The sequence below is a fragment of the Podarcis tiliguerta genome (assembly GCF_965153285.1).
Source record: "Podarcis tiliguerta genome assembly, chromosome: 8".
Taxonomy (NCBI): domain Eukaryota; kingdom Metazoa; phylum Chordata; class Lepidosauria; order Squamata; family Lacertidae; genus Podarcis; species Podarcis tiliguerta.
In genome coordinates, this window is record NC_139541.1 from 37,296,069 (window position 1) to 37,368,157 (window position 72,089).

Consider the following 72,089-nt stretch of genomic DNA (forward strand, 5'->3'; position numbering starts at 1 on the left):
AAAATATTATTTGCATGGTTTTTTTCTTTCTTTCTAGCTCCAATAAACACCTAAGGTTGCATCCGACTAAGTCATACGTAGAGGAGACCTACTGAAAGTGATTGTGTTAAGTCCATTGGGTTAAATGTATTTGTTTGAGTGTACCTAACTTGGATGCAGCCCTTAGAGACTGACTTTTCAAAAGCAGAAGCTTCAAGGAACGACCTGAAACTTCTGTAAGAAGTGCAGGAACCCTCACCTGAAGCGACTGGCTCTTTTATTTCCATGGGTCACAGAGGGAAAGAAGACATGCTATAAAGGTAACACTTTATAGCTGAATGAGGATTTAAACCCATGTCTCCCTAGTCCTAGTCTGACACTCTAACCACTACACCAAACTTCACTTTAAATCTCTGTAACCTACCTTGAGAGCTTGTGGTGAAGCGTGTGTAAGAAATCAAAATAAATAATAAAAATATATTTATTATTGCTCTTATTGTTTAGAATTGCATTTATTATTATTATTTGCTCACTGAGTGGCTTATATCTAACTATTAATAAATTTGCTAGATGCAGGGATCTTTTTTAATACCTCAAAATCTGTCACACTCTGCACATGCTTTCTTGATCTGAAACAATCCAGTCCAGAATTCTCCCACTTGTATCTACCCTGAAAGCAAACTCCCCAAGCTGGAGCCTGGCACAATCAGTCTGAGAATACAAAGGTAAAAGGGTAATTTTTTCTCGCTGTCCTGCCTACACACAGAGATCCAAATGTACAGGTGAGATCATTTAGTGCCCCTCAACGACAAGAAACACCCTATGATGGGGACCTAATCTTCTCTGAGTTTTATTCTCAGTATGCCACTACACAGATGTCTATGCCACACGATGATTTATTTACGGGTTATACAATTTGTGAAGGCTGTGTATGAATACCATACATTTTTTTTATTTGCATTCCATTTTTTTTAAAAGGACAAACGTACACAAAAGCAGGGGGTGTAAAACCCCTTCCACTGTCATTACACTTTTATACAGTGCAGAATGAAACTTAAAATAGGTGTGCCACCGAACTGTACAGTCAGGCAAAAGGGGGGAGGGGGAGGAAATGACAAAAGCGTCCTTCATATTTATATTTTTTTATATATATAATATATAATTATATATAAAACATAGAGAAAATTGCTTTGCCATGCTGCTGCTTTTGACATTAATGATGGTTATTTCACACAGTCCCTACGGCAAATATTGCCAACACATTAATCACTTTAATACTGATTGACCAAGGCTGCTGTTGTGTTTTATTAAAATGTTGAATAAATAAAAGCGTGAGCCTTGTTAATCGTTTCCATTTTTAACCTTTATTTCTCAAAGTGCTTTTTCTTTGTAATTTGGTACTTTACTATTTAAAATAGGCTTGGGTATGGTCAAAAAGAGGTGGGGTAGTTTCTACAGGATCGTGTGATTGAGCACCCAGCCCAACATCCTCAGTTCTACTGTTGCATTTTCTGTGTGTTTGTGTGTGTGTGTGTGTCTGATCCTGCTTTTCAAATCCCCACCAACACCTGAAGGTAGAGAAGGCTTTGGAAACTCAACGCACAATTACGATCTAGGAAAGATGATATGGGAAGAGCACCATCTCAGCACTCACTCAGATGTCTGGAGAGTCTGCCATTGCCCTGAATCAGAGGTCAAATATACAATGAGCCATATGTATATTTCATGCTCAGTCCCTAAAATATAAGAAGAGAGGTTACAACTGGAAGCCAATTCTGGTTGCTGAATGAAGGACCCAGTGATGGATACCACATGAAAATGACTGTCGTTCACCGTCGCGGTCTGCATTATTTGTGCTGCTTTCCTTTGTACAGCAGATCCCTGACCCTCAAATTTTAGAATCCGTTTTCATTAATGATCATTTAAAATTGTGGAAAAATTGGGGTAAGGATATATTTTTAAAAAGCAGAGTTCATTTGAATCCTATTCCTTTTTTTAAGCGGGAGTGGGGAGGAAACCACACAGACTGAAAAGTGTTTTGTGGAATTTTTACCAGATCACTGTTCTGAATGTACTGAGACCCAAGATGAAAGGACAATTGAGTACTTAGTGTTTTGGCATTGTGCTTCACCTTCCCCTACAAAAAAAAAAAGCACACACAACGCATCTTTGCTCCTCTTCAAGGCTTCCTTGAGAACAGCGTGTTCCTCTCTGTAGATGTTTTGAAAATTCATATACCTCATGAGCAACTATCAGTCTAGCTTCTGGGGAGGTTCTTTGGCTCCTAAAGGGGCTTGTAGAAGGAAGTTCCACAGTTCTATACAGTTTTCACTTGGATCTTTGGGGATTGGCTGCCCCTCCAAGAAAGCTCGGCTCCCCAGCCCTACTGTCACATCACGCAAGGTTTGATGTCTTGGTATGTAACTTGCTGATGGTAGTAAGAGCCGCTACCTCCTGAATGCATGGAAGATGACGCCATGGCGTTGATGGAGAACACAAATTCTTTCCGGTCACACATGCTTGGAGATTGAGAATGGTACCGGATTCCTGAAAGAAAAGCAGAGAGCAGATTTAAGTGACTATGAAGAAGACAAGAGACAGAGAGGAGTGGAAAAAATATGTCACCCTGGAGATATGAAACTGCAGAATTAGAACCTAGATTGTACTTTGCTTCAGCATGAATAGAAACTGTGGTCTGTCTCCAGACCTACTCAGAGGAAACCCACTGGAATTCATTAAGAGGATAGGTCCATTCATGTCAAAGGCTCTACTCTGAGTAGAACTTAGTTGGTGACATCCCGGTGGTCTTGCGTTCCACTACAGGTGTCGATCAACAAAGCTTGAGTGACTATGTTGATAACAAGTTCATTCCTTTAGGGTTATTCTGCATGCATGTTAAGCTTTAAGGGTTACCCCTCTGTTGGTCGATTACAGCATTGGCTTTTACAGTAGGAACAGGAGTTACCCAAGCCATTTTACTGCCTGTGGCAAAGGACAAGACCATGGGTAGGCAAACTAAGGCCCAGGGGCCAGATCCAGTCCAATCACCTTCTAAATCTGGCCTGCGGACGGTCTGGGAATCAGCATGTTTTTACATGAGTAGAATGTGTCCTTTTATTTAAAATGCATCTCTGGGTTATTTGTGGGGCCTGCCTGGTGTTTTTACATGAGTAGAATGTGTGCTTTTATTTAAAATGCATCTCTGGGTTATTTGCAGTGCATAGGAATTTCATTCATTCCCTCCCCCCAAAAAAATAGTCCGGCCCCCCACAAGGTCTGAGGGACAGTGGACTGGCCCCCTGCTGAAAAAGTTTGCTGACCCCTGGACAAGACTGTGCATTTGCCATGCTGTGCACAAAATCTGACTAAGCCGGTGGTTGAATCCTACCTCAGCACTGGTGATGGAGCAGAGTCCTCCTCTGCAACCTAGCGCCATAAGTTAGCTTAGGGGCTCCAGGGCAGACCACGTGGCACCCATATGCTAGCCACTGTCCCCCAGAATTTGCTGCTGAGACTTTCTCTTTTTAGTCAAGAGAGCAGAGGCAGCTGCTTCATTCTGCCTCATTGAAGGAATACATAAGGAACACAGGAAGCCTTCTTCTACTGAGTCAGACCATTGGTTCATCTTGCTCAGTACTGTCAACACTTTCTGGCAGTGGCAGTGGTTTTGGGCAGGAGTCTCTCAGCCCTACCTGGAAATGTTGGGCACTAAAGCTGGGAGCATCTGTATGTGAGGCCGATGATCCACCACTGAGATGTGTGTGGCCCTTTCCCTGATGTAAGATGCCCAAAGAAGTCCAGCTCTGAGGCAGAGTAGCTGCCTCACATAGATCATGTCTGAGCTTCAGTTTTTTACATTTCCAACACAAAAGGGACATCATGTAAGAAAAATGGGATAGAATTCTCTCTCCTTCCTTCCTTCCTTCCTTCCTTCCTTCCTTCCTTCCTTTCCATCTGTCTTTCCTCTTTTTCTTTTCTTTTTTTGCTTTCCTCCCTTTTTCCTTTTTTCCTTCTTTCCTTCTCTTTTCCTTTTCAGAACAGATTTTAGAAGCATTTCTTTTACTCCAGTGTACTATAAAAGGATACTTTGTATTGGGTACGAACTTTTGTATACCTTTGGTCAAGGATCAATAAATATCTATATTAACAGAAAACTGGAGAGCTACTGCCAGGTATGGTCAAGGATAATAAATGGGTAACAGAACCTGTGCAGCTTGCTATCTATCCTCCACATACTGGGACTTACCAGGTACTTCACAACCTCTATGTTGTGTTTTAGTTGCAAGCAGGGAGCAAAACCTGAAGATTTACTGAGCTTTCATTAGGCTGAAATTAACTTGGGGCAGGGGGAGGCAGAGTGGAGAGAGGATGACGACTTCAGTAGGCCTGAGCTACGTAAGCCAGTGGTCTGACTCAGTAGAAGGGCAGATTCCAATGTGGCTGAGTTCCACTTCTGGCATGCGCGGGTGGAATTTTTGAACACATCTCCCCTTCATCCCTTGAACAGCAGAACCTCATGCCATATCACAAACTGCTTCTGAAACACTGTAGTAGTAGTTACAGCAACCTGCAATGACAACCTGCCATACAGAAGCCTAGGGTGCTTCTCTTGGAGAAACACAATTCCACAGACTTGTTGCTTGTCTACAACTGGTTACACAATTCAAGTCTGGAGCCTCACCTTCTTCCACCTCAGTTTATGGTGACAATAGGCACCATTCCACAAGATCTCCCCCTGGGAGGGACTTCATCAACCCCCTGGAATCTGTTAGACCCAGCTAGGTGATGTTATGGACTCTGAACTCTGCCGTTCTTAATCAGAGGAAATTCCCACTTGATTGGAATGGGAATTTTGCCCATTCGCAAATAGCAGGATGGGATGGGACAGTCTGTTTCCTGGCTGGCCAAGGAAGGAGGACTGAGGGTTGGGCTTTTTTCTTTTCTTTTTGGTGCTTGTGTGTATAGATTTGGCTTTCTTGATAAAGCTGGAGGACTTACATTCATTCAAGCCAGAGGAAAAACAAGCCCTGGCTTTTAATTATTTCTAGGGTTAAATTACTACTGTACGCCAATGAAGACTTGCAATGAACATAAACAAAACCTATCAGGTTTTGGACCACAATCAGACATTTTATTAAAAGCAGATATTAACCTTGCTCCTTCTTCTGAAAAGGAACATACCTTTCTTCTACCCACCCATCCCTTTGCATGGCTGGTGATACAGGATCAGGCCAGGCCTTTGCAGTGACTTGTGGAAAAAATTATCTATGGATCCACATCTGCTGATAGTATTTAAATATACTTATTTCATTGTAAAATCTAATCAGTCTGGAACATTGGTTCCTAATTAACAAATTCCATAGAACACTTCCTCACACAGTAACTGGATTACTCATATTTAGTGGTTAACAACTTGCAATGGATACAATTAGCATTCCTCTCCCTTTCAGAATTGTAAACCCTTTCGGTTTTTAAAATAACAGCCCTATCTCTACCCATCTATAGAGCAGTTAACAACACCATATACAGGCTGCACAATGGACTTATTTAAGTAATTTTTTAAAAAAACCACTTTTGAGCCTATATGACAATAGAATAATTTCTTCATTAATTGGTTGTCCTTTTTATGATGATTTAACCAAGTAAAGAACTGACAAAAAATATTAGTCGTAGTAGTAGTAGTAGTCATTGCCTTTTTAAAATGTTGTTTTTTGCATGCCTTCTGTGACCATCCCCTCCCCTCCCCCCATTTAAAAAGGGTTATTATTTGGTTTCCAAACTCATGTGGCAGAAGTCAGAATGATATCCAAGATTTATAACTCCCTCATTTGTCCGGAATATATTTTTTAAAAAATAAAATGCTCCTCGTCTCCTTTATGTTGCTAAAAAAAACCCAGCAGGTTAAAGAAACAGTAGGAGACGTGAATCTTTATATTTTGAAGGTGAGGTGGTTGCTATAGTTTTTTTAAAAAAAGTAAACCCCCACCCCTAGGCTGTAAAAAATAAGCTTGAATTTCCTCCCAACTTTCCATAATTTTTCTCTGTTCGTCTCCATTATTTCCCACGCGCCTTTTTGCTCCCCTCTATTGCTGCTAGTTGTCCTTAACTCTGCCTGATGCCCCTGGCCAAACAGAGGTGAGAAGACCTGTCGGGTCAGTAGACCGCTCCATTTGGAGCAAGGAGGAGCGGCTGGAGTCGGAGTCAGAACCAGGGAGTCAGAAGACGGTGGCTCGCCCTGATAACGCCTCCCTATCTGATTGCCCGGCTGCTAAAACTAGAGGGGAGCTGTTAAAATACAAAAGATCCTACCCCCAACCGTAAAAAAAAAAAAAAAAAAAAATCCTCTCTTCTCACAGAAGCAACACCACAGGACCCCACCCGCAAAAAGGCCACAGGGAGGAGGAATTCTTTAAAAGTCTTTGGACTCTGCGCTTTCGCTAGCCGCGGCCTTTCGGCGCATCAGGCTAACTCTTTTTCCGAGCACAACCCTTCCACGTTTGTTTCGGCTATTTTATTTTTTAGGTCTCTGAATGCTTGCACGCTTTTCTTTACTCCCCCCCCCCCCAAAAAAAAACCCATCTTTTGTCTGCTGAAAAGACATTTTCCCTCATCTTCCCCTACGAACTGGAAAAAGAAAACTAACGCTTGTCTTCTCGCCTCTTAACACCCCTTATCTTTCGTCTCCAGTGACCGACAGAGACCTTGTCAATTTCCCCTTGCTGGGCTGGTCAGTTTCAAACCATTATTCCCTGCTCTTAGTAGGATCCCTCATCATCCCCATGCCATTAAGACTCACTGGGTGAGGGGGGGGTGTCTCCCCATCCCAATCACCACCGAAAGAGAGTACGTAGTGCGTTTACATGTTTTTTTGCAAAATCGAAACTAATCGCGCAGGTCCCTTTTTCTCTTACGGCCTCCGCTGCAAAGATGTCTCGCCCTCCTGGAACGCGAAAGAATCCGGCCAAGGTAAGCAATGTCGAGAATGCAGAGGAGCTGTTCGGAGCGGGGAGGGGTGTGTAATTTGGAGAGCAGACAGCGGGGAGGGGGAATAAAATAATAATAAACAAAACCGCCCTAACAAAGCTGGTTGAGGCAAAGAAAGATGTTTTGTCTACAAAGGAGAGTTCAAAAGGGCAACTGAAATTAGGCAGTCAGTAAAATACTGACACAGGATTGACTCCTTGGCAGAGATCAGCTCTGGGAAAGAACGTTTGGGGAGCAATTTTAAGTATAAAGAGAATCAAGAGGTGGAATATATTGGATGGTGAGGATGGCTGTTGTTATTATTATTATCATCATCATCATTTTTGAAAATCTGTTTCGTTTCATTGGGAGAAATTGACAGCGCAGTCCTATGTGCATCCTTCCAGGTAAGTGCGTGTGGGAATGCAGCTTTAAGTTCACACTTTGATCACTGGGATATTTTTAAGGGCTTGGTTTTGGCTTGAGCTAGACTAAAATTACTCCTTGTCACCACTGCTGTCCTTAATTGCTGCAGTGGCACTCTGCTCGGTTTTGAATTGATGAGACCGGTCAGTATTAGAAGTGCTAATTCAATAGGATTACTATTCATAATTACTAAAGTCGTTGTTGCCTCAAAAGGAGGTGGTGCTAAACCGGGTTAATCAATTGTTGGGGAGAAAAAACAAAACAAGTATTAACAAGAGTTCTATAGCGTCTTAAAGGTTAACCAATTTTGTCCGCGTAAGCTTTCTGGGTTGTATCCCACGTCGCCAGATAGCTGCCACAATAAATGGTAATATTTCAGGTGCCACAGGACTCAGTATCGTTCCTGGTGTTGATGATGATGATAAATAATAATAATAATAATAATAATAATAGTAATAGGGACGACAAGGAAATTAATTATACCATCATTTTTCTGACTTCAGAACAATATTTTCGTATATACGTTTAAGGCAATTGGCATTAAGATATATTGGCGCAACTTACTTAATGATATTAATGCAACTATGAACAGGTTTTCTTTCTGCCACGTTTGAGGTAGGAACTAGGGACTATACTGGGATTAATTCTCTGACCCCCAGAAAATAAAACCGAACTTCAACCATATTTCTCAAATCACGCTGTTTCTTGTTTTGAAACATGCTCCTTTCTATGAAGTAAAACTGGGTCGTGTTTATTAGGGAACCGCAGCGGGGAAATAAAAGTGACGCAATGACAAATCTGTGACGCCCCGTACAATTCCAGGGTTTGCGCACATATATTAACCGAAGCGTAGGTAGGTATTGCTGCAACTGTATTTAGACTATACTCCTATTAGAATCAATGGGGCTTTCCCTATTTATTCCATAACTGGATCCGTAAAACGCGTTACATATGTATGGCACTATATAAGAGCATTGTTTAACTCACTCTGCAATGTGTCTTTAATGGATTTCACGGGCATCAAACCATCAATATATAATAAGAGTTTCTAGGCTTCTACACATACAATCATTGATAAGGCCCGTGGAATATTATCCGTAATGTTATTCGGAATAGTATCAATAGGGCCGAAGCAGATTTAATTATTCCTAACGCACCTACTTAATGGGTAGTGTTAGATTTCCCTTAGAGAACGGGGCGCGCGCGAAGGTGGAGTGGGTAGGAGGGAAACCTCATCAATCCCACAAACTTCAAATCAACTACTCTGACTAAACGAAGCAAAAAAATATATAAAGGCTCCCACAATATTTATGTACATTGCTTCAAAATACATCATCTTCTCGCATTCTTGAGAACACCGGATCTGTATTTCTAGGTGCGATTTTCAGAGGGCTAAAAAAACTTTTGGAGCTGCCCTCTCGCCTTCTCCACAACTGAATTTATTCCTTTTCTCTATGAGCAAAACAACTGGAGGAGGATTTGCAGCTGAAACTGGGTAGTGGTGGGAAATATCCCCCGTTTTCTGCCCACGATCCCTATTTTTCCAGCTATACATCCACAATCCTGCTTGCTCCCCATATCCAGCCCTTTGACCCCTGTTAATCGGCCCTCCCTCGCTCCAGTACCCTCTGATCTCACATAAATCTCAGGCGCACCCTTACTTCACTTTGGAACAGCCTCTACCTCGCTCTTAAAGCGTAGCTTTCCCCTCATAGCAGAGGGACTAACTTCTGATGTCCCTGATCCGCTTGGGTTCATCACGTCACCTGGATAACTTATCACCTAACCATACAATCAGGATTTCCCCACATTTTCAAAGCGCACCAGCTTTGTTTCCAGGCTTATTCCGGGGGGGGGGTATTTTTGGTCAGGTGTCACATATTTTAGCCTACATATATGGCGCTAAAAGTGAACACGGAACTTGTTTGTTACGGATCCTTAAGAAACCTATTGTTCCGTTGCTTGTAACTGGGTGCTCAGAGGTCTGTTCGCAGGCACCCATTATACATTTGAGATTTCCTCTGGGTTTGCAGCGCTGGCCGCCTGCCCTTCTCCCTTTAGCTTTGCAGCTCCTGGCTTCGGCTGTTCCCATAACCCCGAACAAAAACTTAGCCTCTAGTTCTGCGCTAAGCGTTCCCCAAATTCTGGGCGTGTTTCCTTCCCTGTTCCAGTTTACATGCGGCCTGATCGCCGCTCTCGCGCGCGATCTCCAGCTCGCCCGGCGCGCAGGGGCGCCCATCCCCACACCAGCCCGGCCTTACCTTGTAGTTCTGCCGTGTTGTGACTGTTTTGGTGCAAGTAAGGTTGCTCCAGGGAGTGCGTGGACAAGCCCGACGAGAGCGGGTTCCCTGCCGGATTGCAAGGCGACAGAGGCTGCTGTTTGATGTAGGAAGCTCCGCTGTTCAAACCCGGCGCTGCGGAGGGCGCCCAAGCGGACGGCGCCGTGCTGGAATAGACGGAGTGGGGCTCCATCACGCCACCTCCGGGGAGCAGGGGCGAGGCGGGCACCGAGCCGTCGTGGTGACCGTAGTCCCCTCCGGCGGAGCCTCCTCCACCTCCACCTCCACAGCTCCCCATATAGGAATGGTGCGCTCCGTTGGAGGACAAGTGGGGTACGGAGTGGCCGGCCAGTCCCATGCCGTCGACGTTCATCATGCCCAGGGCGCCACCGTCTAGGGGGAGGCTGTTGGGCGGGCAAGAGGGCCCCTGGAAGCCGTAGCTGTCCGGGAGGTGGTTGAAATTCAAGTTCATCATGCTGTACATGGGCTTGAGGGCCTGGCATTTCCGCCTAAAGCCGCGGGGCCTCCGTCGGAAGGAGCCTTCTTCGAACATGAACTCGCTGGCTGGGTCGATGGTCCAGTAGTGGCCCTTGCCCGGCCGGCCCAGCCCTTTGGGCAGCTTGATGAAGCATTCGTTGAGCGAGAGGTTGTGGCGCACCGAGTTCTTCCAGCCCTGGTACGAGCCGCGGAAGAACGGGAATCGGCTCTGCAGGAACTGGTAGATCTCGCTCAGCGTCAGGCGCTTGGACGGCGAGCTCTGGATGGCCATGACAATCAGGGCGATGTAGGAATAAGGCGGCTTCTCCGGCCGTCGGATGCCCGCGTTGGACTTCTTCGCTTTGGTGCCGCCGCTGCCTCCTCCTCCGCTGCCGCCTCCGCCGCTGCTGCTACTGCTGGGGGTCGAGGAGGTGGTGGACGACGCCGATTCCATGACTGCTCCCAGCTGCTGCTGCTGCTGCTGCTGCTGCGCCTTGTCGGAGGCTGTCGACATCGGAAAAGCCTCGGCCTCGGCAGGAGGAGGAGGAGGGGGTCGAGAGGAAGGAGCGCGCAGCAGTCCTGCGGTCATCGACGGCTCCCGTTCGCCGCCCCCTCCCTAAAGGACTGGCTCCTGGGCGGAACAGGGAGGGGGGTCTTAGCTCCCCCGTCCCGCTCCCAGGTCTTTCTCTCTCCTGCGCCCTTGCTTTTCCTCCAGAGAGTTGCGTAAAAGGGCTGCAAGCCGGAATGCAGAAGAAACGGAGCCGATCCCAGTCGCCTTCTCTTTCAGTCCAAGCTAAGCTGCGGGCTCCTGTTCCTGACTGACGGGGAGTGGAGGTGGGGAGACAGAGCCAAGGCCGTGGGAGAGGGAAGAGGAGGGGACAGCTGTCCGCTGGACCCCCGGACACGAAGCAAAGCCTCCTCTACCTGGAAAAGGCGCGTCTCCAAACCCGCCGCCACCCGCCCCTCTTCCTCACGATCCAAGCCAGCAGAGAGGCTGTGTCCGAGCCTTCTGCTCCTAATCCGGCGTTCCAAGCGGGAAAAGACTTCCTCCTCCTCCTTCTCTTTTCCCTCCTCCTCTTCGCCCTTCCCCCGTTTCTCAGGCTTCGCGGGAGGCGCGGGCTTTCTCCCCCCCCCCACCCTCCCCACCCCCTGCCTGACCAGCGTTTCCTCCCAGCTCTCCCCCACCCGCCACCCCACCCGGCCTCCCAGGCTTCTGCCAGCGAGGAGTTGCTGCTGCTGCTACTGCTGCTGCTGCTTCTCAGCCCGGTGAGTCGCGGGTTCTGCCCCCAACCGGAGCGGTTGCCTTTAACTTTTATCTCAAGTCAGCGGGCGCCTGGCGGCTCTTGACAGCACGACGTAAGAGGCAGGAGGAGTCCCCGCCTCCCCTTCCCTCCCCGGCCCGCCAGGCAAGTTGCTCCCCCTCCCTCCCTCCTCCTCCCCTCCTTCTTCCTAGTCTCTTTTCCGCGTCTTAGCTCAACATTGGTGGGCGCTGCAAGGGGCTTCGCTCCAACCAAACGGAGGGATTCAATGCTGCCACCATCACCCCTCTGCCGATCCCACCTTGTCCTGATGCAGAAGAAGGATTCCCCCCCCCCTCCACAATTTCCAGACTCCACCCGAACCCGTGTAATTCCTTCACACGCACACACGTGCTCACCACCTCCTCACTGGAGGACAGGGGGTTTCAATTGACCCTATGGGTTCACCCCTTCCTCATCACCCCAAACCCTAAATCTATGGTGTGAATATATTTGGAGTAATCTGTTTTGGGTATGCCGAGGGGATCCTAAATCCATTTACTTTACTTCGTTTGTGTGTGTGTGTGTGTGTGTGTGTGTATTTTAGGCCGGGATCCTTAGGCCGTCCCTCCTTTGGGAACGATCGGCGGGACTTGCTCCCGAGCTGTAAACCAGACTCGGGACCGTCCACCTAAGTAGACCTGAGCGCACGGATTGAATGGAGCGACTTGTGTTTAAATCGACGGGTGCTACTTGGGCTTGAAGACTATCTGGGCCTTCCGTACATGATTCTGGATTAACTAGCTGCTAAATTGCTTCCCAAACTCTATTTCGCTGACACCCACATATAAACATCCCAACGATCCTCCGCTCTTTTTGGTTTCAACTGCTCTTACTTCTCCGTCCAAAGAAAATCTTTCTCTGTGTCCAGAGACTACTTTCTGCTTGTCCATTTCCAAACGTGTTGAAAGGCCACTTAGATCCTAACCGTCCTAACACACCCTCCCCCGCCTCATTTCTTTGCTACGCAAAACCAGTTTGTAATACTCGCGAGGAAGCGATTTCCCTGTGGCCTTGTTTTTCGGACAAAAAAAAAAGAGAAAGAAATTAAGAAGTCTGTGCGCGCGCGCAGAGGAATAAACACAAACATCCCTCCCTAACAGCGAGACGTTTGCTAGAAATTGACCAGTTAATTGAACGCATTAAAAAAAAGGACCAGCAGTTCTGTTTATACACAAATGAGACACACCAAAAATTAAACTGATTCCCGGATCTCCCCTGCCACCAAGGGGATCTCTCTTGAAAGGCGGTAGGTTTGGAACTCACCCACTTTTAAAAATCAAGTTTCTGATTTCTTTGCGAGATAGACGCAGACAAGGGGCAGGATGTTTATATAGCGCAACGTAAACAAGTTCCCGGGCCTTTTTTAATAAAATGAAAGCGTCCGGAGTTTCTTCCAGTGGCCCACAGCTTATATTGCTGATTGTTTAGGGCTTTTCTTCCACCCACCCCATACATTCCCATCCCAAATATTTTCTTCTGTAAAAAAACAAAACACAAAACCGTACTGGACGCGTTGGTTGTTACTTGATTCTACAGATTCTCAAAGACACTCGCACAAAACGTGCTTCCTAAAAGCGTCCCCAAAAAACATTCCCAACCCACATTTAGAGAAGGGTGGGTGTCCACCGTCCCCCTATCATTATTTTTTTACTATCTTTTTTAAACTCTCCGGAGAATCTTTTCATCCGCTTCCCAGCCTGCCACTCACTCATCAAGGTAAGTCACTTCCAGATTTTGTCACCCTCTTTTCCAGGCGCGCGTGGTAAATTTAGCGCAATTAAGCTGTTAAAGGGGTCTAAGTGTGGGTGAGATTGGAGGTGAGGGGGGGCAGTTTAGCTTTCGCACTTAATCGCTGGAGTGGGGTGATGTGTGGAGAGGGGGGGGCAGATCTGCTGTTTCTTTATTGAAAAGATGTTGAGGGCCTTAGAGAAGCATTTGTTGTTTCAAAACATTATTTAAAATACACTTATAATGCTCCTTATGGAGAGAGAATTCCTGACTGGTGGTGGGGCACGCACCCCATTCACTTCCCTCTGTTACCCCGTTTCCTTTTAAAATGCTTTTTTAAAAAAAAAATATTGTTGTCCCTTTTTCAAAAGAAAACTTGAGATCCCAATCTAAGATCCTTCTGGGAAGGGCGAATTGCAAGCAGACGTTAGCAGCCTATGGGGCGCCTCACACATCTGTGAGACCCAAGGAGAGCAATTTCACTTCAGAAACAGTTTCTATCCTGTTTTCACTCCCTGATAAAAGAAGACGTAGGGTGGCAAGCTTTGTGTGGTGTGTGAAGGAGAAGCTAAGAAAAAAATCCAGTCTTCGCAATTGCAACAGAAATGACTCCTGCCTGGGACACACAAGCACGGATATCTCCAGATACAACGTGGGGGGTGGAAGGAAGAGGGAATGGTACATTTATGTCCCACCCAAGTCTCTTTGCAACTAGAAGACAGAACGTGATCACCAAAGCTCACCAGCAAATTTTCCTTTCGTAAACCTTATTGAAATGAATTGAGATGGTGGTGAAGGACAGCCAGTCTCATCAAAAGGGTGTGCTGGTTTAATGCTGCAATCCTAAAGGCACTGACAACAAACTAGTGCGTTCCATCGAATTCCAGAGGTCTATAGATAAATTGTTTTGGGGGTTTTAGGATAGGGTTTAGGATAGGATGTGTTATAAAGAGGTGGATTATCGAGGGAGCCGATTTGATAGGAAAGGGATCGAGGAAAAATCGGTGCCCCTGCTTGCCTGTCGACCGCATTGTCTCAGAAACCAACGCAATGTGCAATACAATAAAATAGATTTTTAAAAAAGAAAACCACACTGTAGAGATAAACTCAAAGGAAAAACACTGACTTCTTCTTGTCTACGATGAGATCGCGCTGGCTCGGAGCCCAGCAGCTTCTCCTCAGCTGCTTTGAGGATCCCCATGGCTAAGAGTGCGGTGCGCTTTTGCGCATTTATAGGGGGAAATGTTCGCACAGCGGTGAAAGGGGAAACGATCGTGATTCAAATCAGGACGTTTATAAAAAGCTGTCAAAACAGACGTTTCCCCAGTTATCTTAAAAGATCCACAGACTGAACCCTGTTTGTTTGTTTGTTTGTTTGTTCGTTTGTTTTAGCCAGCGAAAGTCAATCTGCAGAGCAATCCCATGCAAGTTTACCTGGGAATAAACCCCGCTGAATACCGAGGCGGGGCCTTCAATAATAAGCAGGCACAGGTCTGTGCTGTTGGCACTGTACGCTTTTAGGGGCAGAGGCCTGCCGCGTCTTTGCCTTATATTTCATGTCTGAGTATAAACGGAGGGCATGGAATTCACAGCAAAGCCAAACACGACAATCATAATAAATAATTACTGTTTTAAAAACAGCATGGCATCCACTATGTGAAAACAACCTACGTTGAACGTAGGGCCACGTTGAAAATCTATTTGGAAAGTTAGTCGTGACTAAGAAAAGCCCCACTGATTTCTGTGGGAACTGACCTAAGTCCGGATTCAAATCTATGTGTTTTCCCCTATCAGAAAACAGCACATATATTTACACACCCTTCCTTTTTGTAGCCTAGAGCTCCTTTCGCTCTTACCCAGCAGACAAATCTCTGTTTTTATTCGCTTGGGCTATAATTAAAGTTTCCTCTTCCATTCTTCCACCGGCTCAGCAACCGGCTGGGTTCCCTGTAATATCGCATTCCTAAATGCAGTCACTCGGTAGGGGGATCGGGACCCTGACTCCACCCGAACAATGAAGGCTTCTCTGCCCTTTTACCCTGAAGGCAGTCCCCCTCCCACGGCTTTTTCCGGGGTCAATGTGCTTAAAGGGCACAAGGAACTGAGCTGAAATAGTGCACATGTGTGTGTGTAGTGCATATATATAGTGTATATATATATATATATATATATATATATATATATATATATATATAATAGTGCATATAAAGAGAGATCTATAGATATATATGCTTCCTCGTAACCGCAAGACGTCATTGTAAGAAGGAACTCCGCTTTGAGGTTGTCAGAGTGGAAATAATGGGGGCACAACAAATCTAGGCATATTTATTTGGCAGGGGCAACCCCCCATAGAAAATCAACGGGGCTTACTCCGAAATTTAAAACAACAACAATGTTTATGGTCCAGTGTTAGGCCGCCTGCGATGCCATCTTTAATACGCTTCATTTAAAGGAAAAACACCCGCCTCGCCCACAAAAAACACCTCATCCTTTTTTTCCAAACACGAGTGAGCACTATCCGACCACAGCTGAGCAACGGGAGAGTTCAAATGCGTTTTTACAACTCTCTCCTCATTGAAACCATTGTAACGTCGACGTACTCCTCTGGTGCTGGGCCCTGTGTTGTTCTGAATGGAGAGGGAAATCTCTAGTCTTCTGGGACAGCAACCCCACCACCACCCTCCGCCAAAAACAGACACACACCCTGTCCTTTATTTAGAAGTGGGTCCTATTGATCTAAGTGGAATATGCTTCCAAGGAAGTATCCTTGGAATAATCACTCAAAGCCCCTTAAACTCCATCATCCAAGTTGGAAGTTGGCACCCTTGGTTTCAGTGCAATTTACTTCCAGGGAAGCGTGCTTAGAATAACCATCCAGGACTTCAACACTTCAGGAGACACGAAGCCTCTCTCCAGGTGGCTGCAGGCTGCAAAGAGATAGATCAATCCGTCACCCCAGAGAAGCTGCAACACTTGACTCTAAACTCTTTTTTTGTAGTCCTTGTTTATTTCGATGGTACAAAAACCAGGCCGATTCTTAACCACACCGAGTTGGAACTAAAATGCAGTTGCTTTAAGTGGATCTTGTAAAATCTTAACTTGGCCGAGAAGGGCAGGAGAACTTAAGATACCTTTTGGATTGGGAACTCTGCGGGGCAGGCGCCCAACTCTTGTTTTTTTATATCCTGTTTTTCACACAGTCTAGGCAGCAATCCTAAGCACACTTCCTAAAAAAGCATTCAGACAGACTTGCTTCTGAGTAGACAGCACGATGAAAAAAGAGAGAGAGAGAGAGAGAGAGAGAGAGGGTGTATACACCCTCTTCCAAGGTAAAATAGATTAACCCTGTTAGAAAAGTGTTGAGAAAAGGTGCTGGTATTTTATGGACTAGATTTTCCATGCCTTGAGATGTGTTATTTATTTTAAAATCCTATTTGCGAACATCAATCTCCTGCCTCAAGAGTTGTCCCCAAATGCGCTCTTAAATTCAAGGGCCTTGCTTTTCCTCACAGTGATACAGAGGATGGTACCGGGTGTACCATTCACCGAGGGTGTCCGGCGCTGTTTACAAAACGAAACCGGGTGAAACCCAAATACTCCGGCTTCACTCCTAGAGGTTCGAATCCGGAGCGGTGCGCTTTTCCTCCTGACCCAGACCAACGGCCACCCTCCTCGTTTATTACAGCTTGCTGTCCTAAGGGCGCTCCTTGGAGAGGAAGCCCCATGGAAATCAATGGGACCTGCTTCTTAGCAAGCGGGCCTGTTTCAGAGCGTCTCCTGGAGCCTAGGGAGAGATAGGAGGGTCACGAATGTAGGTGAAAACGCATAGATGTACACTTTCCTTTATTTTTCCAGATGTAGGGGAAGTAACCAGCTGGAGCAATTTTATTTTTGTATATTTATCCGTCGGCGCGGGATGTCTGCAAGATCTGCAGTGGCGCTTTTTCAAAAGAGATCTTCTAGCTCGCTGGAATGGATTTGCAAAAAGATCGATCCGAGGAGGGAGGAGAAAGCGGCAAAATTTATATATATATATATATACACAGAGAGAGAAATATACGTTTATCTGTTGATAAACCTATGGCCCAAATGTTTGCAAGCGCTGTTCCTCGCTCCGCGATATTTTTTTTGTCCTAAAAAGAATCGAAGAATTATTTCCCCACCCCGCCTCCTCCTTTTCCCCTGCAGGTATTTTTACTAGCTAATTGCTTAAGTGAAGGAGTCTTTGCTAGAAAGAAGACGTTGGGAGCGGGGAGGCGGAGGGTGGGGAGTGTAATCCGAGGCTGGAAATGTATCTGGCTAGTATTGTCAAAAGCAGATTTTGCAGGCAAAGGAAGGACGCGAGGGGGGTTGCTTCTTTGGAAAGGGGCCCGCATGTTTATCAAAGGTCAGACCACCCACGGGGAGGACGGAGTCAGACGCGCGTCCGCACTCGCTCCGGCCTCTCTGCCCTGGTTTTCATTAACACCAGGGAGCTGGTCCCGAACGAAAAAGACGCCTCCTCCCCCCCCCCAACCCACCCCCTCAGTCTTCTCCTGGGTCCCTCTACTTACTCGTCCGTCCCCCCCCCCCAACCCTCGCAAAGCGATCCCATAACCGTTTACACAAGGCCAAGGGAGGTGAGTGGCACGATCCGGCTTGACCAGTTTGCTTCATCTGGAGATTACGCGAGAGACAGATATAAAATCATATATATGGTAACATGTTCCAACTTCAAGGTGTTGACAAGGAATTGCAGTCGAGCGAGGGGAGGTGGAAGGGAGCTGGATAGATTTTTGGCAGTGCTCTCCAGAAACGCAGCATCAAGCTTTCCAACGTGGGCAGAGGAGGAGGAGGGACCTTCTCACCACCTTCCTCGGTTGTTATGATCATCTACTCTCTGTGGTTTTACCCCGGCTTCATGAACAACTGCCTGGAAGAGTGAGAACTGTCTGCATGTTCTAAATCCATCCTTGCAGGTTCTCCCTCTTGCAATCCACTTTAGGTAATCCGGAGTAACCACCCCTGCTTGTTGCCACACTTTTTATTTATTTTTATTTCATTTAGATATCTCCTTTGCCTGCAAGGAGCTCAAAGCGGTGTACGTTATTCTCCCCTCCCCTTTTTATCCTCACAGCACCCCTGTGTGGTAGGTTAGGCTGGAAGAGAGTGATTGGCCTAGAGCTTCATGGCTGAGTGAGGATTTCAACCATGGTCTTCAAGGTCCTATTCCAACGCTCTTAACTTTCACACCAGTATATGAATATTATATAAGCCTGCTCAGCCTGTGCACACGTTGAAACCAGTTTCAGACCTACTCAACAATCATTCAGCTGTGAGGAACATGGAAAGCTACTTCATACCGAGTCAGACTATTGGTCTGTCTGAACTCTGTACTGCCTAGCACACTGACCAGCAGCAGCTCTGCAGGATTTCAAACATGGGTCTCCTTCAGCCCTGCCTGGGGATTGAACCTGGGACCTTCTGCATGCAAAGCAGTTGCTCTACCACTGAGCCAAGTCCCTCCCCTCCCTCCAAGAGAGGGCAGCTGTTCCAAGATTATTTAGATGCAGCTCTCACTGATTTCAATGGGACCTGCTTCTGGGTAAATGTGCCTAGTTTAACCATAAGGTCTGGGATAGATGCGACTACTCTGAAAGAAACTAAGGCAAAGGATGTCCTCTTTACTGTGCATTCATGATTATTGGTGCTCGTGATGGTATCGGGGCTGTTATACGTGATCCCCAGACGCTTTGGGATGTGCACACTGCTTCATTTCCATACATCTCCCATAACTCCCTGCTGAATTCCTGGAACTCTTCATACCACAATTTTCACAGTTTGTTTTTTCTCCCCCATGCTTATTTTGCACTATTGTGCGGCAGTGCCCCTCTAGAGTGCAATAATGCTGCAACACTGGGGACACATTGCAGCACAACTCACAACGCAGAATGATGTGAGGGTCATCTAGTTCCTGGGGGGTCATCTAGTCCAACCCCCTGCAATGCAGGCATCTCAGCGTGTTGCAGAATGCATCCACAACAGAACACCAGTCTAGAGGGTCCTCATGTCCAACCTCCAAAACACAGCATTTTGCTAGCAGCAGTGGGGAAATTATTCTATCAATGATTTTAAGCCAGGTTCAGAGGCTGTGTACCTCTGAATACCAGTTTCTGTGGAGCAGTAAGAAAAGTCTATTACAGTGGTACCTCCGGTTAAGAACTTAATTCGTTCTGGAGGTCTGTTTCTTAACCTGAAACCATTCTTAACCTGAAGCACCACTTTAGCTAATGGGGCCTCCCACTGCCGCCACGCCACTGCTGCGCAATTTCTTTTCTCATCCTGAAGCAAAGTTCTTATCCCGAGGTACTATTTCTGGGTTAGCAGAGTCTGTAACCTGAAGCGTCTGTAACCTGAAGCGTATGTATGTACTTGTGGGCTTTTCTGAGGAATTTACTGTCGGATGTGTTGGGCTTGCCCTGAAGGCTGATGTGTCTGCTTGGGAAGGTGTAGATAGAAGAACCTCCAAGCTTCCAAAACTGTCCTTTAACTTGCATTGATTTTCCCTTAAGTGCTACAGTGATACTTAGAAGAATTGCTGACCTCAATTTCTACTTCCATCTTCATCCTCACCTTGTTGGAGGAGACATCTTTCTATGTCTCTCCTGCTGACACAAGCATGTTTCAAGGCACCTCCACCTGACTTAGACAGAACCAATATATTTCTTACTAAGGATGTATTTCCTGCAATAAACATAGCTTTCTAGTTTTCCTAAACTCAGATCCTCGGTGTGTTTATACACAGGGTAGTGTGTGGTCCCAACCAAGGAAGGATTTCAGTACATACTTCAAGGTTCTGCTGATACAACTCCAAATGACATCAACTAGCTTGGGGTTTCCTAAACTTGGGTCGCCAGCTGTTTTTGGACTACAACTCCTATCATTCCTAGCTTGCAGGACCAGTGGTCAGGGATGATAGGAGTTGTAGTCCAAAAACAGCTGGAGACCCAAGTTTGGGAAACCCTGATCTAGCTGACCTCTGCTGGAAGCAGGATGCTGGGCCACTGGTCTCATTCCAAAGAGCTCCACATGAAATGATAGAGAGGAAAGGGACCTAGTCCAACCCTCTGCTCACTGCAGGACCTACAATGCAGGATATGATGGCACATCAGTGTGCACTTGTAGGAGACACTTTACCCCAGATGTAATCTCACTGAGATTTAAATATGGAAAAAAGAAGCCTAATTTTATTATTGGAAGTACATGTCGGACAGGGAAGATCCTACTTCCAGCAAAGTAAAAAATCCATACCTGCATCTTCATTTCTGCAAGAGAGAGATAAAGGGGGGAAAGGTGTCCTCTCCCCAAGTGGGATGAAGGAAGAGGAGGAGGAGGAAGTGAGGTCAGAAACCCTGAGAGTTTCAGACTAACACTTGGGGAAGGGTCAGTGCAGGTTAGGTCAGAAGGACAGTCTAGGAAGCTTAGATGCTTCTCTCTCTATCGACTTTCTCCCCATGCAAACCCACCAGCCTTAATAGAAGCTGAGTTGTATGCATCCCAGAACTTCATCCAACAGATGTCCCTGGCCCACAGTGCTTCACAGTAGGCCATAGCTCAGTTGGCAGAGCATCTACTGTACATGCAGAAGGTGCCAGGTTCAATCGCTGGTAGAACTGGCAGACCAGCCTACCTGAGACCCAGGAGAAGCCACTGCCAGTCCGTGTAGGCAATTCTGAGCCAGACTGACCATTAACTCTGTGGGGGGAAAGGCAGCTCCCAATATTCGTATTCATGGCTCTCTCTGTTCCCACAACAGTCCCTGTGGCGAAAGTTGTTACCCTGTAATTTTCCCAAAGCCGTCTTATTTGTAATAGAATCTCCCATATGCAACTCAGGCCTTCCTTGAGCCTGTATCTCTTTGTAGATCACAATAGAGAGTGCATTTTGTTGTGGTTTTTTCCTCTGATGAATGTGGAAGAAACTTCGATATCAGCACAGATGAATATAGGCAGCAAAACTTGATGATGAAAAATTGTCATTACTTTTGCAGGGCCTTTTGTTGTTGTAAATTCGTACTCTGCCCATTGATTTCATCTATATCTAATACCTGTATTACATGTTTTATCCCGTTAGCCCCTGCAGAATGAGTGAACTGTTTGTGAGAGCTTATGCTTTGTCTGTGTAGGTTAATAAAAATCACAGTGTCTTGTGGCACCCTAAAGACTAATAAATTTATTATGATATGTCTAGTGCCTAGTATTGTCCCTAACCCTAACATAGGTCAGGAAGCAGGTTGGGCAGCATGTTAACAGTGGAATTAAGCAACTATGAAATGCAGTAATTACAATACATTACTATTCGATTATTTAATTGATTCTGTACATTATTTAAAACAACATTTCTGAATTAATTTTCATCATATGAGATTCCAGGGTGATGTGCAGCGTAGAAGGACAATTCAACAGGATACAAAACAAGTGAAATAAAGACAGCACATCAGAGCTTAAATGTAGGCTAAATAAACACAACAGCCACGATTGATTTATAAGGGGCAACATCTTAGCATTGGCAGGGCAGGAACCCCTTGTCTCTATTCATGCGCAAACAGACAAAGCCAAATGTGTGTTTCTGCATGCACATCACTGGAAAGGGGAAAGGGGAGCGTCTTTCTTACGAAATCACCCATTCCCCCCCCCCGAAAAAAATCACCTCCCTTCTGCCCCTCTTACTTCCAATTTATTCTCCTTTCTTTCTCATCTCTCTTTACCGCCCCCCCCCGGTATTTATATCCCTGATTATGGGGTTATCATAACTGGAATGCTTTGCAGAGTTGCTGGCGGCGTCCCAAATCTCTGTTCCATTCAAAGGCAAAAGACAAGAGACGAGGAGAGGGGGAGGGAGGGAGGAATTGCGACAGAAGTGGAGAATTGGAAGGGGCTGGGGAGATGTTCCTCTGAAACACTTCTCCAAAAAGTGTCCCCCCACCCACGCAATCTGCGTGTGTGGCCCACGCTGCTTTATCTCGTTCCAGCTCCCGAGGCTTAGCCTGGAATCTTGCTCTGGGGAGGGGGGAGGGTCGTCCTGCCAGCAGCCCTTTCCAGAGCGTGTAAAACGGATCCACCGCCAACGTGGATCTTGGAAGATCTCTCTCAGTTGGTGGTGGAGGGAGGTGGGGGGGGGTCAGATTTTTAGGATCTCACTGGACGGGATGAAAACACGCGACCCACCAGCCCTATCAAAGCTGCAATCCTTGCGGGTGGGGAGGGAACCACTCAGTTTCCTGGGAGGAAGCCTCATTGAACTTGTTGAAGGACGCAGGAGCGTATGAAACTGCCCTAGTTAGGCCATCTAACTCCGTATTGTCGACACTGACTGGCAGCGAGTCTTTCCAGAGCTTCAGGAACAAGGCATTCCCGGCCCCGCCTGCAGATGCTGGGATTGAACCCGGAGCTTTCCCCGTACAAAACACGTACTGTTCCACAGACGGAGTTACCGCCCTTACTTACGAATAGATACGGCTAGGATCGCTCTGTAAGCCGATCAAGTTCAGGGCCGCTAAGAATATGGAAATAATGTTAGCACACGCTTATTGGGGAGTGCGCCTTGAGTTCAAGGGAGCTTACTTCTGAGTAAACCTGCATAAAATAGGGGTTTGCCTGTCAATCGCCTTAGCTCCTGCTCCCCTCCCCGCCTCTCCTCCCTCCCCGCCCAAATCCTTGGACAGAGCTGGAAATAAGACCCAACAGATTACTTAAGTGATGGTTCGTGTGTCAGGCGCTGTACAGACAAAAATAAACAAGAGAGGCTGTCGCGGGTCTAACAGTCACTAAACGGCCTCCTGCAGCCAGCACAAATCTCTCTCCGGGAAGTGACAGCCCATGAAAAGTTTTGAGCGGGGTTTGAGCGAGATTTTGTGTATGCAATGACCGATTAATCCGTCCGTAGTTTAGCAGCGCGTTAGAGGATGAGATCTTACATTAGATGCCACCAGTTTGAGTCTTGCTGAGGGAAGAGATCGGTTCTTTTCCGACCAGCATAGAAGAACACGAGTTTCACTGCGGGAAAATCAATCTAGGCAAACAGTGGCAGGGGTCAGTGGGAATAGAACCGCACGCGCATTGCCAAAGACTCAGCTCTTATGGATATAGATTTGTTTTAAAAGAATGCAGTGCAGCGAATGGACTCACCTTACCGATTCTATGCTTTATATGCGTGGCAGGTCAACTCTGAGAAGAGAGCTTCGTAGAAAAAGGAATCTGTTTATGTATTGAGCCTCTGGGATTTTCTGAATTGTATTTCACTTGCTGTGACGCCTCTTTGAATGGGGCTCGTGGGCGGAAAAGCGAAGGATATGAATTACTTACTGAAGCTGCAATCCTATAGACCTGGGATCGAGTGTCATTGACCCCAGCGGGGCTTTGTTCTAAGTAGACCTACATAGGATTGTGCTGTTACAGGAAGAGTGTCTAGAACTGCAGCACAATGCTATTCAGAAGGAAACCTGCCTGTTTGATTCAAACGCGCTTGCGCCCACGCAAGTGCGCATAGGATTGCAGCCTCCCTTTTCATTCATTAGGCTATTCCTCTCAGGGCGCAGACTTCCTTTCTTCAGTGTGTTCTGTTTCAGAGCAAGTGATCAGTGGATTCCCTTCTGAGTAGGCATGCATTGGGTCGCATTTTGCAATATGCTTGTGTGTATATAGAATCGCAGCAGCCTTATTTATTGGCTTAAAGTTCATAAAACAAATCCTCTCAAGGCTGTATTCTCCATGGTGTTTGATGATCTATTTATACATTTTCCAGTTCCTATTATGTTTCCTTCTTCACTCTCGGTTCTTCCTAGACTTTTCTCCGCATCTTAGAATAAGCCCCCCCCCCCCAATTTTTTCTATTCTGCACTCGAACCCATAGAATTCCTTCACACAAACAAACACGTGTTCACCTCCTTCCACCAATCAATAGAAGACAAGGGGTTTCAACTGATGCTCTGGATTCACCCCCTCGTCCTTATCACCAGAAACCCTAAATCTATGATGTGAATATATTTGGAGCAATCTGTTGTGTGTCTGTGTGGGGTTTTGTGACGCGTGCGGGGGGATACTAAATCAATTTTCTTCATATGTGCGTGGGGCATCAGCGAACAGGTTTAAGATTGGAGGGATATTCATTAGTGTGAAACACACGTATTTTGTATGAAATGGGTTGTGGATTGGGCTGGTACTTTAGCTTAAGCATAAATAAATGAAGAGACATTAAAAGGATTATCTATATCTATCTATCTATATCTATCTATCTATCATATATCTATATCTATATCTATCTATCTATATCTATCTATCTATCTATCTATCTATCTATCATCTATCTATCTATCTATCATCTATCTATCTATCATCTATCTATCTATATCTATATCTGTCTATCTATCATCTATCATCTATCTATTCTGCACACCCCGAAGAAAGCAGCCCATGTGCGTGAGTACACGTGAATGATTCATTGCATTCGTGTGTATGTAGATTTAACTCTGAAATCCCCCAAAGTAAGCATACTTACTTAGAAAAGATATTTGCGTGAGGTCAACGGGCGCATGCCTTGAGGTTTCAGCTTAACGCAGCGGTGGGCAGTAGGTTTTCTCGCTAGAACCCTGTAAGAGGGGGATAGGAAGGGAAATCAGAAATCTGCTCCGCTTTACCTCATGAGAAAGGGACAGAAACACATCTCAGAAGTGTGGCCTGCAACTTGGAAGCAAACCTTTACGTCCCAACCCTCCTTTGATTGTCTAAGAGGAAACCGTCGGCTTCTTTCTTGTGTGTTGGAAATGATTTCAACAAGGATTTATATATTTTTTATTTTATCTTCCGCGGTGTGCGCGTCTGAAGGCTTGGTCTAGGATAGCAAGGCGCCGGCTAAATGGACATTCATTCAGGCAAAATAAGGACCGGCATTTATTTATTTATTTTAAAGTAAAGTTTGCAAATAAAACTGTACTTTCTCGTTCCGGAGTTATTTTGGAGGGATCGGATGGTTTGTTTTCTGCCTAGTGTCAGGTCATATCGGCCTCTTCTAATGAGAGAGTCGAAATGTATTTGCCTCAAGAGGTCGATTTTCAGCTGGTGTTGAAGAGAACAAAGGGAACCATTTCGTGTTCTGCCTGACAGCTAAATAAACTCCATCCTCCTCTCTCACACACCCAAGTCCTTTTCACTTTATAAAGCGTAACGCACCTTCGTTGCTTGGTTTCTGAACCGGGGCGGGAAATCTGATTGCACGCCATGAATCTGACAAAGTGGTCTGATTGCCACTGCTTACAACAAACACCTCGATCCTCGCCTTGCGCCTTTCTTCTCTGCATCTGTAGATTGTAAGGGCATTCGGGTTTCCCCGCCCCCGCATCTCTGTTTGATGGGGGGGAAATATCACTAATATACTTCAAACACTGATACGATTATTTAAATAATATAGACCTTCAGGAAAAATACGTAAGGTATCTAGGGCATACTTTGTCCAGCAGCAGTTTCCTTTTTGTCGTTCCTGAAAATGGTAGGATTTAAGTGTAGATTGACAGGGGGGTTATGTAATTCTCCTTCTCCATCAGCACCGTTAGGTATCCAGAGAATAAATTAAGCATAGTTTTACAGCAATGGCAGCATGGTAAGCTGTATGCGTGCGTAAAAAAATTATGCAAAATATACTAACTATATTGAGGATAGTAGAAGAAAATGGTTGGAAGAAGCTTGCAAAAGATCCTTATAGAATATGGCTTGTTTGTAGACGCTCTGCTGTTTCATCAAGTCAGTTGTGCCAAATCTGTGAAGGCACCTGCTCTGGAAAAACAACCTGCGCCGTTTTGGTGAAGAATACAGTTCTATTTTTATTTATGCTTTGAAAACTACAACAAAAGGGGGGGGGCGTTGGATGAATAAAATAGAGGGGCGAGAAATATTTTTATGTACATATTTTTATGTACTTTCTGTTTAAACCATATTTTGGATCTCTGTTTTGGATCTTTGGAGCTTTGAAACCTACGGGTGTAACCTTCTGCATTATTTTAAAAGTCCCTCGCAATCTTTGAGAATTATTCCCAGAGAAATTCACCCAAATCCAGGTGTTAAATGCATTTAAGGGGGTGGGGTGAGTTAGACGGTGCATACCCAAATATGGAGATTTATTTCCTTGAAGGAACGAGGTAACACCCTGTAATGTATAAAACGACCTGTGTTCGGGTACAATGATGTTCAGATCTTGCTCCTCCTTAGCTGACACCTAACGGTCTATCGAAACATTCTAAAGAAGTCTAAACATTCTATAAATATCTCCCGTGATATTGGTGGGCTGGCTACTAAAAGAAAAAAAGAATCGATTTCCAGATTTTTAAGTAGCAATACCACTTTCCAATGCTCAAAGTAATAATAAATTAATCCTTACAAAGTATCAGTTAATTCGCCAAATCACATATTAAATTGGATTTCATAGGGGCAACTCTTGTGGGTCAGGGTCCGCCGCTGATAACACATTTTTTACTCGGTCATTAAAAAAAATAATCTATTTAATCTCTTTAATCGGGTTCGTATTTTTCGTTAAAAGCTCCTCAAAAACGTCCTGAGTGCTGGGGCACTCTTAATTGTTAATAGGTTGCTCGTATTAGAGAGCAGCAATTAAACTGAGATTCTTCTCTCAACAAAAGTTAAGTGGAAACAAATTGGTAACAAATCAGCTGGACTTAACCTTCCACGTAAATATATCTCGGGCTGAGAGGTCGAATCCCTTTCTTGCTGGTTCTTGGGGGGTGGGGGCAGGAGGGTACGGAAATTGTTTAGATTTCAAGCACGACTCCGTTAAGTCTATTTATTTCAATGGGCCTACTCTGAGCAAATATTACTGGACTGCCGCCCACCCTTCTCGGGAATGAAAGCGAGAGGGCTAGATGGCTTAGCCAACTCTGAGACAAGCAAGTGCAAATTCACGAATCCAAAAATAATAATTATTCGGAGTCCATTAAGACTCGAGATTCCGCCCCCCACTTCCTCGTCCTCCTTTCCTCCCCCGTTTTTCTTGCCACACGCAACTACAGAAAGGGCAAATCTGAAAATATTCGAGCCATGGAAGGTGTTAATAAAACGTGTCACTTCGCTCTCCAAGTCTGTGTGTGGTGGTGGAGATTGGGGTGCGTGTGTTTAAGAAAACAAAGCTCTTTGCTTATCTTGAGAGAAAGAAAGAAGAACTTTGCACACTCAGCTTTCTTTTAAAAAACGATATAATACTGCGTTGCACAGGGAGATATGTGAACCAAAACATCAGACAAACTCTTACGGAACGTAGTAGTCCGGCAAAGAAGCGTTGATATATTCATGATGTTGCAGGTTGTGTTCATAACGGAACCGGTTGTGAACCTGCAACACAAAGGATTAATTCCAGGGTTGAGGGAAGTACCATGGGCCAAGCCAGAGAGTTTCTAATTCCTGAGCTCACCTTGACCAATTCAACTCCACATCCATATATTGGGTAGAAGAGGGCTACCTGGCCGGCTCGTAATGCGTGCAGGAGACATCCTGAAGTTCTTTTCGTACTCTCAAGGCATATTGAAATGGGAACTGATCATTAGTGTTAAATGAATCTGAGTCTTCAAACCAGCAGAGGTTAAGCTCTTCCCCCAGTTTTGTGTATTCAGAAAGTTTGCGCATCCAGGCTGCAATACAACATTTGCTTGGGAATAAGTCCCATTGAGTATAGCAGGGCTTACTTCCAAGACCAAGGAAAGGGTCAGTGGCAAAGCATCTGCCTTGCATGCAGAAAGTCCCAGATTCAATCCCTGGCATCTCCATGTAGGGATGGAAGAGATCCTTGTCTGAAACCCTGAAGAGTCGCTGCCAGTCAGTGTAGACAATACTGAGCTAGATGGACCAATGGTCTGGCTCATTTTAAGGCAGCTCCCAAGTTCCTAAGCATGTGCAGTATTGCCCTGTGCTTTTCAGCTTCCTCTGGATCTTGGCAGGATCTTTGATACTAGCTGATAATAGATAGATGATAGATGATAGATGATAGATAGATAGATGATAGATAGATAGATGATAGATAGATAGATAGATAGATAGATGATAGATAGATAGATAGATGATAGATAATAGATGATATAGATAGATGATAGATAGATAGATAGATGATAGATAGATAGATAGATAGATAGATAGATAGATAGATGATAGATAGATGATAGATAGATAGATAGATAGATAGATAGACGATAGATGATAGATAGATAGATGATAGATAGATAGATAGATAGATAGATAGATATAGATATAGATATAGATATAGATATAGATAGATAGATATAGATAGATGATAGATGATAGATAGATAGATAGATAGATAGATAGATAGATGATAGATATAGATAGATAGATAGATAGATAGATAGATAGATAGATGAATGATATAGATAGATGATAGATATAGATAGATAGATATCTGCTTCCTCTTTCTATTATAATATTAGTAACCAGGGAAATACGTTTGTCCTAGGTGAGTCTGATTGTTTACAAATCTTGTCTCTTTCTCTTCAACTTTTTCTGTATTTTCTGTTCTTTAGCGAGTCTTCCCCTCACAAATAATGCGGCCAGCTACATTCCTTTCTCCCTTGAACAAGTAACCAACAAAAGCATTTTTGTTCTATAAAAACCTCGACGTGAAAAAACCTGGACCATTAACCTGATGTCCTCCCCAATTCAAATCATTCCACAGGTCTGGGTACAAACCTGTTCCCAGGTTTGGGGAAAGCAAAAGGCCCCCAATTTATTTCGCCTTGAAGTTATTTAAAACATGACAGCCAGGAGCCAAAGCGAAGCCCCTTTGCATCCCATTGTTTTCAATGGGGACTTGAACACCTGCGCCGCTCACTTCCTATTGAAGCCAATGGGGCTTAAAGCTGCGATCCTATATTCACCTCTTAGGGAGATTCAAGTCCCTTTTAACACACTGATATTTACTTCTGAGGAGACATGGTTAGGATCGCGCTGTAAAACATGCGGAACGTGGTCTAGACCGTGCCCTGCGAGTGTGGGGTGTGTGTGCGCGTGCTTGCGTGTGTGTGTGAAGTAACGGGACGAAGAAAACCACACCGTTTAGGAGCAAAATATTGACAGATCTCTCATTTTAGAAACTGCAATTATATTAATGACTGGAGAGTTTCGTTCTTTTCAAGGGGAAAGGGAAGTTACTCTCTCGGTTTTCAGTCAAATGACAGGATTCTTCCATGTTTACCTTTGTCCTGAAGTGGGGCGAGGTGGGGGCGAGGTAGAGAGACAAGCAAACCATATTAATAACCCGTGATATGAAACTGCTTCCCATAATCTCCCTCTTTCTCCTTGAATATTTTCTCGTTCTTTTTTTTCTTCCAAAAAGCTGAATTTATAATTTTATAGTTTTGGGTTGTTGTTCTTGTTGTTAGCAACCTCAAAGGCAGGTTCTACCAACCTTCTAGTTTCTCTGAGGAGGGCTTAATTTGTGCCAAACCTCTCCAAAGTTGATATCCAGAACGCTCGGGGCAATTCTTCCAGAAACATGGGGTGAAATAATAGCAATCAAGAAAGGGGTCTCTGGCATGATAAAAGTCTGTAGTTTTATCAGGACAAGTTACTTGTTGTTTACTGTTGTAACAATTGCTTTCTCAAAATTTATCTTCTGTACCATGAAAAATAGATAAGTATTTTTTTTTTAGAAAGGGGTCTCTGAGTCTTGTGCAGAGTGTCTTCATAGAAAAACAGGAAGTTGCCTTTATCTAACTCAGTAGTGTCTACACACTGGCTGGCAGGGGCTCTCTAGAGTCTTTTCCAGCGCTACCTGGAGATGCCAAGGATTGAACCCAGGGACTTTCTGCATGCAAAGCAGATGCGCCGCAACTGAACTTCGGCTTCTTCGCCTCACCAGGTTGACTTTATCCTGTCTCTAAGATGAAGGAGACGGACTTCTCAGAACAAGTGGACACCTCTCTTAGAAATGAGTAGGGTTGCAACTGAACTAAAGGCATTTTTGACAGTGAATCATATACCTTTTAGTCGATTAATCGACAAAGTGAATGGCTAAGGCAATGTTTCCGAAGCATCCTTCTCTTTTTAGGTGATGCACATATCTGGCGTATCTGGCATATTCTCAAAAGAGGCATTGCCTCTTATGAGAGGAAGGTGGGAATGTCTCCATTTAGATAGGGCTTGTCACCATTAGTTCAGTATTTTTATTTTTATTTAAACCAATATTTTTCTTTAAACGAACAAAAAAGTAATGCTCCAGTAATTGAGAACAAGTTTTTAGTGGATTCTGCTTGGGACAACATTAGAGAACATACTATCTACTGCTGAAATGTTTAATCGATTAAACTAGCTGATTAATCGATTAAACATTGCAGCTATGGACGTTAAGGACTCATGTTATTTGCTGTTGTCTTAAGAAGAAAGAGAAATTGGGAAATACACGTGGGGGAGACAAGGAGAGAGACCGAGAGAGAACCTAGGTACAGGTATATTATCCAGTTCTGAGAATCCTGAATGAAACAGACAAGAAACGTTTTCCAGCTGAAGCTTATTTTTCTTGCATTCTGGATATTCTTATGCAAAGGGAAAAATACCTCTACATGTTAGAGGTGAAATATTATCTGACAGATGGGGGTGCTGAGCCTTCTGAAAACTAATATCTCCGGTCTGGAGAGTCCCTCGCTGGCGAGGAGGAATTTAAACAGCTCCCACCCACAACCTAGTTAAGCCCAAACATGTAAATTCACACAACCCTATTGCACTGACGCGTCGTTAAATCTATGAGACTTCACATTCGGGTGCTACACGCATTCTGCTGACAACACGCAGCAGTGGTTTCCTTTACTTCAGAACCATCTTTTGCCACAAAATCAGGGCTTTCCCTTGAATTCGTAGTCACTCCACTATCACCCTTGGTTCTACAGTCGCAATCATCACAAAGGCGGCTTAGAGCTCGCGCTTTCTCCGTAAACACCAAGGAAAGCTAAGAGACAGACAGGCTGTCAAAAGACAACTTCCAAAGGTGGCAGATCCTGGTTAAACTACTTGCGTGTTCGCTTGGTTTAAGCTCAGCGGGACTGTTCTGGAGAAAAGGGAGTAAGGCAAACTGTGAGGACTCTCTGGTTAGGGGCACTTGCACGTTCCGGACAGAGCCTAGCACACGCTGGAACCAAAATAAATATGGATGAGAAGGAGGAGGGCGGCGGCAGTATGTTGCGTTTAGGATTAAGTAGCGCGGGCAAAGAGGCGCGCTGGAGACGACAGACTTGGTGAAAAGCCCATTAAGATCTGCACCGATTAAGCGGTGAATGCTTGCAGATCCATTTCTGAATTTCCCCCCAGAAACAGAATCCGAAATGACAGGAAGGGCAAAACTAGCTTTTAAGAAAAGGGGGAAATCCACTTCTGTTTCCCATTTCTCCTACCCCACCTCAGTTCCTCCCTCTTCCCCCCTAAAGCAAACGAGAAGAGCTTTGTCAGTGCTTAAAGGAGCCATTCCAAAACCAATTAGAACCCCTTCGTCTCGTTTGTATGTATTGTTAAGGCATCTGGGGAGAGCGCGCGTCAGATCTGCCGCCCAACCATTGAGAACGCTGAAAAGGAGACTCGGACGAGGTTGGAAAACAAATACACGCGGCCAGTTATGAAGCCCAAGCCGGAGAGCCTGGCGGCGGCGGCAGAAATAGTAGAAGTTGGGGCGGGTGGGGGAAGTGTCGGAAGGCGGATTTCAGACAGCGGAACCGCGGGATTCCTGTCCTGAAACCCATCCCGGGGAATAATAGGCAAAATGCTAATTTCAGTGATGCTTCTGCTGTGAAGAACGCCAGCAGTTACGCATAGAGCCTCTGCTGGCTTATTTACTTACGCGCAGCGCAGTTCTGTATAGAGCTACTCTGGAGTAAGCCCTCATGGACTACTTGATTTCTAAGTAAGTATGTGTAAGGGTCTTGCCTACTTTCTATCTTAAGAAAATAATGATAATATCCTGGCTTTCGTTACAATATCCGGAAGGTTTAAATGTATAATCCACAAGTGTATAATCCCCTTTCGGGAAACGAGTTGAGAACAGAGGAAACGGCCTTCTTTCGAGCTGAATGACGGATCCTCCGTCTATCACAGAACACTGACTGGCAGCAGAGATTCAAAAGGGTGGGAGGGTTGAATTTCTGAATAGAAAGCGTGTATTTTACCTCTGAGCTGTTTCTCCCACAGCTCTGTGGTAGGAAAACGAGACACAATGGATAGAGAGCGCCCAGTTTCATCGTCTGCAGAATTAGGGAACAGCCACAAACACCGTTGCGCTTCTCAGGGGTCGCACAACAACGCACAGATCACTCCTGCGTGGAGTTGCTTTCTTTCTGATTGGTTTGCTGTTGTTTGCGGAGTTCAGCATAGCCTCAAAGCCTGCGCTTATTTCCATCATCATAGACAGAAGACCCACACGACACATTTAATGCACCTCCAAAGCTCATTTAAAACACATTGTTCCCCTCCCCCCGGGCAAATCATGGGAACTATAGTCTGATAAGGATGATCATTGGGACTATAGCTGTGGGAGAGGGAAAACTATAGTTTCCAGGATTATTTTGGGGAAGTAATGTGCTTTAAATGTTCGTTGGGTTTTATGGTAAGGATATTCCAAAGAGATAAATTTAAGCTTACGCGTTTACGGCTCTGGAAGAGAGTATACTCAAGATTACTTAGTGCACGTTAGTTACTAAAAAAGAAGAAGATTATTCCCGTGCTCACAGTGGTTAAATTGCATATTTCTCTGTCTTTTATTCAGTGGGCTCCTATGGGTGAAGCGTGGTGTAGTGGTTAGAGTGTCGGACTAGGACCTGGGAGACCAGGGTTCAAATGAAGGCATGAAGTTACTGGGTGATTTTGGGCCATTCATTCACTTTCAGTCTAACCTACCTCACAGCATAGGAACCAACTCCTAGGGGCCATGGGGTAAGGGGTCCTCCACAAAGCTGATGGGCATTCCCATTCAAATATTGTGTGTCATGTGATCGATTATGCGGGGCGGGGCTTACCTGGGCCCCCCACAATTTTTTATTCGAGTTGGCACCCCTGCCTCACAGGGTTGTTAGGAGGATAAAATGAGGAGGCGGAGGAGGAGAACTAGCTTCTCTCTCTCTCTCTCTCTCTCTCTCTCTCTCTCTCTCTCTCTCTCTTTCTTTAAGCACTGGCTCATGCTAGGAAACGAGGGAGTAGCAATTATTCCACAGCGATGACCTCGCGGAATGTAGAGACTTCATTCACAGATGCTCCAGAATCGCCCTGGTTGAAGCCTGCGTGGCTTCTCCAGAGCAAGTGGATTCAAAACCGTCCAGCTTCACATTTAACACTCTTTGACTAAACAGCCCAGCAAAGCCCAAGGGGGGAGAGAGAGGTCGCCTATTCAAGAGCTGTCAGCAAGAGATTAAAAGCCCCAGGATGGCGTTGAACCCGAGGCTTGAGTCAAGTGGTGGAAGGAGGGGCGTGCGGGGAGGGGGAGACTCTCAGCAATTCGGGCGGGGGTGGGAGGAGACTTAAGAGAAGGGGAGACAGGCGTGTTTCAGAAAGGGGATCTTTACATCGGCCTGTCAGTATCCCCTGAGCGTAACCCAAAAGCGCAGATCCACACCGCACATTTAAAGCGCATCCAATGCACCTCGAAACAACATTACTTCGCCCCAGGGAATTATGGGAAGCATAGTTTGTTAAGGGGGCTGGAAATTGTAGCTCTGTGAGGGGGTAACTAAAGTTCAGGTGCTTTAAAGGTGCGCTGGATGTGCTTTAAAGGTACGGTGTGGAGACCTTCCTGTTCAGACAGGTCTTTGAAAACAAAGGTGCAGACGATGCTTGATCCGTGGGCTGCTGTCAGGGCAACCAGTTTTTAAACTTCCGGCTCTAAATGTGTCCTGGTGTATTTTAATTATTGTTTTTAATTATTTTGCTTTGATTAGTTTGTTTTGTACAGTATACTGTTGCTTTTGAATGTTGTAAGCCGCCTTGAATCCCAGCTTGGGAGAAAGGCAAGCTATAATACATAAAAATAAATAAATAAGGTTTCTTGATACACACTCCATGGTCACAGCGACACACATTACATATATCCTGTGTATGGAGATTCATATGTGTCTATACCATCATAGCTCCACCCACCCACAATAAAATGACACAGAAAGAGAGTTATGTATACATACTGTATTAAATACACATAATCTAGTTGTGGAACTGTTCTCATGCGCACACACATACCAGGAGGACAGACAAAAGACAATGCTTCTGTACACAGTGCACAGTTAGTTTATGGAACTCCCTGCCTCAAGATGTGGCGATGTCCCATTTTCCCGTCGTCTTGAAAGCGGGATTAGACAGTGCAATGCCGAGGTAGGTGGGCCTCTGAGCTGAAACAGCCGGTTATGTTCTTGCACTTCACACATCCTGTTCTAGATGCATACTGCTCTTGTTTTTCCAGCCATCCAGTGATTAATAGATGACCAGCGGCCTTCTTGCCCTCTCTCCTAAAACATAAAGCTGGAAGGGTGGTGATGGCTGCCCAGTGGGACGCTTCTCTGCTCATGCTCAGAGGACGTCTCCTCTCCATCATGTGAGCAAAACCCGGACATTAAAAGAGATTCCGGGGAGAAGCTCTTTGGGCCAAATGTAGTCTTGCTCAGATCCATTGACTGAGGACTCTCACCTGTCCTCCCCGCCCCCACTCCATCCTAAATATATGCACTAAGTATCTCACACTTTACATGTGAATTCTTGGGGAGCCCAGATTTTTTAGGGTAAGGGGAAAACTCTGCCAAAAGCCACTACGAGACCTAGAATTGTAGTGCAAACGTTGAGTGGCGATCCACAGTTCAGTTCCCTTCCTCTTTATAATCCCAACCCTCCTTCCTTCCCAGTTTGCCAATTTATATGCTGTTCGATTCCCAATTTCCTCTATCCATCCATCGCTCCCTCCATCTATCTCTGTACTCCGCGCAATCACGAAGCCAAGCGGCGAAATGGTCTCTTTCTCTCTCTCTTCACTTGACTAGCTTGGTAGGTGGCCCTGTATATTTGGGTTAATGTCGTGTTTATGTTAATGAAAAAGGGGGAGATAAGATTACAAACAGACCACGGCATGCCCTGATTTCTGTCGCTGCTGGGTTCGTCTAAACTGTATATTTCCAGACTAATCAGTTTCGGAGAGCGAAAATGACTGTTGCCTCGAAGACCTCTCTCGCCGCCGCCCGGCATCCCCCCTCCCCAAAACCGACATTTTCAATTAAAAAAACAACCAAGGGAATATTGATTGTGTTTCCTCTGGAGATAGTGTATATCTAATCTGTTGCTATAAAGAGGAAGAGACGCACAGGGATTTTTGGACTGTTTGATTTGTTGCTTTTTTCCTCTTTCAGAAGAGAGTGAAGGCAGAAGAGGCTTGAGGATCGCAGCAAGGATGTCTGGATGAGACCACTGAGCTGAATCACACACCGTTTTGCCCTTTACACTACAATCCGATATACACTTTTGTAGGAGTAGGTCCGGATTGTGCTATTAAAGACACACCCATGTCACTTGAGAAATTAAGCACTTGTCTGTCTCCCATGAAAAAAAGTGAGACCTCGATGTTTAACTTCGTCTATAGTTGGAAATGGCTCCTGACAGTTCTGTTAGACATTATTATTATTATTATTATTATTATTATTATTATTATCCACCATGACATTACACCCACTAAAATTAATGTACCTAAGTTGGCCGTGTCCATTAAACCCAATGGGTCTACTCTGAGTAGGACCAGCATCTGCTATCACTTATTATGATAATTACTATTATTATTACTATTTCATCTCCAAATTTTATAATGATCACGTTTCCTGCCCGCCCCCATCCTTTCCACGCTGGACCTTCAAATAAGTCTAAGCTGTCGATCATTTCAAGGCTTTCTTTTGTCACTTAAAGAAAGTAGTGGCAACGTTTCCCTGAGGGGGGGCGGGGCGGGCTGTGGAGGACATTTATTGAAACTTCAGGATCCGGGGAAAGTCTTGCGGCACAAGCAACGAGGGTTTCCCCTGCCTCCCCCCACGCTAAGATGTGGCTGGTTTTGGTGCGATCACTGGCGAGAACGCAAACATCTGAAACAATCCCGCGCCCGTATAGGGCACCGCTTCCAAATACAGTTGTATCCGTTTTCCCTAAGCCTCCTTAGATGTGCATCTTTAGGTACCAAAAATAGCACTGCGTTCTGTATTGCACAGCTTGGATTCTTGAACGAGTGAGAGGTGTACCAGTGTCTTTTGAGTGATTAAGGGAAAAAATGGGCAGGACTACCCCCCGCACATTGTAAATCCCCATTTACAAAGCCAAGACAACCACAAACGTTATTAAGGCAATTAAAAGATTTATGGCTGTGAATAAGAAAACATATGTAAAATCCAATGCTTTGGGTTGTATCCAACTAAATTCTGCGCAGAGTAGACCCATAGAAAATAATGGGCAAGCCTAACTTAGGTCCACTCATTTCAATGGCTCTGCTCTGAATAGAAATTTGTTGAATACAACAGAGCGTTCTAAGGCAACATAGAAATCTAATATTGGTTGATTCGTTTTGAGTGGGTTTTTATACACTTTAAAAAAGTATTTCAAAGAGAAAGTCCCTTTTAGGACAGAGAGGGGAGGGTATGATTATTTTAAATAAATGATCAGTACTGGCATAGAAACAAAGCAATTAGTATTTACCAGAAAGCCATCTATACAACCCTGTTCCTTTTTTCTTGTTAAAAAAAATATTGACTTTAAAATATATTCCCCTGGAAAAGTCTTACCCATTTCATTTCAAAGTAATTTCTATAAACAGCAAACGAATTGTTATTGCGTAACAATATATTCATTTTCAATCCATTATGATCTATAAACAATCATTTGGTACGAGTCACAGATCAGGCATGGGAAGAAACTCAGTAATAAGCAAGCGCGCGGGGGGGGGGGGGGGGAGCCGCATACATGATCTCAGTCTTCCGTACAACCACCCTGTAAAATAGGTCAGTATTATTATGTCCATGTTGAAGAGGGAGCGCTGAGAGTGTGGCTGAGGCTGCAATCCTATGCTCTCTTTTCTAAGAATAATCTCCACTGAATTCAAGCAAACAAGCATTAGGACTGGGTTATTAGTGAGGTCTGAGGTGAGGGTAGATTTGCCCAAGAAGCAGAAAGACGCCCGAATTCCTTCCCAAAGAAGACACGGAGCTCCTATTTGGTGTATTCAATGGGGCTCACTTTCTAGAACACCTGCAATCCTATACCTATTTACCTGAGAGTAGATTTTACTTCTGAGCAGATATGTACAGGATTGTAACTATTCACTGTATTTAGGGTTACAGCGTTACAGGGTAATCCTGCCAATGCCTAAACAGAAGTAAGTCCCATTCAGTTAAATAGGATTTGCTCCCCGGTAAGTGGGTAAAAGGGTTACTGTTTTTCACAGTAAATTGGATTTCAACAAAACCGGTGGGCTTCTGTATCTTTTTTTAAAAAACTATTTTAAATAAAAACATTTTATAACCTAGGCTCAGGGTACTGCGATTCTCTCATACCCTTCCGCATTCCAGATGCTGGGATATCAATTTAAATAAATAAGCAATTCTAATCCTGGAGAAGAATGAAAAGTATTTTACTTCGCTTTAGCATAAGTGAAACGTATTGGTGGAGAGAGATATGGATCATAAAAAAAGGATGAGCGGACTTCAAGCTTGCGGGTTCTACTTCGTGTCGGAGCCAATATTAGTTTACTCGGAGTAGACCCCTTGAGATTAATAGACTAATTTAGGTCCATTCATTGGATTTGGAATTAAGTGCCAAATAGTGGTTTAGAAAGAAGGCATACAGTTAGAACGAAAGAACCGGGACACTTCTGAGTCAGCGAAGAGACTTGTGGGATCTTAAAGATTCTACATTTTATTATGGCTTAGGTAGACTGAAGTCAATTTCAACAGAGGAAAGACCACCTCTGAATTTGTGTCCAGAACCAGACTCAAGCCCACAGACCTACCCCCCCCCAATCCATTTCTCGTTCCCCCTCTCCAGCTTTCTTCGTTTCAGCAGATACATTTGGGGGTGGGGAGTTGCTGTGGTTAAACAACTGGGAGTCCAAAATCCTTGGTGAACTCCTGCAAATAGCACAGATAGTTCCCTCTGTACCTTCTTCTGCTCCTGCCCTTGTTCCTATTGAAGAAGACTAACGCAATATCCTCCTGCGGGGATTGCGCAGGTTGGGCTGCGCTCTTCAATGGAAATTGCGCAGGAGAACGACCCGCTGGATTGTGCCTTCAACGTTCTTCCTCGAAGCAGTCTTTTACATCCCCCGATTGCAGAACCGGGATGGTATTTCTCCTTAGAGAGGGGCAGCTTTGGAAGTCCCATTGCAGTGAATCGGAAAGTGCTGCGCCAAAACGCAGCTCCATAGCAGAAGCTACCGCCGGGATCGTGCCCATACTAGAGTCTCCCAGATCGCTTTGCATTTGCATCCCTTAATTCTCGATAACAGGAGTTTTATTTACACCGGTTTTTGGGTGCTTCCAAGGTGTCCCTAGTGCCCAGTGAAATTACCGTATTTTAATTTCTAGAAAGGGGTGGCGAGACGTTGAATCAACATTCGGGATTTTGAGGCAAACCAGTCAAGTTCTCGCTTTGTCCCATCTAGTATCATCATCATCATCATCACCATCATCATCTTGCCTGCCCTGCACCTTGAGGTCCCCTGGCAGGTTACAACGATGTAAAATACAGGATTGAAATCAGTTAAAACAAATTACAGTCGAGAGATTAGGATGGGTCCTAAATAGATGTTTCAGATGTTTCCCTAAAGTAAAACAAACAAATTAGCTAGTGTAGCTAGTGAAAAGAAAAACCCTGGCACTCCTCAATTATGTGCCACCTGGTTAATTTAGAGCTCTCTATGGGGTGGCGTGTGTGTGGCATCCATGGTACAGAACATCTGGTAAGAAATATGTTCAGGAAAGATAGGTGCAATTCACACACACACACACACCAATAAAATTCATTACACGACATCCCAATCTCTGAACAGTAAAAGATTCCAGAGGTGCCAAGGGTGTTGCCTAGAGGTTTGGTTTCCTGGGAATGAAGGTAGGAGGAGACTGTGGTGTCTTTAGGGTGTATGGTTTTATTTGCACAGGATGGAGGGACTCACAGCATTAACACCCCCATAGATCTTTCTTCTCCACTAGTCGCATCTTTGGATCCAGCACAGAGCAAATATATGCCTCCCTGAGGTGCAAATGATGAGTGTGTTTCAGGGGTGGGGCATGGGCATAGCCAGGATTGATGGGGGGGGCAGGATCAATGTTAGGGAGGGCAGAACTGAGCTATCTGCAATGCAATTGGTCAGTTAGTTAAATATATTTATTTATTTACTTGTTTTAGGGGGGCAGCTGCCCCCTGCCCCTCCTTGGCTATGCCCATGGGGTGGGGGCTTCTTTCTACCTTTAAGAAATGCCATGCTCTTCTTACAAAAGAGGATTATACAGAATGGAGGAGGAGAGGTCTTCTAATGCCTAGTCAGCCATGCTAATCAAAGGTGTCCCATTTACTTGAAGGTGCAGGAAGAGGAGGTGGAGCAGTGGGAAAGACCCACTGACAACATGACCTGCAACTAATGGCAAAAGCAGAATTAGTTGGCTCTGCCTGTCATTGTCTCTAGCTCCACTTTCTGCTCGTCTCCCTGTCTTCTGCCATCGCAGTCCTAAGGGGCACCAGCCACCATTAATGCCACACACACATGTCTTCACCCCTAAAAACTCGAAGGATGCTCTGGTCTCCAGAGATGAAAGCGACATGGCACGACCCATCAGCTGACAACCGTGGCCCACACAGCCTTGCTGAGGCTGATTCATCTCACCATTTGTCTGTCAGCACTTGGCTAATCCTTAAATAGCCTTCAGCAGGTGCTTCATGCTTCCGCCACCTCCTCCTGCCTCCCTCCTCTCCCCCACTTCTTTGCTCCCCTCTGCTTTTATCTTCTCTTTTAGATGGTGGTGACATTTTCTCCAGTTCGTTCAATTCCTGCCTGTTTTCCCTGGGGTGGTGGGTGAGGGTGGAGGGGCAGCCAAGATATTGTTTAATCCAGATTGAGCTGAGTTCATAAAACCAGAGCCAGAAGGGACCTTCCAAGGTCATCTAATACAACCCACTGCTTTAGTTTAGTCTTACATGGTCTACATTTCTTGGTTTTGTCTCACTACAGAAGAGAGGCTGCTTCTGGAAATCTCAACGGGCATGTATTTCCACCTGCCTTCCCCACCCCATTGCCTGAGATCCTTATCAGGAGGAGAGCTGTATTTGGGGCAATGATTGCTACAGGGGAAAGACTGCTGGAACCATCAAGGGGAGGCTGTAGAATGGCAGAAGAGGTGGGATGGTTTGCAGGCAACACACTGCTTATCTTTGGAGCAGCAGTGATTCATGCATAGGAAAGGATCCCCTTCCAATCTACTCAGATTGGATATTGAACTGTGAGGTTATGTGGGGCTTGAAGGACAGCCAATCTTTATCTCCCCAGGTGAGGGATGGGGAAAGGATTGATAAAGGAGACCCAGGTGAGAGCTGGGCTACCACACAGCAAGTTAATTTGGTGGGCATATGTGGAATGTCCTTTGGGACTAGTGACCCCACCAATTTTGGATGCTACCACTTTGTTTCCTTTGTGGATATTATTCTCGCAATTACGGTAGAATCATAGAATTGTAGAACTGGAAGGGACCAAAGGAGTCATCTAGTCCAACCCCTTGCAATGCAGGAATCATTTGAACCCATGTCCCTGAAATTAGGAGTCTCATGCTCTGTTTAGCTTTATGTTAGCTTATTTATATTGCTTTTGTATAGATTTATATTCTATATTTATTTGCATTATGATTATTTCTAATTGTTCTTACTTTTTTAAACTTGTTATATTTATTTGTTGTTGTTTATCTGGTATGTTGTGAGCCACTTTAAGCACTATTGTAGCAGCATACAAATAAATAAATAAATGGATAATGATGAATATGACTTTTTAAAAGCAAAATGTGAATAATCGCAGCCCCAGGATGTGTGCTTAGCCTCCGAAGTAAGGGTTAATGCTCAAGGTGCCTGAACAGTTACAACTAATCTGTGTTAGGCAAGCTTGAGTTTGCACTCTTGCTTAGCAACATAAGGAAGGAATGTCTTTGGTGGATCAGGCTGAGGTTGGGATAGGTCAGTATCCTTCAGTGGATTCCCAGAAACCAGCAAGCCCACAGGAAGATCAGTGATAGCCCTTCTCTCCACACCTGAATTTGTCTGTCTAGGGCTCATGCTAGTGGCGGGCAGGGATGGAAGCAAAAGTGGGAGGAGCAACAAATGAAAATTTTATCTTTGTGCAACAGGATTGTTTCTACATGCATCCACACACTGCTCCCGGCCTCCATCCAGACAAGCAAGAGGCACAGTCAGAGTTCAAGGACAGATTCCAGCCAGGCAAAAAACACTTGGAGTGCGATGCAGGGTCAGTGAGGGCCTGGGGAGAGTTCTGGGGGCCAGCTAGAGAGGCCTGGAGGGCCACACACACACACATCTCTAGCCAGGGAAGGAAGAGGCATTCTTACTGTTCAGTGACACATTCCAGACAGGCAGAAACACTCAAGGAGGGTGCAGAGCAGGGCTGGTGAAGGGTGTGGCCTTGGAAGAAGGGTGTGTGGCCTGATAAGATAGTCGAGGGGCAAATAGAGAGGTCTGGGAGTCTATTTAGCCCCTGGTCTGTGTCCCTCAGCTGTGTACTAGAGAGCAACGTGAATTTATACTTTAAAATGAGTAAATACTGATCTTCTCAGATACATTTCAGGAACAGTAAGTAGCCCTTTCTCATCAGAGCTCATAATGTTACCCTTTATGCTTCCCAAGAATATTTGATATATAAGCAGAGAGAGAATTGATATTTTTTGCACTTAGACTGCAATGCACACTTTCCTGGACATAAATCCCATTGAACTCAATCACACCTACTTCTGAGAAGACATGCATTCGGCTGCAATATTTGCATTGCAATCTTAAAACAATTACACAAACATGAAAACCAAACTCATAAAATGCAAGTTTCCTTTAATCATATAAATATCACATACCTCTCCTTTACAAACATCAATAAACATGTCACAGTTTTGATCAAAGATATCTCTGCTTTCTCCCTTTCCTCCTTTGTAGTTCATTATTTTTGGACCATTATTGTATATTCCCAAAATGAATTTGGCCATTCATTAATTGGTCATATTTTATTGTCTTTCCAATATCTGGAACTTTGTTATTTATGCCTAGGAAACCACTTTTATTAATATTTAATTTTTATTTGGGGTAGTGTGTGTGTGTGTGTGTGTGTGTGTGTGTGTGTGGATACCACAACTCAGGCTATGACACATCACAATAATTTAGAAGTTGGCTCACACACATTTAAAATAAATCTAACATATACTAGAATCTGAGAGAGAAAATTCATTCAGAAATGTGAAAAGTATGATTAAGATTGACCTTCTGGACAAGTGAGTCAGAGGATTCTAGTGGTAGATGCTAACATTCTATATATAATTAATTCCCAAATTCTGTGCCAGGGCAGTCCAGTGTGCATGATAAATGAAATTTAGAAATAATAATCAAAGGCTCCTATGTGCCCAAAGCACTTGACCTCAGAGGAGGTCATCCATTAGGTCTCTGAATGATTCCTTGCTCTTGACTTGATTCCTTATATCCGGAAGAATGACAAATATAGAAACACAAGGTAGGCGTATTTCAGCAGGTAAGGTGAGGAGGGGAAACCAGTGAGCCACAGGCCAGATCTCATCCAGCCTGCAACTTCCCCTTCTGCCCTTTCCTCCAACATATCATTAAGTCTAAACAAAAAAACAAAACCCCACCCCACCTTCTGTTACATATTTCAAAACAAAGTCTCTTCAGGTAGATGAGTGATTGCAACCCATATTTTGAGCATTGTACCTTAAAGATGGACTCTCCTCTGAAAGGCATCCACACCACAGTCAAGACCCAACTTTGGAGATCCATGCAACAAAAGCAATAAAGGCTTTCAGCATTGACTGTCTTAGTAAACCCTGAAACAGAAAAAAAGTTCTCTCTACCTAAACATTGAACCCCAGGAACCACACGATAAACCTTAAGCAGTTTCATCCTGCAATTAAAGCCGGGGTCAAATATTTCTCTGGCTACGCTATCAGCGAGTCCTCCATTACAGTTCTTTATTTAGCCATAAAGTACCAGTTGTATTGAGTGGAAGATTAAAATTATTGTGTTGTGAGGACCGATCTTTCAAGCACTGTTATTTCATGCTGTAACGTTTGGCGCAGTTTTTAACAAAATCGGCCAAGCAAGCGTGTTAACTCTTCAGGCTGAATCATCAACTTCGTTTTCTTCTTGCTGTCACAAAGCCTTAAAACCAAGAGCAGCATATTGAAATCACTTTATTGGCCTTCCAAAATTCTAAAAGGGAAAAATAAGAGATTGTCAAAGGTAACCTTCTGAGTCAGAGAAGAGAATCTACTCTGTGAGTCTACCTGGGAAGGGAATTCCAAAGGTATCAAAGTGGGCTTTTACCACCCCTGTATAATAGAGGGACAGGGAGCAGAATCTTTCCAGCAGATCTTAAGACAGGCAGACAAATATATGGGAAAAGACAGTCCTTTAGATTGTAAATTCCTTGATGACAGAGATCTGTTTCTGTTATGTTACTTTGTGCAGACCCATATATAGTATTTTATAGATACTATACTATATTATATTATATTATATTATATTATATTATATTATATTATTATCATCACCATCAACAACAGCATTTTAGATTAGAATTTTCAGGGACTAGAACAAAGAATAAAGCTGGGTTTGCAATTGTTCATTTTTGTGTCAGAATGGTCTCTGGTCAAGCAGATTTTTCAGATTATAAAAATGCAGCCAAACATTGAAAAACTCTCACAACAGTAGAATCCAATGGGATCATCCAGTGAAGGTTCAGATTCAGGACAGACAAAAGGAAGTTGTTCAAACACTGCCTAGGCAACCTATGGAGTTTACTCCCACAAGAAGCAGGGATGACCACCAACTTGGATGTCTAAGAGGGTAAGACAAATTCTTGGAGGATAAAGCCACCAGTGGCTAGTAGTCACGATGGTTATGTTCTCCCTCCACATGTCTCAGATGGAGAGCTGCATCGCAAACTTCAGAGAAGAACAAATTTGAAAATGATGGGTGTGTTTCAGGAAGTGAAACTTAGGTAGGTTCACTTTTCAATGTGAACTTAAAAATTTCTCCCACATGCTTGTTTTTGGCAACTGTTGGTTATGATTTCAGAGTCAAAGCAAAATAAAATTAATGCATTGTTGCAAGGAAAATTGCAGGAACAAACACCCTCCCATTCTACTGCAACTCAGTTAACTGGACACCCCTATTTAGCAAGAGGAGGCTAAATAATGCTCTACATTCTCTACATTGTGGATTACTGTCGTTTAATTGAGCAAATCCTACTCTGTTCATTTACATTGCTTTCAGTTTCATGGTTCATTAGCTATGTGAAGACTGACTGCATGCAGGATGTCATGTTGCTCTCAAGTATTGTCTCCACGTCATCACTAGAGGAATTGTCAATTTTTATGATTACATATATTGTTAGTTGTAACAATCATGCAAAACGTTGGTAAGTTTTTCAATGGTGCAACTTTTTTTAAAACATCAGTATTTCCCCTCCAAAGTTTAACAACAAACAACAACAGAATGAAAAGGTGTATCACTTTAAGGAGAACAAATACTTAGTTTTGAAAAGCAAATGTATTGTGTGCAAGCCACCTTAGATGGCCTTGCTAGTGGGCATCTCCACATCTTGTGGCAATGAATCCCTTACAGCAATGATACATTGTGTGCAACTGTGTTGGCTTTTGTATGTCCTGAATTTGCTGCCAAGTGGTTTTGTGGGATGATTACAAGAGGAGCAGAACTGGTTCCCTCATTCCAGCTCCTTTGCACCATGCAAAATGTTAGAAATCCCCTAACATTTTCTCCTGAACATTCTGGTTGCCCTTTTCAGTATTATATATACTACACTGTGCAGCATCAAATGACAGTTTACAGTTTGGATTGTTATAATCACACTATACACCACATCTTCCTTCCTATTCCAGAATAATGGCAGCTTTAGTAATTTTTATGACACATGTTTCTAGTCCTCATATTGAAGATAGACAGGTGGCCATTTCTTCTACATTCCCCAAATTCAGAGTGGATCTTGATTAGATTTCTAGTGTACAGAGGCCACAAGAAGTTTTCATTTCCCACAGCCTCAGCATCTTCCTAACAGATCTAGATTCCATCCCTAAGTCTGTGTCTGACTGTCCTCCCAAATGATCTATGCACCCCATTATTCTGTTGTTCCTTCCATCCCACTCTCTGGGAAATGCCAAATACTGTAAAGTGAGGGGGGTATTCTACCACTATTCACTGTATACAGCAAATAAATGGAAACAAAGCCCACACACATTGCACAATTTATTCTAGTCAAATAACTGCTGTTGTTTGATTACAGAATCTGTTGTGGGACCTTCAGTGCAGAATTCTGCATGCATGCATGCTTATATTAGCTATGTATTCATTGCCAGTTTATAATAACATCTAAGCACTTTTTCTTTTAACAATCCCGAAAGCCCAAATTTTCATAAGCTAGGGCTCACCAACCTGGCACCCATGGATGCAGTGTCCCTCTTGAGGTCTTCTCTTATTGGTGCCCATAAAAGCCTCCTGACTACCACCTTTGTCGTGAAGTGGTGAGAGTCATTGCCATCCTTTTTCTTGGAAAGTACCTAGAGCTGAAGGAAGAAGTTGGAAGAGCAAGGTTCATTCCCATTTCCTCTTCCAGCTCTGTGTGCTTTTCAAGGGTCAGATTAATTCTGTTGGATCCAACTTACAGCACTTGGCAAAGCAAAATATGTGTTCTCTCTCTCCCCCTCTCTCAGTGGGGGCAGATCTGGGAGAGGGGGAAAATTGACCAGAGGGGATGGCATTCACATAACTTCCACAAAAATCTAGATATGCCCACTGGCCTAAAAAGGTTGGCACTCTCTGTATAAGCCATTGGTCAGTCCCAGATTCTGCCTCTACAGGCCTGACAATGTTCTCACTTCCCCTGTGTACACTTATCCAGCAGAGGTCAATCTGGTTTGAATTTGGTCTAAGCTGTCCATGTTACCAAGAAAATTCATATAATATAGTCTGTGGCCAGCTTGCTCTTTGATAATTTCTTCTTTCTCCTTTGTTTATCTCAAGTAACCAAGCTTTGTTCTAAGTAGGCCTCAAACCAAAAGGGAAAAGGAGGGGGAGGGGGAGAGAGAGAGAGAAGGAAAGAACAAGAAAAAGAAAAAGCTTTCTACTCTGATCTCTTCCTGACTTGTTGCAGATGTAATGAAATAAATCTTCTGGAAGAACAAACCTTCCCTTCCTCTCTCCCTGTTGCAAACCCGAGGAAAGAAAAATAAATTAAAGTCTCAGCTCACCAAGTCCTGGATGATCAATCCCATGTCCTCTTCTACAGTCTTCCATTCACATGAAATGGCGTCAATGATCCCTTTAGAAAGATGAGGCACAAACAGGGCTGGTCCTACCATTAGCAGCTTGGGGAAGCTGCCTCAGGTGGTAGATGTTCAGTGTGTGTTTTAAGTGCTGTGTATGTCCCTTGGCCCATTAAACTTGCATGCTGCCCTCAGGTGTGGTAGAGAATGCTGTCCCACAGCTAAGATCTCACAGCTTAGTTGAACTAAGATCTAACTACCAGTCTAGTTGACTTCAGTAGACACAGAAGGAAGGGTTTCATCTTGTTCTGTGCCTCAGTCCAGGGCTGGCCCTGGGCACAAGCCCACCTGGAACTGCTCTTGCAATATCAACCCCATCTACTTCCACAACAGCAGGTGTGAGAAACCTTTGGATCTCCAGATGTTGCTGAACTACAATTCCCATCAGCCCCAGCAAGCATGGCCAATGGCCAGGGATGATGGAAGTTGTAGTTCAGCAACATCTGGAGGATCAAAGGTCCCCCACATCTGCACAAGAGGAGCAAAATAATTGCTCTCCCATACACATCACCATTTCCCTTTCAATGAGAATCATGCAGAAGTTGTCAGAAGTAGAAGATGGTGGAATGGGGTGGGATGCCATGGCTCACCTGACCTCTGGCCAGTCGCACTGCTGCTTACTCAGAAAGGCAGCAGGGAGTGGAAGGCAAGGTGAGCACATTGCAAATGTATCACTGCAGAAACCTCCCTGCTCCAACATTTACCCCTCCCACTTTTACTCCAGGTAAGCAACAACAACAACCAGTGGTGCTGTCCACTGTTGTTTCCCAGTGGTGTAGTGGAGGGGGAACATAGCAAAGTCTGGAACTTTTTTCAGAGCAAGAGCAATGATATCATATTCCAGAGCACCAGGGTGATTGACACAAGTTCCTTGCTCTGGCAGGTGAGTAAGGTGATAATGGAGCTTTCAAGTTGATTTGTGACAGTCTAGCACAGAAGATGCAAGAGTACCATGATTTAGCATAACCAAAGAAGTCTGTGCCATAGAACTAATGGCACCCCCTCACCCAGCTGCTATGCAGGAGAACAATAGCCAGAGTTGTTGTGTTAGTTGAGCTGGAAGCTGGGGACACAGAAAAGTGTTTGCTCTGTGCTGGACTTTGGGGATTCCCTGTAAACCTAAAGGGGAAGCAAGAACGGTTGTGGTGTTATTGCTGTGAGCTGCTCCATCCTATGTTCCTGTTGTATACATACAAATAAATAAAATATCCTAAAGACGGCACATTCACTGCTGACCTTCATTCAAAGGAAACCAAACCCTGTGTAAAGCACAGGTACCTCTGGAGTCTCTCACCGCTTGGAGATTGGAGCGGTGTGTATCAATATATAGACACACTGTGTGTCATGCCATTAAACCCTGCTTTTAATTCTGAAAGACTGGGGTGGGGGGAACTCCCCTTTTAAATAAAAATGTCTTTCAAAAATCCAAAGATGCTTTATTCAAAGTAGGAGCCTTCAAGGCATCTTATGCCATCTCTTTTTTGAGGAGGGTGGAGTGGGAATCAGATATTTAACAATGCAATCCTACGCATATCTAATAGGAAGTGAAGTTGTTGAGGAATCAGTGAAACGATTCTGCAAAACACACTTCGAACTTTAGGAATAAAAAAATAATAAAAAAATTGTCCAGTAGCACCTTAGAGACTAACTAAGTTTGTTCTGGGTATAAGCTTTCGTGTGGATGCACACTTCTTCAGATACCTTTTCGTGCATGCACACAAAAGCTTATACCCAGAACAAACTTAGTTGGTCTCTAAGGTGCTACTGGACAATTTTTTAATTTATTTCAGCTGTGTCAGACCAACACAGCTACCTACCTGAATCTTGAAACTTTAGGGTGAGTTAGTTTGCAGAACTGAATGAATGAGTCAGTTTCATGATTAAAAAAAGAAAAAATCAAATCATTTTTTCTCACTGTTGGGAGGCTGAGAGTTGCTCTTTACCTAATCCCTACCGTCGTATGATTTACCACAGCAAGGTGGAAGAAATTCTGCAAGTTAAGGAAACCTAGGAAAAGTTGCTTTGTTTGCACAATATATACCGGCCACACATTTCAGCTTTTTCTCAGCACTGGGGATCACCTTGCATCGCATTGCAGACACAAAATCTGCAGCTTCGCCTGAATGGGAAGGATGTAGGTGGGTAAAAACCACTGTGGCAGGTTTCTTGCTACGGAAACTAAAATGAACAAGAGGTCTTTCTTGAAAGATTATAACCCAGGATCTGTCCATTGGTTGGCTATGGAATCAGCCTGAGGTCCTGCATTTCTTCAGAGCTGTGAAGGGGGAGAGGCGGAATGGCTGGGAAGAAGCTGGTCTGAAGCGCAAGGTCTGAGTTGCATGATCGCTTCAAATATGCCAAAGAAACCACTAAGAAATTGCTGTCTTCCTTCTCGAGTAGCACCAGGGCGGCTTGTTGACTCCCTAGTAAGTGATAGCTTGGCGAACTGAGAAGGGGACCATTGTAATCCCTGCCTCCTTACCACAAAGGAGCCCATTCATATGGGCTAATTTTGAAGGCAGGGCAAGTGTGGATCGGGATCAGGACTTCAACCGCAGTTTAGGAGACTAGCAGGCACTTTCCACCAGGGGAAAGACCTTCTGTGGGCTGGGGAGTGTGTCCCCCCCCTCCCCTCACTGCATCTCGAATGAAATTGCCTAGTTGATTCTGAACAGGGGTATCTTTTCTGGAAACAGGACACTTAAGAATGCAGTGGAAATAGACTGGGGAAAGGAAGGCATATTTTTTGGGGGGGAGGCAAAGTCATCATAGCAAATGGCCAAGTCATAGAGAGTCACCTACCATGTGAAGACCTGAGTTCATCAGCTCTCTTCTATGAACATGGCAAAATTGGCTTACACAACAGAATCTAAACACTGAGTCCATTTAGCCTGGTCCTCAGAGGTCTTTTCTTCCCTCCCAGCCCTGGAATGACACAGAACCCGGGAATTTCTACATGCAAACATATGCTCTCCCCATTTAGTTTGGTCTAGTGGGGAAAGGCAAGTAAAGGAGAACGTGGTCAAAGTGTATAACACCATGCATGGACTGGAGTGGAGAAAGTGGATAGAGAGATGGTTTTCTCCCTCTTATAATACTAGAATCTGGAGTCATCCAATGAAGCTGAAGGGGTAGAGGCTAAGGACAAACAAAATAAGGACTTCTTTACACAGTGTATAGTTAAGCTATGGAATTTGCTGCCTCAAGATGTGAAGATGGCCACCAACTTTGATGGGATTAGACAAATCTATGAAAGATAAGGTTCCCAATACCAAATGCCTCTGAATACCAGTTGCTGGGGGCATGAGCAGGATGGGGTTATTTCACTCATGTTCTGCTTGCGGGCTTCCCGAAAAGTGTCTGGTTGGCCGCTGTAGGAACCAGGATACTGAACTAGCTGGTCCTTTGGTCTGACCCAGCAGAGCTCTTCTTACGTTCTGTGTTTTCTTTTATCTATCCTGGATGGACAGGAAATAAATTCCTTTGGATGAGCCTGAGCTGTCATATTCTTGCTCCATTGCAAGCAGGACTCATTGTTGCTGATAGGCATTGACAGTGAGCCCTGCTTGCAGAAGAACAACCAGGAGTTCACTTTATGGCGTCAGGTGAAGGGCAGTGGGTTGGGGGGGTGGGAAGCCTCATGGGCCAAATTGGGACTCACACCTGGTCTAGAATGACTTAGCTGGAGGAAGGCATTCCACCCTCTCGATCTCTTAGCTTGCCCTTATGTCTTCTGATCCTTCCTGAAACTCCCTTTCAAAATGGTACCATCCTGTCTTCTCAAAATCCAGATTCTTTCTTTCTTTCTTTCTTTCTTTCTTTCTTTCTTTCTTTCTTTCTTTCTTTCTTTCTTTCAATTCTCTGATTCATTCGGTCTTTGTGAAGCACCAGTGGGCACAGGCTGTGTGTGGGAAGAACGACTACATAATTGCTTCCCGCAGAATAGGGTTACGCCATGTAATTAAAATAGAAGACACTGCCAGTTTCAAAAATTTTAAGTGATTTCATCTGCCTTAGGGTCATTATGTCCCTCTGAGATGCCTACTCTTAAACGATGCTTCTATTTTCAGCGTGCAAAACGCTTCCCAGGAAAGGACAAAGCGGCCTTCTCATTGTTTTACGATCACCTGCTCCTCTGTTGGAATGCGAGGCCTGTGTTTCTGCAAAACACAGCCTCGGTCTGGGGATTTCTTATGGGTGTGGGCGCTTTGACAGGCACATAGAAATCCAGTGGAGGTGTCCCATTTATATCAGTGCAATCCACACAAACAAATGTGTCAGGGGTCAGAAGCTGCCAGGGCCAGTGCCAGGAAGCATCCTTTGTTTCTGTGTGTGGCTGTCCCATGTGGTGGGCTGTCAGAATTGCAGCTTGGAGCATCTTATTGAACAGTGAAGTATTCCCAGATTCTGAAATGGTCATGCCCATCCTGACTGGCCATGATTGGGCCCTCTTCGTCAGGAAGGGGCTTTAAAGGTTTCTTACTTAGGCTGCAACTTTGCCTCAGCATCCCAGAGTCTTCCTGGCTCACCTCTGCTCTGACCCACTCCTAGCTCAACTTTGACTATTCCTGGCTCAGCTCTGACACCAGGGTGGGAATCCCTCCATAGAAACCTAAGAAAGCCCCTCTATTCTCACAGTGGTCAACCTGATGCTTGTGCCACAACAGGAACTGAGTACTTTATTTTGCCCATCCATAATCTTCCAATCTGCAGTTTCATTGGATGGCCCAAAGTTCTAGTACAGGCACAGGCAAACTCCGGCCCTCCAGATGTTTGGGACTATAATTCCCACCATCCTTAGCTAACAGGACTAGTGGTCAGGGATGATGGGAACTGTAGTCCCAAACATTTGGAGGGCCGGAGTTTGTCTATGTCTGTTCTAGTATTATAGGAGAGGAATAAAAATATCTACTCATCCACTTTTTTCTGTGCAAAATGGATAAACAGGCTTACCTGGTATTATGCAAGTTGACAAAACCACACTAGGTAGTTATTTGGGTTCCAACCTAAGAGCACCATGCTCCCATCAGAGCATATATGGGGCTCACTGTGTTTATCCTGCAAATACCTTCTCAATTAGGGGATGAGGAGCTTGTTGAAAATGCATCGTGTCCAGTTTATTTTTCACAGGGGAGTCTTGGAGTTCGAAAGAAAGGAGAAGGCATGTTTAGCAAATGGGGACAGCAGGGAACTAACTGGCAAAAAAAATCCAATCCTTTCTAAATTAGAGCGACAATTTCAACATGGTGTTTACACACACCAGTAAAAATAAATGGCCTGAAACTGATTATGCCTTGTCTGTCACTTCTCATTCTGCAGAGGCGTGTGGCTTTGACTATTCAAAATAGGACATGGAGAAAGTTGGGAGACTTCAGATCGTTGCAGCTGTTTCAAAGGACGAAGGAAACCACATAAGAAATATAGAATGAAACTTTAATAAAGAGAGAGAATGAGGAAGAGGAGAAAGGGATTGTTCTGGATTCTGTTATTATTTTCCCCCTTCTTCTCATCTTCCCAGGAACCCTGTGAGGTGGGTTAGGCTGAGAGATGTTGATTGGCCCAGAGATGAGCAGTCTGTCACCAGCAGTAGCTAACTACAACTCCCACTGGCACCAACCACTATGGTCAGTAGGTAGAGATTCACACCCAATGTCTGTCTAATCTGGTGTCTGGTCTAACGTCCCTGGAAAACTTGCAAGGTAACAGTGGCTTGACCCCAGTACCTGCTGCTGAGAATTATCCTACATCTGAAGATGAAGGCTCTCAAGAAACATGCATTGCTATTTAAAGGCTGTTTACTGAAAAATGGATATCCTGTTTATTGAAAAATGGATATTCTTTGTCTAATGGACTCTTGAAGCAGCATATAAAATGTTGGGATGGGCAATTCTGTCAATTTTGACGTTTCTCATTTGCCTGCTTTAAGGTCGGTTTGCCATGCTTCCACATCAGTTTTCCATTTTAAAAAAGAGAATGTCTTCATGAAAATTCACCAGCATTTTTGTGTGAATTTCTCCTCATACTCCCCCCCCGCCCCCCGTATTCAGCTTTGCCTGATGTACACATTTTTTGCAAAGCAGTTTCCCCTTATCTGATGCATTTTAATGCACACTTTAGCCCACTGCTTGTATTTTTGTACACATGATTTGGCTGGAGAAGTGCATTGCATAATTCAGAGAAGTGTGAATTGTGAAAGATGGCTGTGTTTCTGTTTATGTATCATTTCAGAAAGTACTATGTAGCTTTGCCTTTAAATGTGAACTGAATCAAATCTCTCCCCCATCCCTAGTTACAAAGTCGTCTTATGAGCAGCTGGGCTAGAAAAAAATTCCAGGAGAGGAGGCAACAAAAGTTGCTGTCTCTCATCTGTGCCAATGAAGTGGCCCTAGCTCAGTGGTACAGCTTTGCATGCAGAAAGTGTCCCAGGTTCCATCCTGGCAACACCAGGTAGTGGTGGGAGAGACTCCTGTCTGAAACTCTGCAGAGCCAATGCCAGTGAGTGTAGGTAGTGCAGTACTGAGCTAAGCAAACCAAAGATCTGTCTTGGTATGAGGCAGTTTCCTATCTCCCTGTTTCGTCCCGTGCTGTATCCTGAGGACTAGAAGCTTGTTCTGTCATTTTGAATGTAAGCTTTAATTCTCAGCATCCTGGATTTTGCAGGCGCCCTGGCTGCTTGCAAATCCTGTGCATGTGTGGCTTTGGAAAATACGTCCGGAGAGTTCAAGTGGCTTCAGTCATGCCCTGTTTTGATCAAAATGGGCAACGTTACATCATGGCAAGTATGAGAGCATCACTGTCAAAACGCTAATGAGTTTCAAATGCTATTTTGATGGTTTCCTTTGAAAGGAATACACAAAGCCCAACCAAATTAATTAAAGATCTCTGAGGCTTTGTAATCAGGGTAGCCACAAACGAGGGCAGAAAAACAACTTTCATGTGGGGGACTGCACCCACAGCTGAAGTGGCATTCCCATAAGGGAGGATTTATTTATTTATTACTTTTTTTGAGAGAGAGCTTACCTCCCCCCACTTGCCAGGAGTTTGAGGCAGACTTCAGAAGGTGTCCCATTTTAGGAAGAAGTAGGTGGTCTGTGCTGGAATATAAATGCTTCCATTAAAAGAATCACGTCAGTTAATATCAAAGGTGGACTTCTAAAAATATGGGCAGATCCACACTGCCCATATCTTCCCCAAATGAATCCTGGGAAATGTGGTTTGCCAAGGGTGCTGGCAAATACTGTAGTAGCTTTTTGAGGAGAAGCTACAGTCCCCATGATTCTTTAGGGGAAGTCTCGTGCTTCAAATGTGCACTGAATATTATTTAACTATAGAGTGTGGTTCTGTCTTATGCTTCAAAGTTCAGCTGGATTTTCATGAGGAAATATTTCATGAGCTGAGTTTCAGTGTGTCCAAATGTTCCCCAGAAGACAGGCTCCACAGACCTTGCCTTTTGGTCAGTAGTGGTCAGCAGGGAGGGTGTGTGTGCTTACTTGACCTCCTGCCACTGTCTTCTCTGTGGCTTATCAGGTAGGAAAGAGGGAGGGGAGAAGTCATTGTGGTGCAAAAACATTGAAGAAGAAGAGGAGGAGGAGGAGGAGGAGTTTGGATTTGATATCCCACTTTATCACTACCTGGAGTCTCAAAGCGGCTAACATTCTCCTTTCCCTTCATCCCCCACAACAAACACTCTGTGAGGTGAGTGGGGCTGAGAGACTTCAGAGAAATGTGACTAGCCCAAGGTCACCCAGCAGCTGCATGTGGAGGAGCGGAGATGCAAACCCGGCTCACCAGATTACAAGTCTCCCATTCTTAACTGCTACAACCACACTGGCTACACATTGGCACCCTCTTCCCAATAAGCCAAAGTGATAGTGACAGGAGATCAGGTAAGCACCACCGACCTGCTAACCACGGCTTCGTTTTGCTCTTTCCCCCATTTTGTCCTGCCTGGAAGCTGATGTTGGCACTTACTTACTTACTTACTTACTTTATATCCCATCTTTCCTTCAAGGAGCTCAAGGTCTGGTTCCTGGGAAGTTACAGTGCCTTTGTAATCATCTGTTTCCTTATCAATGTATAGACTGAGTAGGTATTGCAAGGCACAGAGCAAGTACCTAGGCAGTACTGATTCCCATGTAGCATCGCACCATCAGCTTCCAAATCAGCCCACAGTAAACTCCAAATTGGTTAATTTCATCAGATCTCCCAGAACAAGCTATCCACCTAATAGAACTCTCTACCTAATTAAATCAAGCTGACAACATATTTAATGGGTTTTAGGAGCCAACTTAAGACTTAGTTATTTCACCAAGCCTTTTTATGAAAATGATTTACTGTTTTTAGAACCTTATCAGATGACCTATTCTGTACTTCTGCTTCTTTAATGCATTTTGTTTTGACTTCGTTGTTATCTTGCTTTGGTTTTGGGCACTGCTTATATATATATATAGTTGTGGTATAGAAATGAATAACAGTAACACACATTCCCAAAGTGCTGTGTGAGAAAGGAGGATTCCGGTTGTCCTTAACTGCCCATTGTCCTAACTTTTGTTGTCTCCTCCCAATAGCGGTTTCCATCAATCCACCAAGTTAGGAAGAGAAGAGAACTGGCATGTCAGTGTACAACCAAAGCATTCCTCAAGCAAGCATAAACTTGCATCCTTTCTGGAAACAAGCACGCTGCAACACTTCAAAGAAAACCAAATGTTCAAGTGTAAAGGGCTGGTGCTGTAGCTTTGTCAGTCAGAGGACAAAATTACCCATTCAACTATTAAAGCATTTAACAAGGCAATTTCAGCAGGCTCTTTCTCATTCAGGAGACTAAGCCCACAAATGTCTGTTTCCCAATGTAAAAACAAAAGTTTGTATGCCCTGGGGAGCTGCCATTAAAGTTGGGTGCTTTAAGCCTGCTCTCTTGTATATTTCTCCATAAAAGTTAGGTCTTGCTTTTAACCTCTGGTAGACAAATTTGTAGCAATAGGCTGCTGCACGGCAAGAAAGGAACCTTTTTCTCCCCTGCCCCCTCCCCTTTTACCTACATCTGCTCCATATTTGCATTTCAGAAATTAGAGAATTCAGTTATGTGGAATTACATAGCAACTGGGCAGGGGCCGAGGTATGGAACTGATTCGGTCTTCAACCTAAATAAGAAGGTTTTTCAAGCTTTCTCCAGGAAATTGAGTGGAACACCCAAACTGACATTTCGTATTAAATATTATATTTGTATCGTTGCTCCTTCGAGCCCATTGGTCTCAAACATCTGGGATCCCTGTTTGTAAGTGCAGAAACTGAATACCTGCTCAGAATTAAGCTCATCAGAGCAAAGAAATTAAAATATTACTGGGTACACTCTGAGCCAGTCCAATTGTAAGGGAAGAGCTATTAGAATATGATTAGCCGAGCCATATTTGCCCTCCAATATGTCATACAGCATTAAGGCTGAGAAGACTTTGAAGCAAATCCTACTGGCAAACCCCACTGCTTCATCAGCAGCTCTGCACTGAGGAATGTGCTCTTTCGGATAGTGACCCAAGTCCTGGGGCGGAGTGGAGCATCTTTTGAATTCCTGTAGCAACTGGGAAGGGCCAATAGCTCCATAGCAGAGCATCTGCTTTGCATGCAGATGGTCCCTGTTTCAATTCCTTGCATCTCCAGGTAGGAAAGGGAATGTTGCTCTCTAAAAACGTGGAGAGGTGCTGCCAAACAGAGTTGACAGTACTGAGCCAAATGGGCCAATGATCTGACTCCATAACTGAATCTGTTCTTGTTTCATCCCAGAATACGAAAGTTAATTCACCTGCAACAGCAGGGATCATTCAGTTTGTAACTTAAGGGTTATTTCTGGGCTGTTAGCAAAGTCATTCCAGCTGGATCAGGCCAATGGCCCATCTAGTCCAGTATCCAGTTCTCACAGTGGTCAACCAGATGTCTGTAGGAAACACACAAGCAGCACCCGAGCACACCAGCAGCCTCCCCTCCTGTAGTTCCCAGCAAATGGTATTCAGAAGCATTGACTAGTAGTCACTGATAGCCTTCTCTGCCATGAATTGGTCTAATCCTGTTTTGAAGCCCTCTAAGTCAGCGGCCACCACTGCCTCCTGTGTGAAGAAGTAATTTCTTTTATCTGTTCTGACACTTCCAACATTCAGCTTCACCTGAGCTGTGTTTTGGAACTCCAAAAGTACAGGGAGCTTTGGACATGTTTTTCTGTTTGGGAAACTGGGTTCCCATGACGTGTCCTTGCCGCCTAGACTTGGTGAGCAGATCGCATTGTTAAGACTGTATTCTGGATTGATAGCTACCTATCTCATGTCATGCCCTGGTTCTCGCCCCAAGCCACATGCCATTTTGAAGTGGACATCTAATGCCATGCCCTGGTCCTCGCCACAAGCCACATCATGTTTTCATGGAACATTCCCCAAACCGCCTCTGTTGTCTCTTCCCACAGTGATGTTTGTAAGACGTCCTCCAGTGCCTCAAAGCTCTGTTCTTTGCCTTCCCTGATGCATCCCAAGAGTCACTTTTTCCTCCTGTCTCGTACTCCCCCCCCCCCAATTCCACCATTCTCTTCTCTTTCCAAATTTTATTGCATGCAAACTGATAAGCACAGTTCCAGTGAAACCTTCTTGGGGGGGAAAAGACTCTGCATCTCAGGTTACATGGGTCTGTAATCCAACTTAGCTTCCCTTGTAAACCTGATTGCTTTTACTGTACCATAAAGGAATATATATATATATATATATATATATATATATATATATATATATGATATGTTGCATCCGCCTTCCCCAGAAAAGGCTGGGGAGAGGAAGACTAGAACGGTTCCCTGTGGAAATTCTTCATAAAAGAGATATCAGTGAAAACCCCTTCCAGAATTTCTCTGAAAATCACCCGTGTCGTGTTTCGGAGATCACCCTGCAAACTCCATGGGTGGCCCTTGCCGGATTGCATGTGTATCTGTCAGCATGTGTTTCTCTCTCTCTCTCTCTCTCTCTCTCTCTCTCTCTCTCTCTCCTGCTTTAAATCTGGAATCTGGCTTTCTGGTATATAGTAACACTTCCTATTTTCCCTTCTCCAGCAGTGCCTCCCACCCCCCCTTGCCCCCTGCCCCTGTTTAAATTGCCATATCTGATTTGCTCCCTAATGAGGTAGATTGGACTAATCAGTCTGGGATTGATGAGCGTTAATTACTTCTAAACATTTTTTTGTGATGAAAACTCTGCGAGGGCAAATTACTCCATCAACAAGTGAGTCATGAGTTGAGGTGCCTTTAATGATGAGTTGCTGGATTTGGGCAAACCACAAGCTGGACTGGAACCCTTGTTGTGGTCTTCCCAGTCCTCAGTGTTGCAACTGATGGTTGCTTGGAGGAGGGGGAAGAGAAAGTTACTCACAACTTGTAGAATGGAACAGAAAAACGAGAAAGAAAAGTGTGTGTGTGTGTGTGTGTATAGGCAGAACACATGTTGATGTATGCCACCAAGATTTCTTGCCCCAAGGGGTGACTGTACTCATTTTCAAATCCAGATTTAACCTCAGCTGAAGTATGACAGACGTCCGAAAAATGCACCAGAAGCCACCTCAAACAAGCAAAAAGAAGAGCGTCTGGTTTCATTACCCTCTCTTTCCCACTACTCTATGGGATGGAAAGCTCTGAACATTTGCAAAGTCAGTTTTCTGCGGAGGAGAACTCACAAGAGACTTATGGTGTATTTGCCATCATAACAGCTGACTTAAAACTATTATTCTCAATGAACATATTTGGTAGGGCCAAAGGATGTCTCCGAAATTCAATTATTAATTATTTTTGGATTTTTTAATTTTTTAAAAAAAGTTAGCTTATTTACTTAAATTGTTCTTACTTGCCTTTGGTCTCAATTGACCTCAGTTGCCATTTAGCAGTATGATCAAGCAAATCTGATTGGCTCTTCATCCGTTTGCTACATGATATTGAATTAGTTGGGATCATCCAGGAAAGAGGCAAAAGCAACAGATAGGGGAGCAATAATTGAAAATAAAAAGGGAGGAAGGCGTATAGTATTTAAAATGTAAGCATTTTTTAGATTTTAACTCAGTATTGAACATGAAGAATATTTAGCAAAGCCGCATAACAACTAATTTATTTTACAATTACAACATATGATGTGAACATATGAGAGCTTCACAGTATTGATGAGAGAAATGCACTCCACATGCACCCAGAGGCTCTAGATCAGGGGTCAGCAAACTTTTCCAGCAGGGGGGCGGTCCACTGTCCCTCAGACCTTGTGGAGGGCCGGACTATATTTGGGGGGGGGGGAATGAACGAATTCCTATGCCCCACAAATAACCCAGAGATGCATTTTAAATAAAAGCACACATTCTACTCATGTAAAAACACCCTGATTCCTGGACCATCTGTGGGCGATTGGGCTGGATCTGGCCCCTGGGCCTTAGTTTGCTCTAAATAAATAGGTCCATCTAGCTCAGTTATGTCTACACTGACTGGCAGAGGCACTCCAGGGATTCAGGCTGGGCACTTTCCCAGTCCTACCTGGAGATGTTGAGGATTGAACCAGGCACCTTCTCCACACAAAGAAGATGCTCAGATCCCACTGAGCTACACCCCTTGCCCAAGTTTAGGGGAGCTTCCTATGGATAGGATCGTCTCTCCAGAGTTACTTTTGCAGCCCCCACCGGCAATAAATCTATCTAGCTGGATTTCTCACGAAAGGCAAGGAGATCATAACATCTGCAGCTGCCCCTCCCCATAGCAATTTATGGCCATTCGCTTCCAGGCCTGAGGTTGGTTTATGGAAAATAACACCTGCTTTCCTGACTCCCCAAGCCAGGGTGGAATTTTTTCTTGCTGTCTGTGGATCCTTAATAGCTTGTTTGAAGCCAGCAGATGATTCATAGCATGATCCTAGTACGTATGCACTATGTTAAAGCAAAGGAGGGGGAGGGGGGCAGCCCAGTTGCTATGCACCGTCGCTCAGCTAGGCCTGAGCCAGCCCTTTTGAACGCTTCGCTTTGTCAAGCAAGCAGACAGCTTGCCAGGTTGGAGTCCTCAGAGTGGGATTTTGTCGCTTCAGGAATCAGAAAGCATAAACACATTTGTCTCCTCCACTCCACCTTTTTAATTTTTAGGTCTGTGCTTTATTGCATACCAACCTCTGCTGTAGGCAGGTTTAGATGTATTTAGAAAAAAACAAAACCCTGCTCTCTCTGCAAAGAGCATCCCCAGCTGTGTGGAGGAAGTCATGTCTGACCTGGTGCAGGGTGGTCGCCTCAAACCAACGCATGATTCCAGACCAAAGGACAGAGGAATGGATTCTGGGGCCCACAGCACTGTGTCTTGTGGGCATGCAGGCACATGTCGGTTTCATCAAATATGAAAGAGCCAGTGTGATGTAGTGGTTAGGCTGTCAGACTAGGACCTGGGAGACCAGGGTTCAAATACGAACTCAGCCACAAAGCTCAAAAGGTTATATTGGCCCAGTCACTGCCTCTCAACCTAACCTACCACACAAGGTTGTTGTGGGGATTAAATAAGGATGGGAAGAACTGTGCATGCCACCGTGAGCTCCTTGGAGAAAAAGGTGGGATACAATTGTGGTGATGATGCAGATCATCATCATCATCATCATCATCAGGGATGGGCAAATCTGTCAGTTTTGATTTCTCTCCATTTCTCTTTCCCCCCAGTCTTAAATTCAGTTCTCTGAATTTTTTTTAAAAAAGCACCCTCATGATGCTCTATCATCATTTTAGTGCAAATTCCTCCCTGAACACATATTTGTATACAAGTATGCTGAAAGCCAGGTAGAGGTGGAGCATTGTCACAGAATAATTTCAAATTTGATATTCTCAGAAGTATGGTGGGGGGGAGGGGGGAATACATACATTAGATTTCTGAAATTTCTGTTTGAAAGCCATTTATTTATTTATTTATTTATTACCATAAACACTGAGCTTTGTTAATAATATTTTAGCCAATCACACTTGTTTTCACCAGCTAAGATGAATACTTGTATGCTTTTGGGACCCACCTTATTTTTATGGTTGTAAGTTTTTTTAAATGGTTTTGATGTTTTTAATGCTGTAACCCGCCCTGGGACCTTGGGGTGAAGGATGGGTAATAAATAAAGTAATAATAATATCATCTAGGGTTGTGTCCAACTATGTCCTGCTCAGAGTAGACCCATTGAAATTATCAATCTGACACTAGTCATGACCATTAATTTCAATGGGTCTACTCTGGGTAGGACTAACACTGAATACGACTCCTTATTGACTTACTGGTACATATTTATGTATGCATTTCTTTAAATAAGGAAGCCACTAAGTTGATTTACGGTAACTATGAAGACTTCTTTGTTGGGGAGATCTTTATGCTGGATGGGGAGAAGAGAGAGACGAGAGATCCATCTTTTAGCACTTGTCCTCTGTCAAGGCACTGTCCAGCCTTGAAATAACCCCCCACCCCACCCCACAACTCTCTCTCCTTACAACCTTCCCAGTGAAGTAAATATGCTTGCAAGAGCTCTTTTCCTTTTCCAGATGAAGCGCATTCCTATGTTATTAAAGATTTGAGGCAAAGACCCACGACCCATAATTTGCATATGATAATTAATATTTATATAGATATAAATTAAGGGGGACTTTTGGAGGGAAAGCCATCCTGTAAGAAATGAGAGGGGGGAAGTAGCAGGAAGTCTGGCACTCAAAGGAGCCCACTGGTGGATCAGGCCCCATGGACCACCCCCTGACAAGAACCCTGGCTTAGATGACATCAAAAATGAAAGGTGGGGGTATGAATCCGTACCTAGCCTCCTGGCCTTTTAAACATCCATTAATTGCTTTGTTTCTGTTATGATAAAAGATTGACTTTCCACAATCAGCCTTCCACACATGGCTGTTTGTCAAAAGAAAGAAAGAAAAAATGGGGAGGGGAAATGTATCTCCATCAAAATGGAAATAGTTGGCAAGCAAAAGCAGATTAAAAACCTGGATGCTCTTCCAGGCTGATGTTTGAAAAGCGATACAGTCAGCCCTCAAGGACCCCCCACACTGTCGACATGGTTTGCATGAGAGCTGGGCTTGAAAGTTCAGGAGAGGGGTCTCCCCCCCTCCTTTCAGCACCACGAAGGTCATCGCAAACACACACAAATATCAACCGAGAATATCTGTTGGCTTCTATGTGCTAAAAGGGAAGGGGGAGAAGAAGGCGGGAGTGTATGACTAATCTAGTAACCTTTCTTTTTGTGTTTAGTAGAACCCAAGTCTGTTTACAATAAAACGGAGCGAGATTTTTCATTCTTCCAAATGGAGCAGGGGTTATATCAACAGCATAACCTCAGACACAGCAAACACCTGTTGAGCAGAATTGGGATTCGACCAAATTTTAAAAGGGAAAGAATCATTATTTCCTCTCCTTTTCTTTTCCCCTCTCCCCACTCAGGGGTAATTTGAAGTCAAAATGTATAGTGTGGATTGTATTGATCAGGGACGCCCTGCATGAAATGTTGGCAAACTTAATGTGAAGAAGAGGAGTTTGGATTTGATATCCCGCTTTATCACTACCCTAAGGAGTCTCAAAGTGGCTAACAATCTCCTTTCCCTTCCTCCCCCACAACAAACACTCTGTGAGATGAGTGGGGCTGAGAGACTTCAGAGAAGTGTGACTAGCCCAAGGTCATGTGGAGGAACGGGGAATCTAACCCGGTTCATCAGATTACGAGTCTACCGCTCTTAACCACTACGCCACACTGGCTCTTTTAGTTGAATCAAAATAATTCAGGGGTTGTAGCTCAGTGGCAGAGCATGCAAAGAGTCGCTGCTTCAGTCCTCAGCATCTCTAGGTACGGGAAAGTCTGAAAACCTGCCTGAAACCCTGGAGGGACTATCAACACTAAAATTCCACTAAACCAGGAGTGAACTCCAAACCAATACTTCAAATGAAGATTTGATGGGAAGAAAGGTTCTTTCTTTCTTTCTTTCTTTCTTTCTTTCTTTCTTCTTGAAGATCAAAATAAACTCCAGATAGATTCATGTTTATATTTATTGGGGTATGTGTCAGCTACAAGGTTCAGCATCTATGGATCTACAGTATGAGGAAGAAACTTAATTTGTTTCAGATCCACTCTGTTTAGGGAAGCTTTTAATGTTTGATGTATCACAGTATTTTAATATTCTTTTGGAAGCCGCCCAGAGTGGCTGGGGAAACCCAGCCAGATGGGCGGGCGGGGTATAAATAATAAATTATTATTATTATTATTATTATTATTATTATTATTATTATTATTATTATTATTCTGTGTCTTCCTAATTCAGCTGTATCAGAACTGTTAAATATGAAGCTCTATTTCCCCCATTGGCTGCTGTAATGGAGAGTCAAAAAATGATTATAACTCCCCCACCCAAAGTGGATGAAATTTGCAGGCAAAGGACTTCCACTAATGTGGATTAAGCCTGAAAAATTTCAGACAAATCTACGGGATTTTAATGCAGGGCTTCATTAATCTAAAAAAGGGAAAGGGGGGGGGGGATTCTGCCAGAAAAGGATTCAATCTTCAGGAATGGTTGCCTGTTCTGAGAGGATGAACCCCGACAGCTTTCAGAATAATAGATGCAGGCAGGTTTTCTCTCATGAGGGAAGACCATTTTGAGTTGAGCAAAATTGAAATTGATTAACCTTCTGTAGTGTTTTGTGGGTAATCAGTCTGCAAACTGGTGTCCTTGAGCAAATGGGCAATAATAGGCTGGCAGTGAGCAACACAGCTGAGGGCAGGCTTAGCTGAAGGGGTGGAAATACCAGACCTTGAGATGGGAGGGCAAAATACTTGAATAAAAATATGAATAATGCTGGACAGCAGGAATTCATTGTAATGAAATCATAGTTACCCTAAAACTGAAGGAAGCAGAATGAAACTTTGGGCGATGTAAAAGCCACTTCAATGCACCCTCCACCACATGCTGCCTGGGGTGGATAGAAGTTGTAGTTAGAAATATCTGGACGGCACCAGGTTGGCAAAGTATGCTTTAGAGCAGTGGTGGTCCAAACTTTTTTCAAAGAGGGCCAGATTTGATGAAGTGAAGGGCCGTGGGGTCCAACCAAAGGGCCAACAAAAGTTGTTGAGGTGTTGTTTTTTTAGGATTTTACCCCAAGAAATAAACTGCCACAGGGGTCGGATTAAACCGACCGGTGGGCCGGATTGGGCCCCCGAAATGGACTTTGGACATGCCTGCTTTAGGGAGTTTTTGATCAAACTTGATATGCCTTGTTAATGGTGTGATCCAACTTAGGGATGTGAAAAACACTCCCAAATCACTCCTATCCACCTTGAAATTAATAATAACATGTGGCTGACAAGAAGTGATTAGGTAGCTCATTAGGGGCAACTGAGACAGATGGGTGGCATATAAATAATAAAATTGTCTAGTGTTTACAACACACACAAGTGTGAGGAAAGTTATATAAAAAAAGTTGCAAAACTCACATTTGAAAAACAAACCCGTCTTATTTTCAACATCTCAAAATTCAGCTTTGCACAAGTCATTATTAATCTTCCAGTTCTTCACTCAAATCTGTGAATGTGGAGCCTCCCTTCATTCATTTTTTATTTAAAGGAAAGCCCCAAATTTTAGTTAAGAACGGAAAAGTTTAATTAGCAAAACCTTCAACATTTCAGCCACCTGCTTCAGTTTTAATTTGAACTCAAAAATGCTGAATTCAGAGAATTACTTACATTTCAAATGTGCATTGGTTTTGCATTCTGTCATTGATCATATGGTTGTGAGAATCCAAACCAAATGTCTTTACTGGTCTTAACTACCTAGTCCCCCACCTAGGACCCTATTTGCTCAGTGGTTACTAAATAAAACACTACATACCATTTTGGCAATACACTGATCTAATCTGGAGCCAAATTGTGCTGTGCAGAAGCACAGAAAGAGACCCAGGTGTGAATAATTAGTGGATTGCTCAGAACTGAAGTCATTGCTCCTTAAAGCCTGAGCTAAAGGTTCCTAGCAAAGGCTGGAACACAATGCCTTATATCCTTTCCAAATGTGTGGGATTATGGTGGTTGTTTTCTTCCAGAGGTACGTTCTGACTAAGCAGCTAGCTACACACAAATGTCCTCTTTAGCCACATGTGTCTCTAGTCTATTGGTAGCATTAAGGTTAGGACATTTGGGCAAAAGTCCAGAGCTCCATTCAGCAGAAGTCCCCCCCCCCCATGCCATAGGGCTGGTATATCTTATTTTGAAACAAGTGAAGTAAGACCTATTTTCATATACAGCAGCGTTGGGAAAACCTTTTCAGCTGAACATGGTTCCCCATCTCTGTTCAATGCATAGGATTGGACTCTGCACTTGATGGTCCTCCTTTCTTTAGATTGGAGATGAAGAACCTCAGACCTGGAGGCCAAATGCAGCCCTTCAGTCCTCCCTTTCTGGCCTCTGGGACTCTTCCAGGTCACATCCCTCACCAGTCCTGCCTTGAACCATCCATGGTTGCCTTTGCCTGGCTAGAGTGAGTCCTTGAATACTGATAATGCTTCTTGATTGCTTGGATGGAGGACAGAAGTGGAGGTAGGGGTGAGGGCGTGTTGGGTTGAAATAAATGACAAGGGCGGAAAGTAGCCTGCTGCACAAAGGTAAAATTCACATTAGTTGCTCTGCCCACTTTTGCCTCTTGCTCCAGCCCCCACTGGCATGTAACCATGAGGACACTACAAAAAACTTCACTTGTGATCATGGGAGTACAATCCCAGAATAAGCTCCTGCCTTGACATACTCTAAGGCAGGCATGGCCAAACTTGGCCCTCCAACTGTTTTGGGACTACAACTCCCATCATCCCTGACCACTGATCCTGCTAACTAGGGATGATGGGAGTTGTAGTCCCAAAACAGCTGGAGGGCTGAGTTTGGCCATGCCTGCAAGGGCTCGTCCACACATTTGCTTGTCCCATGCCTAGAAAGCACGGGTCCCAGTGCTTTTTAGGCATGGTTCTGAGTGGTTTTGCCTTTCCCTTGCCACTTTCCCTTGGAAAACCTGCTCTTTAGCAATAAATCGGGGTGGGGGGGGGGAGCAATTTGCTGAAAACCTGATTTCCATTTGCTGCGATTCGGCACTAAATGACGGGTTTTCCTGGGGAGGGGGGAGGGGCAGGGCAAATGGAAGAAGTGTGGATGAGCCTTAGGATTTGTGCTCTGCATCATCACACATGTATTTGCAAAACTCCTACTCTAATTAAAAGCAATAATTGCTGCATTATATGCAACTGCTGTTTACCTTACTAGTTTCCATCATTTTAGCCATCTTACTCACAGGTGAAACAAATTTGACTGCATAAATCAGATGATTGAAACAATTACATGACATTTATAATTCTCAGAGGGATATCAATCTTAGTGTGTTGCAGCAAAAACAACAGAGTCTCATGGCACCCTAAAGACTAACAAATTTATTATAGCACAAGCTTTCATACAGAAGTTATTAACTGTTAAAGTGCACGCAAGGGATGTTGTTGTTTTTTAATAAAAAAGGAAGGTTAAACAGAGATGTCTGTTTTTCATAATTGCACTGTGCTCCCAAGACAGCAGTTCAGCCATCTTGAAAATCAATGTTTTCATGACCTTTGAACTCTCTCTTCCTGTTGAGCGTCTCCACCACAGGTTGCTCCCTAGGATGAAAACAAAGCAAATATATAACAGTAAAGGGCTGGGGTTAATGTCTTTAACAAGATAATGTTACTTAAGGGAACTGTAAACCAAATCATTCCAAAATTCCAGTTGGTCCTTGAAAATCTAAGGGATATTATGAAACCATATGTGCACTGGCCCAGCCTGAGTTCCTGACAAGCAATTTGATGGGGGGGTTTTCCCTAGAAGGCTGTTATTTTGGAACTGCACAATCAGGTTGACAGCTTCATGAGGAAATTGTTGAAGGTCACCACAGAAATCTGTTTGATGTGACTTCTGTTCTGACGGAGGGCAGAGGGCACCTCATCATAATTCAGCAAGGTGGCTTTTAAAAGCAATACGGCTTGTCTGAATAGAAAGTTCTAAAATTTATGCCTCTCAAACAGAATGTTTCCTGCCCCACAAGCCTGCTGGAGGGTCCCTGCTAAGATAATTATTCTGAGACATGGAAAGCAACATAGAACAGGTATGATTGGGACCATCCCAGGGATGGTGGAGAGGAATATGCCTGATCTGTTTTTTTACAGTAAAAGGTAAAGGGACCCCTGACCATTAGGTCCAGTCATGACCGACTCTGGGGTTGTGGCGCTCATCTCGCTTTACTGGCCGAGGGAGCCGGCGTACAGCTTCCAGGTCATGCGGCTAGCATGACTAAGCCGCTTCTGGCGAACCAGAGCAGCGCACGGAAACACCGTTTACCTTCCCGCCAGAGCAGTACCTATTTATCTACTTGCACTTTTGACGTGCTTTCGAACTGCTAGGTTGGCAGGAGTTTTTTTTACAGTGGATAGACCTAATTCAACATTTCAGAACTTGCTTGTGGATCAGAATGCAACTCTTGGTCAGATTATGCACCAGCACTTCTGCATAATTTTGTGATGAAGCTTTGGTCCCCATAAGTGCACACAAAAATATGTAGCTGATGTGCAAAAGAAAATGGAAATGAAATGTGTATTTCAGAGGGAAATGCCGGTAAAATATTGAAAATGTGTATTTTATGGGAAGAGTGCAAGCAAAATGCATAAAACTTGCATGTGAATTTTTCATATGGGAAAAGCAACAATGGATTAGAGCAGATCTATGATTGAGCAACAGCAAAACTGACATGGAACCACATACCTGAGCAGATTTTGAGATTTAAAAGGAGGATCCTGGGAGATAAGGGTGGTACCCTTTGGAAAATAAAGAGGCGGATCCTGAAAATAGTTAGAAGGAGAAGGGGACCCACTTTAGGAAACATTGTATGCTAGAGCAGTGCTTCAATTCAGACAGAGACCTTATATGTGAGTCAGAGACTCCATCCCTTTCTGGTTCTCTGCCAGGTGCTGATCTGAGCAGGTGCTCAGGTACATGAACTTTCTCCTTCTCCTTTCAATTTAATTTATATGTGGCTAGTCAGACATTTTGCCTGTAGCTTCAGCACATCATTTCCTCTGCTCCTTTGGCTGTGGTGATGTCAAGAGAGGTTAGGGGCCGGAGACTGGCTGAGAACCTGAGCAATCATTTTGGAGCACCCCATTCCTGTGGCTGGAATGTCTGGGTCTGCAGCTTTGTTTTCAGCACAGATGTTTGCTGAGCACCCAGATACTCTATTTTTCCTCCAAGGGAACCCCAGGTTCCAGGGCTGGGTAGGGTTGAACCCAGGGCCTGATGGAGGAATATGCTAGCATTTCTTCATCAAAATTCTCATGAAAATTCATCAGTATTTTTGTATGCAATTTTCCTTAATATACACATTTCCCCTCATATAATTTGTTTATCCTCTTTTCACTGATATATGCATGTTTATGCACATTTTACCCCTAGTACATGCATTGTTGTACACATTGCTTGGCTAGAGAACAGTTTTGCAAAATTTGGAGAAGTGCAAATTTCAAAGGAAGGCTGTATTTGGAGTCACATAAGTTGAGAAAGTTCAGATTTGGTAGGTTCACCTTTAAATGCAATATGAATAAAATTTCTCCTCTACCCAAATTCAACACTGCCGTTGTCATTTTGTTGGTCTTCCATTTTCACTGCTGTTTGGTTATTGTTTCTATAGTGATTATTTAATGCATTAAGGTTCCCACTGGAACTGGGTGGGAATATTTATTGGAATAGAAATATTCAGATAAATAAGTGAACAAAAGTTTGGAACGGCAGTTTATCCACTGATTATCATAGTAACACCCCTGAAATTTATTCATTTATTTGTGTACTATTTATTTTTGATCATTTGTTGACCACCCAATCAACAAAGCCCTTCAGATGTTCCGCGCAGAGTTAAAAAACATTAAAGTGTTAACTCAGTAAAAAATAAAAAATGAATCCAATTGAACCCAAATTATTCTCTCTTAATTTTTCTAAAATAGCTCATTGTCCATATTATGGTTGTCTAATTTCTATTTTAAAACTGTTTAATTAAATCAAAATTTCATTTTCTCCAGCTAAGATTGCTTTTGCTGTGTTTAAAGTATATGCCTTCAATGTATTAATTGAGTTTTTTTAATGTTGTCAGTCACTTTGAAGACATGCACCAAATAAAATGAATGTGGCTTCTCTGATCCATTGAAAATCTGTGGTATAAGGAGTAAATCTTGGGAGTTAGCTCCATCTGGGTGTTTTAACTGTGTCCCTGTCATAGTCAATATTGCTTCGCAACATCTCATTCTTTTGAACGTTAGGTAATTGGGGCCAGTTTAAGTTTTCTAGTTAAATAAAATGTCTTTCCTTTTAATTTCTGGGAGGCCAGGGTCTACCTCATGTCCAGGCCAACTCAGAGTCCTGTCACAGTGGTTATAAATATATCTGACGTTACAGATGGAATTAATTGTCTCTCTGATACTAACTGTTATAACCGAGAGCTGGAAAGGGGGAATTTGCCCTTTAACACAAGCAAGTTCAATGTGGGTATTAATTCAAGTGAACAGATAATTGATTTTGAATTTACACCTCTGTCAAAGTTTGTTTGCTTCATCTCCTAATTATTTGGGACAGAGAAAAATGTTGGCACTTGTTTTAGTCCATGGGCATTTTGAAAAGCCTTAGACCATATGAGGTGGGAAATCTTTTTTCCTTGTTGATACCCTTCTGGGGGCTGCATATCAGAGGTGGGTGGGGGAGCTAGAGGAAGAAGTAGGTGTAGCAAGGTGGGTGGGCTTTTTCTGCATACAAACATATACATGTAAGGAGAAATTCACACACAAAAATGCTGATAGGGACTGATAGGGAAATGGTTGTGAAAATGCGGAGAACTGAAGACTCTAAAAAACGAGAAACTGAAAGTAACCAAAACTGACAGATTTGCGCATTCCTACAGTGAAGCCAGAAAATCCTGTTTGCACTCATAGCTCAGAAGAAACACTGACTGCAGGAGCCAGAGCATGTTTTTCCCTTTTTGAAAGTCAGGCTAAATTTGCATCTATACATATAAAGTAGCCTTTGGAAATTTATGCCGGGGGTCTTTTAGGTACTTAGCAACACCCCTGGCAGGACCCCTTAGGAGACCCAGGCATATGAGGCAGAGTTTGTTTGAGATGAGGTAGCCCTTTACCAATCTACAGTGCTGTCCCAATTCTTTTTGTCACCTGACGGGGAAGGACAAGAAGGCATTCCTATTTCACATACAGAAGCTGAGGAGATTAGCAGTTGAGTCCTATTTTGACACTGGTAGGGTCGCTTGGTCAGAAGAAGATTTCATGGCCCAGCCCTGAGACCAAGGGGCTGGTCCTGGTGCTTTCACGGGGTCCCCTGATGATGATGCCACAGGGGACGGGCACCAATGATGTCATTAAGCATGAAACATTAAGCATTAACCACAGTCACTGAGAGCTTGTCATTCAAATGACACAAGGTCTGGCAGGAAATTAAGACAGAAGCCTTAGCAAAAGGGGGTGTCCATCTAAAGTGGGGGGATCATTCCTTCCTACCTGCTTAGGAAGCCTGGGCAGAGAATGCACTTTTGCCTACCTGCAGATTCAAGCCCTCTCCCTGCCACCAACTGGGGGGGGGGGGCAGGAAAATCTGGAGACTGGGATTCTAGCAACCTGAGACACTGAGGATTCAGACACTGTCCTCCTGAGAGTAGCAGGCAAGCTGAGATGACACGGGGGGCACCATTCCTTCCCTCCCACCAACTGCTGCTTGAGGCAGCCACCTCACTCTGGCTAATGGTAGGGCTGGCCTTGCCTATCCAGGTCACAAACTATGCCTATCCGTTTACAAGCAAGCATTTGTTTCTAATCGGTTGCACACACATAATATCCTCAAGGCCTCCAGGTCTGGCCCAAGACATTTTGGCTCTGATGGAGGAATCTCTCAATAGGACTCTGCTGACCTCCCCCTCTCCCCCCCCCCCCGCCGGTAGCTTTCTGTTTTGGCTCTGCTATTGTGACCTTGGTTTTGCTCACGTGGGAAAAAAAGATTTATGATTTGGTTGAACTAGTGGATTTGTTTTAGATTTCATTTTTGTTGTTTTTGGTCATCAGCCACCTTGAATTTCTTCTGGGGGGAGGAACGGAATGGGAAGGGTGTGATGCTTGGATTAAAAAAATCAATAAAATAAATAGGGTTGTATCCAACATTAGTCATTGAATCCACTGAAATTAATGGGCATGACTAATTTAGGTTCATTAATTTCAATAGGTCTATTATGAGTGGAACTTAGTTGGATACAGTCCAAGTTAACATAGTGCACAATCCAGTTCTCAGACGTGCAATTTAAGATGAGAGATTTGATAAGAAAATAATAGCATAATAAGAGCCTGCTGGTTGAGGCGAATAGCCCAATTGTCCAGGATTCTGTTCTCACAGTGACCAACCAGATACCTATAAGAAGCACACAGTTTACCCATGGATGTTCTTTTATACACATTATTTGTTGGAGAACTACTCTGAAAAACTGGGAGAGTTGCAAATTTTCAAGGGTGGCTCTGTTTCAGTTCACACATTGTTTTGGAAAGTGTGGATTGGGTAAGTTTGCCTTTAAACGCAAAATGAATTAAAGGGGAGGACACACCATCCTAAGATCACTGAACCATAGTTAGTTCCTAATTTGACTGGGGCTATTTGGCACACTGGTTTATCCAGGCCATGCAAATCAGGCAGCTAAGTGTCCACATTGGTATACTCCCCCCCACACATATTCACACAGACAGGAAGTTGCAAGCCACTTTCCTCAACTTCTATCTACCCCCTCTCAACCAGTTGCACAATGGACTTCTTCTCCCACCCCCAATGCAATCTCTCTTTCTCCATTCCATGCCTTATAAGGTATGCCAAGATGGGTCGGTCGTAACTTGCTGGGAAGAGGCTTCCTGCTGAAATGGCAGGAAATTGCTAACCCCACCAATTTCAAGAAGGCTTGTGACATGAGCCACCTGTGGAATGCCACCACATTCCATGCTGCCCCCCCTACACACACACACTGCCATGAAATTTTACATCCCCTTTAAGTGAGCCATAAAAACGCTCCAGCGCTGATAAACTCAGATTTATCTGTCGTTGGGTAGTAGATGTTTGAGTAGGTTGCAGCACAGAACGAGTTCAATAAAAGAATCCTCAGTGCATGCTAGAGACACAGGCCATACCTTGACTCTCAAAGACTGGCAGCAAACCAAAGTTTTTCTCT

The 72,089-nt window shown here is 44.1% G+C and overlaps 1 protein-coding gene and 1 long non-coding RNA gene across 2 annotated transcripts; one reads left to right on the top strand and one right to left on the bottom strand.

The window, feature by feature from the left end:
• Positions 1-1,317: 1,317 nt before the first annotated feature.
• Positions 1,318-10,909, bottom strand: FOXF1 (forkhead box F1). Its single transcript, XM_083454602.1, has 2 exons — positions 9,630-10,909; positions 1,318-2,526 (listed from the first exon to the last, which is right to left on the bottom strand). The coding sequence occupies exons 1-2, from the start codon at positions 10,711-10,713 to the stop codon at positions 2,369-2,371; spliced, it is 1,242 nt and encodes a 413-aa protein (XP_083310728.1). The 5' UTR covers positions 10,714-10,909; the 3' UTR covers positions 1,318-2,368.
• A 1,888-nt stretch (positions 10,910-12,797) lies between these two features.
• LOC310682788 lies at positions 12,798-41,164 on the top strand. The gene is made up of 3 exons (XR_014514157.1): positions 12,798-13,141; positions 35,562-35,760; positions 40,409-41,164. It is a non-coding gene; the product is annotated as an uncharacterized lncRNA (long non-coding RNA).
• The last annotated feature ends 30,925 nt before the right edge of the window (positions 41,165-72,089 follow it).

Bases quoted from the DNA above. Each gene is read 5' to 3' on its own strand.
- FOXF1 (XM_083454602.1), bottom strand. From the start codon at position 10,713: ATGACCGCAGGACTGCTGCGCGCTCCTTCCTCTCGACCCCCTCCTCCT. The intron at 2,527-9,629 runs GTAAGGCCGGGC...CTTTTCTTTCAG, and splicing joins CAACACGGCAGAACTACAAG to GAATCCGGTACCATTCTCAA.